Source organism: Clupea harengus, chromosome 9 (assembly GCF_900700415.2).
Source record: "Clupea harengus chromosome 9, Ch_v2.0.2, whole genome shotgun sequence".
Classification (NCBI taxonomy): domain Eukaryota; kingdom Metazoa; phylum Chordata; class Actinopteri; order Clupeiformes; family Clupeidae; genus Clupea; species Clupea harengus.
This window is the reverse complement of record NC_045160.1, coordinates 19,040,630-19,109,543: the sequence shown is the minus strand read 5'-3', so window position 1 is coordinate 19,109,543 and position 68,914 is coordinate 19,040,630. Positions and strand designations below refer to the sequence as shown.

Here is a 68,914-nt window from a genome sequence, read left to right as displayed (position 1 = left end):
TGATCACCTGGCCTTCATCTCCTCCGGGAATGTCATGCTCGTGTCGTTTTTCACTAACGAGGCCAGGAACTACCCAGGGTTCAGGGCCCACGTCTCTCAGGTTCCCCGCAGTACAGGTACGGAGGCCATGTTTGTAGTTTGTTCTTGCAGTTAACTTGTGTATCAGTGGAAATGTACCATGGATAATTGTACACCTAATCAAGGGCCTAATAATATTCTTGTGTCAATGTTCTCAGCAATGCAATGTGGGGGCACACTCTTAGGAAACTCTGGTACCTTTACGTCACCACACTACCCAGACTACTACCCCCCTCTCACCACCTGTGTGTGGAGTATCCAGGTGAGAGAGTTCATTTTCCTGGCCTCATGTTGGAATGACTGATTTATTTGTATGTACTATTCATAACTTGAATAACTCGGTTAACCAAAAGCATTTATCTTGACTTGCTTACCTGTTTCTTGCTCTTCAAGGTGCCAACTGGGAAGCACATAAAGGTGACATTTGTTAAGTTTCTCGTTTCTGAACCTGGTCAAGAGTCCAGTAGTACGTGCTCAAAGGACCATGTGAAGATAAATGGAAAGAAGTGAGGATTGTTTTATTTTAAGTATTTACTTTTGATTTAAGACTTCCTTTAAAGTCAACGCCTTGATTGATTGATGGATAAATCTCTATATTGACATGCGTTTGTGACCTCATTATCTCTCAGGCTATGTGGTGACTTCACAAATAGAGTTGAAACTGCAGATACGAATGTCCTGACAGTGGTCTTCTCCTCTGATGCATCTTATGTGGATCGTGGTTTTATCGCCACGTATGAGGCCTTCGAATCGAAGGACCGTAAGTAGAGAAATCCATGCACACACCAGACGATTGTATTGGCTGTGGCTTATTGGCCTAATATTGTCCAATACTCATTGTGTGTCCAACGGTTATTTGTCTTGGTATTATTGTTTGGGATGAAGATGGGTAAAGTTTCGGGAATAATGCCTTACTCACACTTTCCCCCTCACCCTCTCCCTTTTCATTTCCAAATCAATAGCTTGCCCAAAGAAGTTCATGTGTACCAACAGTAACTGCATCAGTGAGGAACTGAAGTGTGATGGATGGAATGACTGTGGGGACAACAGTGATGAGAAAAACTGTAGTAAGTATTCACAAGCCCTGTGTTATGCAGAACACTATAAAGTGTCTAAAACCCTTGTAGACTAGACTGAAAAAGTCACCAATAGGCAGCACTACTTATGAACACTTGAGTCAGGAATTCATGGCTGGATGGCTCTGGCTTACTTGTTTGTATGTTTAATGTTTCACTTTTTATGACCTGTGTCTAGAGTGTAAATCGACTCAGATCAGCTGTAAGAATGGAATGTGTAAACCGAAGTTCTGGCTGTGTGACGGCGTCAATGACTGTGGGGACAACACGGACGAAAAGAACTGTGGTATGGCTTTACAATGTGTTTTTGACTTGACTTGATTCTGGAGTTGCTACGCCTGTTGGGCATAACCCAGTTTGTATGAGAGGCTAACACTGTTTTTATGGTTTAGATAGTAGTTTAGATCAGACCGAGTTTTCACCTAATTCTATTTTTAGGATATATGTGTTAGTTTGTTTATATTTTATATATTTACTATTATATATCTGAAGATCTTTTTTGAACACACTGTGCATCTGTCATGCTCTTACCCCCATAAATGTCTGGATAGCTGAAACACTCCTCTAGAGTTCTGCTTCCTTGTTGTCACATCACAACATTTCTGTGCAGGTGTCTGTTCTAATGGACAATTCACATGCTCCAATGCTAAGTGTGTCTCAGAGAAGAATAAGTGTGATGGGAGAGATGACTGTGGTGATGGTTCGGATGAAGCTAACTGTGCGAGGTGTAAGTATTCCTCCTTATCTTTACAACATTGCAACCTTTGGCAGAAGAAGTTGTGTGTGTGTGTGTGTGTGTGTGTGTGTGTGTGTGTGTGTGTGTGTGTGTGTGTGTGTGTGGGGGGGGGTGAGATGTAGATAGAAAATGAGAAAGTGCTTGAAATCTCTTTGAAAGATTCTCTCTCGCTTTCTTTCTTTGCTCAGTTAATGAAGTAAGCTGCACACCCTTCAGCTTCAAGTGTAAGGACAAGAAATGTGTGAGCAAACAGAACCCAGAGTGTGACGGCACGGCTGACTGCAGTGATGGCTCAGATGAGGAGAACTGCAGTAAGTGCTCCTCTGTCTCATTTACAATCATACATTATATTTAGGTGGACTTTGGATTAGGAGATTTTCTTTTCTTTCTGACAGACTGTGGGAAGCAGCCCTTTAAGACCTCACGAATTGTGGGCGGACAGGATGCTTCTCAGGGGGAGTTCCCCTGGCAGGTCAGCCTCCACATCAAGCGTTCCTCTCACGTGTGCGGAGCCGCCATCATCAATGAACGCTGGCTTGTCACCGCGGCTCACTGTGTGCAGGACGACGCGAAGACCAGGTAACTTGTCTTCAAGAAACTGAAAACATGTACTTCAAGCAAATCGCAATTTCATATAAGCGGTTGTACTACCTGTACACTCAAATGGAATGGAACAGAAATTAGTTTGTGTTGTGGGTCTGCAAATTCTTTTCTGATGAGATGTGATATACTTACACATGTACAGTGGGGAAAATAAGTATTTGAACCCCTGTCGATTTCGCAAGTTTGACCACTTACAAAGAAATGTGTGATCTATACTTGTAATAGTAGGTGTATTTTACCAGTGAGAAACAGAATATCAACAAAAAAATCCAGAAAACTGCATTTTATAACATTTATGACTTCATTTGCATTTGATGCAGAAAATAAGTATTTGAACCCCTAGCTAAACATGACTTAGTACTTGGTGGAATAACCCTTGTTGGCAAGCACAGACGTCAGACTTTTCTTGTAGTTGGTCACCAGGTTTACACACATCTCAGGAGGGATTTTGGTCCACTCCTCTTTGCAGATCCTCTCCAAATCCTTAAGGTTGCGTTTTCAATGGGAGGGAATGAGGGAATGAGGTTCAAGCCCAGTATTCCACGTTACATGGCCCCATCCAGTCCCCTCGATGCAGTGGAGTCGTCCTGTACCCTTGGCAGAGAAACAGCCCCAAAGCATAATGTTTCCACCTCCATGCTTGACGGTGGGGATGGTATCATATTCAGCATTCTTCCCCCTCCAAACGCGGCAAGTCGAGTTGATGCCAAAGAGCTTGATTTTGGTTTCATCTGACCACATCCTGTCTCCCAATCCTCCTTAGAATCATTTAAGTGTTCATTGGCAAACTTCAGACGGCCCTGTACATGTGCTTCCTTGAGCAGGGGGACCTTGCGAGTGCTGCAGTACTTCAAACCATTACGGCGTAGTGTGTTGCCAATTGTTTTCTTGGTGACTGTGGTCCCAGCTGCCTTGAGATCATTCACAAGCTCCCCCGGAGTAGTTCTGGGGTTATTCTGCACCTTTCGGATGTTCACCGATACCGCACAAGGGGATATCTTGCATGGAGCCCCAGACCTAGAGCGATTGACAGTTGTTTGGTGTTGCTTCCATTAACGAATAATCGCACCAATAGTTGTCTGCTTCTCACCAAGCTGCTTGCCGATGGTTTTGTAACCCATTCCAGCCTTGTGCAGGTCTACAATCTTATCTCTGACGTCCTTGGTCAACTCTTTGGTCTTGCCCATGGTGGTGAGGTTGAAGGTGTGAAGTATGATTCTTTGGAGAGGTTTCTTTTATACACGTCACCAGTTGAGATCAGGTGTACCTTGTTAGGCCTAATGAGGACTAATCTGTGTGCTTCTTGGGCACATAACTGGTCATTGGGAGCCAGAATTCTTGCTGTTTGCTTGGGGGTTCAAATACTTATTTTCTGCATCAAATACAAATAAAGTCATAAATGTTATAAAATGCAGTTTTCTGGATTTGTTTGTTGATATTCTATTTCTCACTGTTACAATACACCTACCATTACAATTATAGATCACACATTTCTTTGCAAGTGGCCAAACTTGTTCAAATACTTATTTTCCCCACTGTATATATTATGCCATAGTTTCACGTCATGTTTATGCTTGTGTGTTGGGATAGATACTCTCACCCATCCACCTGGGATGTGTATCTGGGCCTTCACGAGCAGAAAGACAAGAGCAAGGCAGTGAAGCGGGGCCTGAAACAGGTCATCTCTCATCCTTCCTATAATGCCTACACGTTCGACTTTGACATTGCACTGATGGAGCTCGACTCGCCTGTTACCTTGAGCGACACCGTCCATCCCATCTGCCTGCCCTCTGCCTCGCATGTGTTCCCTGCAGGCAAGTCTGTGTGGATCACGGGCTGGGGTGCAACCAGGGAAGGAGGTAGGTGTTTGAAGCGATTTTTTTTTATTCATATTATATTTTATTTATTTATTTTTAAGGTAGCCCCTAAGAGAGAATGTATAATAACTTTTTGTGCATACAAAAAATGGAACTCCTAGAATGAATTATAAAGTATTGTGTGTGAATGTGTTTTATCTGTGTGTAGCAAGTTCTGGTCCAAATGTGCTTCAGAAGGCTGAGGTTCGCATCATTAACAGCACGGTGTGTAACGGTTTGATGGGTGGCCAACTGACCTCTCGTATGCTGTGCGCTGGAGTGCTGTCCGGGGGGGTGGATGCTTGTCAGGTAAAGAACGTCACAGCTTCACTTGCTAACACAGTGTAGAGGGGCCATTGGGTTGGTTCAGAATGGTTAGCTCCAGCAGGCCAACCTTAAGATATCACACTCTGCCCACTTGTTTTTCAGTTTGCCCCATCTTTTTACAGTATTGTACAGGACTTATTCTAAAATCTCTGAGATTTTCTTTCCATCTTATGAAATCTCTTCTTTTATGTCCTCCTGATGTTTCTCATAGTGCCTCTCAGGTAGCCCTCCTCATTATATGGCACTTATCCACTACTGTGACCTACACAGAGGGAATGCTGATTGATCTCTGTCATTAATTACATTTTCTCCTCTTTTGGACCGCTAGGGGGACTCTGGTGGCCCCCTGTCCAGCCTGTCTCTCCCCGGCGGACGGATGTTCCTAGCTGGAGTGGTGAGCTGGGGTGACGGCTGTGCCCGTAGAAACAAGCCGGGTATCTACACAACTGTCACCAAGCTCCGTGGCTGGATCAAAGAGAAGACTGGAGTTTAGTCCAGAGGAAGGGAGTGGTGAGCAGGACCATCAGGCCTATTTTTATTTGAATGAAATTGAAACACTTTGCCTTGAGCCCTTGTTTCATCAAAATGCACACCATCACCACTTCCATACTGTATACTATATCCCATACTCTACTTCAAAGATAATTTAAGCACAGAATTTAAGGAACAGGTATCGTTTTACAATTATTTTAACTAATGTGGCCAAAAGCCATACAAAGCTAGTGTGACATTCAGGCACATTTGTAAATATTGGAAAAATGGAAAGGCACAGAAGGGGTTTTACGTACATTTTTAAGTTGTAAATAAACATTTTGTTTTCTGTTTTAATGTGTTTCATGAAGTATGTTTTAGTGACTTCAGACTATATTCTGTAAAATATGATTGGTTCTTTGCCTGTGGGTAAGATTATGGAGGGACATTGTTACATCTCGATCTTTTGCCATCCTTTTGAAATGGAAAGCACTTTGCTAACCTATGGCATTGTCTTTTAAAACCTTTACAGCAGGGATTTTTTGCTAATGTTTTTAAGTTTTGACTGTGAATGATTTTTGTCAGACATATCATATGATTACAACTTTTGTTAGGTAACACATTCTTATTTAATTTCATGCAAACTGGAGATCAAAAGCATTCTTGTACATTGGATTTTTTTTTTCAAGCTTATGAATCCATTTTGTCTGTCATGTCCTATGGTTAATGTTTTTCTAACAATTCTTATTCAATTTCCTAAACACTTTTCTAGTGCCTTCTGTAACCAATTATAAATGTCAGAAGGTGGAAATAAACTGGAATTCGTTCCTTAGAGTGGAACAAACCCACTTACTCTTACCTCTACATTGCAAAGCACTGAAAGGGAAAATATTTTGAAATGAAATATTTGCTATGAAATTTTATTGCTTTATATGTCTTCTCAGATTCAATGTTTTTCCACTTCAGTGATTTGCATTTCAGTTGCCTAAGTTCAGCAGTGAATAAATATTGTACAATAAAATTGTCTTTATTCTTTGATTTGGTGTAATCGCATCTCTTCTGTTCTCACCCATGTGTCTGTTCTGATGCACCATACATTAATAGTTGAACGATTACCTTTTACAAGATGTAACACAGAATGTATTGTTCCATACAACCTGCCGATTATAGAAAGGCCGGCTTACGTGGTAAAACCACTACAAATGATCCAGAACGCGGCGGCGCGTCTGGTGTTCAACCAACCGAAAAGGGCACACGTCACCCCGCTACTCATTGACCTCCACTGGCTGCCTGTAGCTGCTCGCATTAAGTTCAAGTCACTTATGCTTGCCTACAGAGTGCTTGATGGTTCTGCTCCCACCTACCTAAATGCTCTCGTAAGGGCAAATGTTACACCCAGGATGCTGCGCTCTTCTAGTGAGCGTCGTTTGGCACTGCCGTCTGTGCAAGTACGGCAGTCCAGACTATTCTCATTTGTAGTTCCACGTTGGTGGAATGAACTACCTAGCACTACCAGAGCAAGGGCGTCCCTCTCTACCTTTTAAGAAGCTTTTGAAGACCCAACTCTTCAGAGAGCACTTCCTGTCCTTAACTGGCACTTCGACTAGTGCGTAACTTGCAATTACAGCAGTTACATTTCTGCACTTCTTTTTATCTTTTCTTTCATTTTGTTATATTTCTTATGTAAAGTAGTATTTATTGTTACACCAGGTTCTATTGCTCGTAGCTTGACTTCTCTCCCTTGTACGTCGCTTTGGACAAAAGCGTCTGCTAAATGACTAAATGTAGTTGCTTATTTTACATCATTGAAAAAAACAATTAGACAACACATTTGTTCTTTTGTGTAGTATTCGTATGTGGGAACTTGCATCTGGACTTGTATTTTTATTAAAGCCCAACAGTAAGTTGTCTTTTAAAAGATGGGCTACTTAATTCCATAAGGTCTTCAGCATCAGCAGAAGTGTAACTAGTCTGAGCCTATTCAGTGAAACGATTGGATTTGTGGAAGCCATGCAGATTGCCATGAAACATGGGAGCATGCAACTGACCAATGGGATTTTTTATTTCTATTTCAGAACTCAGTTCTATGTTGGGCGTAAGAGTGGGTGGAAGGTACGAGAGAATCGGATGAATTGGCAATACTGCTGTTACTGGGTGTGTGGGAGGGGTCTCAGATCAGCATGGGTTTGAAGGTAACTGGAGAGTAAATGGGTTATGTGAGAGACATAGAGCACCTGGTCTAGTATCAAAAGTATAATCATGAAGATTCAAAAGTGTGTTGAACACAGTATTACCCTACTGTTGTTATGGAAATATGAGCCACCATGGGGAGGGCGGGTTATGGATTGTTTGATTATCACAGGGTTGGCTAATTTGAAGATCTATTTATTCTTAATGAATGTGCATATGTGTATTGTAGCGTGCTGGGGTGTTCCCAGCATGCATCAAGTGTTTTGTTGTGCTGTTGTTTAGCTGTTAGCAGTCAGGTAATGAATTCTTTTTGTGTCCAGTGTGATGGCAAATATTCTGTTGAAGGCAGATATTCTCGATGAGACTACCAGATGCTGTGTCCCTGCTTGGCACCTGCCTGACTCAACGACCATGCCAGACCAGTAAGGGAGGGACTGATCATTGGTGCCACCAATCCGCCTGAACCTGAGTCCAGCCCTGGCGGCATGTTGAGTTCACCTGGAGCCATCACCGGACCTGACTGTGTCGGGGATGTCGAGGCTGGCCTTGGTGGAAAGCGATGAAGCTGCCCTGCTAAAACAGAGAAGGGCCACCAGTAAGGTTCTTTATCCAGCTCAACTTATCGTGTGGTCAGCGGACGAGGCAGCAGTCCAAGTCAACCTCGCTCTGGAAGGCAAGGCCTTGCAAGTCCTCATGGTTCTCTAGCCGGAGGAGCAGCTGGTCTGGCCAGCCGCCCGAGAAAGCACTTCAACGGCAGTTTGGTTCACCTGTCGACACTGATGACGCTAGGGACAAGCTGGTCGGCCTCTGCCATGGAACTCCACTTCTACGCCCAGCAGGGGTATCCTACCTCCGATGCTATGATGCAAGAGGAACCGGCCCTCCAAGCTAATACAACTGTGAGAGAACATTTGCCTGAGCACACTGCAGAACCTAACAGTGGCCCTGGCTGGCTTGGAGTGTGGCAGGCTGACATCAAGGAGATTGACGAGGCTGTGGAAGTGACCTGCCAGACCACCGTCATGAGTCCACAACAACCATGGCAGGGGCCCTGAGAGTCAGTTGGGCAGTGCACTGAGAGGTGCTACTGCTGTGGAGAACCGGGGCACTATGGGCGCCACTGCCACGAAGTCCACCACCTCAGCCGCCATTAAACTAGAGCGGGGTGGCACAGAAAACTGCCATCCACTAACAACCCTCCCTCCTTCTTCAAGTTGGCCATGGTCATGTGGGCTCCTCCTTAATCGCATCCTTGATGTTAGCCTGTACAGAGCTCTGGAGACACAGGGTCTACCATTTTGCTGGTCTGCCCCGGAGCCCTGCCTGGGACAGATGGCCAGAGACCACAGGGATGGAGGTCCACCACTCTCCACATCACCATGGTAATTGGTGAGCACACCAAGATGCAGGGGAAAAGATCCCTCCAGGTGACAGTTGTCACTTCCATTCACCGCTGCCAGCTGAAGGAGCCTCGGCATCGTCAGTGACAGCCCAAGTGTTCTCCATGTCACCGCTTATCCAGCCAGATGGGCCGCTGCGTCCCGAGGGGGGGCTTCCACATAACTGCCACCCGCCAGAGATTCCTCCGCCCCACCGCTGCTGGTCGGAGGGATTCGCCATCACCTTTACGGTCTCCGTCCCGATAGCCGAGTGCCTCTGCTCCAGTGGTCCAGCTTCACCAGTCGGGACAGTTTCCCTCGGGGCGGCTTGGCAACGGTTTCCCCAACACCTCAGGGACTCTTCACTTGTCCAAGAGCTTCCTCCGTTGCCAAAAGTTGTGGTTGTGTGCACCTACTTACCGTCTTCCCCATTGACTACGTTGTCCAGTGAGACTTTGAGTGGGTTGCTGGGGACAGCGAACCCCTGAGGGGATGCTGTGTGGTGTGCTGAGGTGTTCCCAGCATTGATCTGGTGTTGTGTTGTGTTGTGCTGTTGTTTGTCAGGTTGTCCATATGAGGTTAGCGTGTTCAACTGTTGCCATTTCTCATGTCATGCATGATGCACATACCACATTGAATTTGTTAAGGGGTATATCTCAAATTCTTTTTCTTTCTCTCCAATTCTATCTATGTTCTATAAGTATATTAGTTTGTATATATGATAATGATATTGTGTTATATATAATATATTAATATATAATTATACTCTACTCTATATTTACCTACCTCAGAGTCTTTGTGTATGTGTGTTTTTCTGTTTGCATCCGTCTATCTTCTCGCTCTCTGCCTCTCTCGTCTATGTTTATGCTGTTTTATGCCTTGATAGTTTAACTGTCCAGTGTCAGTGAGTGTCATTGCTATGTAAGAGATGTCCTTGGTTATGACTTATCTCTGTGTGTGTGTGTGTTTAGGATCTCTGCCTCACGTCGCCTTCTTCTATGCTAGCTTGCCACAGTATATTTCTATTAGGTGTAGGTCTTTTTACTGATATATATGTATTTATTTTATTTGTTTTAATTCGGCCACTTTTCTGGTATATTTGTAAAGATATCACTCTTTCGCTAACGATAACGATGGGATTCGCTGTCCAGTAGGTGGCAGCAGCTACACTTCAAAGTTTCGGTTTACAAACAAATCAAAGGAGAAGAAGAATTGCACTGGGGTAACTCAATTCAAAAGTTTGTGGACAATGTAATTATAGCCTACACAGAGTCACTGGATTTTCTGATCTCGGTAGGGAAATCAGTAGCTAAATAAGTACAATAAGATCGAGGAATGTAACTATCAATGAATGCAAGCCAACAAGCTAGTGAGAATAGAAGGCAACGAGCTAGCTAGCTATTTGTAGCCATTGCAGCAATGTTAGGATTGAGTGAGCTAGCTGTAAGAGGTCCTGTCCTGTGTGCATTTTCACATAACTTTATGTAATCTTGTGAACTGTATCGCGCGTGTCACAATATCTATTCAATCTCTGCAATATGCTTCTTGTAGGTGCTTAATAGTAAAGCTTGCTGATTCCCCGATGGTCCCACGTTAGATACAGCATGTATCAGGTAAATAGTGTGCCATTATGGTGTTGCCACTCATTATGATGTTCACGACTTAACGTTAACAGGCAGACCAAAGATCCTTGCGGCGCTCGTTAAAACCATTCAGTTATTGTCTTTTGTGCTATGACATGGCATCGGAGAAGAGGGATGAGAGATGGGACTGGGACAGCCCCCGGTGCCGCGCACAACTGGATGAAATATTTTTCCGCCAACATGACTACATCCAAACTGGAAGCCAAGATCACAGGGATTTCTGGGCTTTCTTTGAGCGTTTCCAGCGGTTCAAAGCCAGGAAGGAGTTGTCAGGTTCAAAAGACAATAAAAACGAAGACCCAAATAGCAGCAAAAGCCGCAAGAGTGGGTCTTTAGACTTGGGACTGCCCAAGGAATACGATGCTCGGTATAGAATTAACATATCAGTGAACACCAAGGATGTAGAGGATAAAATGCAGGGTTGTGGACATCGACAACGACAAACTTCCTCAGGCCCAGGCAAGCAGGAGATCACAGACTGCCGTTTGGCCCTACTCCATTTCCTGGACTTCTGCCAGAGGCAGGGCTTCAACAAGCTGGCCAAACTCCGTCAGGAGCAGAGGAGCCTACCTATTTTCGTCTACCGGGACAGGATAGTAGAGCTGGTTAAGGCTAACCCAGTGGTTGTAGTGGCAGGGGACACAGGTTGTGGAAAGTCCACCCAGGTGCCTCAGTACCTGCTTGCTTCTGGATTCAATTACATTGCCTGCACACAGCCACGTCGTATTGCATGCATCTCCCTGGCCAAGCGGGTCAGCTTTGAGAGTCTGAACCAGTATGGCTCTAAGGTATGAATTTGTTTCTTAACAAATCCGAACACTTTGAAATGTTGAAACGTTGCACAGCATTAATTCAGTTGTTTTTTTGCACAGAACAACTCATCATGGAAATCTTTTCTTGTAGGTTGGGTACCAGATCCGCTTTGAGACCACGCGCACACTGGCCACCAAGCTCCTGTTTCTGACCGAGGGGTTGCTGCTGAGGCAGATTCAGAAGGACTCTTTGCTAGACCAGTACCAAGTGCTGATAGTGGATGAAGTGCATGAGCGGCATCTGCACTGTGACTTCCTGCTGGGGGTCCTGCGGGCACTCATTAGCTCGAGGTCTGACCTACGATTGGTGCTCATGTCCGCCACCATCAATATCAAGCTCTTTTCAGAGTACTTTCGTGGCGCGCCTGTGTTGCAGGTGCCAGGCAGGCTCTTTCCCATACAGGTATGTACAATGTCATACATCCATCAATCATAACTGACCGCAGTATGCCGGAAGCTTCTGGATAATACCTTTTACTTTAGGATCTTGAGATCGCATCCTGCATGCTGTGCCTTTGTATGTTTCTGCAGTGGGATAATTATTGTTGTCAGTTTCACTGTAGTGCTATTGCTGATTAGTGGTAGTCATTGAGGTCATGTTTTTGTATTTTTCCCAGGTGATCTACCAGCCTATCCCTCCAGAGGAGCAGGTCTCCCGCTTAGAGAAGTTGGACCCCCGGCCGTACCTCCGCGTGCTCCAGGGGATCGACCAGCGGTACCTGCCTGAGGAGAGGGGGGACGTGCTGCTGTTCCTCAGCGGTGTGGCCGAGATCTCCACTGTGCTCGAGGCTTGCCAGGCCTATGCCACACACACTCAGCGCTGGATCGTCCTCGCCCTCCACAGCACACTCTCTCTGGCTCAGCAGGATAAGGTGCTCAGTAACTTAACACTGGTCAACAAACAAGTGGAAGTCATTATTACATAAAACAGTCAGAAATCTTTGGTAGGCAACTGCTACAGTATGGGTTTTGGAGATAGAATAATCAGTAATTATTAAATGCTGACTTACACCTGGTCAGAGTCATTTTCTTTGAAATAACAAATTTAATAAATATTAAAAACACCGTAAAATATACATTTTGGAGACCCTGGAAAGTACAGGATTTCTTTCCTGTTTACTTAAATTACTCTTCAATTAACAATCACGGCCATGCAGCCAGAGAAACAACCGGCAGGTAGAGTTTAAAAAAGCTGTTGCGCATGCTTGTGATGCCTTAATCGATGCAGACTCGCTGTTGGAGGGTTTTATAACCCACTTCCACTCTTTGCTAAATGGTTTTGGATGTCAGTTAATATGGCAGACCCCCCTTCTGACTGAGCAAACGGAGTGGAAGTTGGTAGGGAGAGGGTGTATGGGGTGGTTTTAGAAAGGCCTGTCGTCTCATGAAGTTTCTGTTATTCCACTTGTAGGTTTTTGATATATCTCCCACTGGTGTGAGGAAGTGCATCATCTCGACAAACATAGCTGAGACTTCGGTGACCATTGATGGCGTACGCTTTGTAGTGGATTCAGGTGCGTATCTTTGTGGAAAGAGGGTTGAATGTGTTTAACAAATTCTTTGTGTGAGAGAATTGGCTGTAGGGTACTGCAGTATTTTTAGGTTATTTCCCTCACATGAATTTGAGACGATACCAGCGTCCTTGTTTGTATGAGCCAGGAGAACCTGTATGTAACGGTTATATAGGCCTCTGGCTATGATGAGGATTGGACCACATGAAAGGCTTGTGAATTTCAGTAGCTGAATACATGCTTCCCACCCTTGCCCCCCTCTCAGGTAAGGTGAAGGAGATGAGTTTCGACCCGAAGGCGAAGATGCAGCGCCTGCAGGAGTTCTGGATCAGCAGGGCCAGCTCTGAGCAGAGGAAAGGTCGAGCGGGCCGCACCGGGCCGGGGGTCTGCTACCGCTTATATGCCGAGTCTGATTATGATGCGTTCGCTCCCTATCCGGTCCCGGAGATTCACAGGGTGGCGCTGGACTCCCTGGTGCTTCAGGTACATAACATTTCCTGTAGTGTGATCAACCGAAACCTCTGAGATCTCAAACACATATCAGAAGAGAATTGAAATAAGTGTATAGGGGGGTAGTATAGCTTTGGTCAATCACTTGTGTTTGTATCAGCTATTTATTGTTTGTTCTTGTTTTTCTATATGAGAAGATGAAGAGTATGGACCTGGGAGACCCTTGTTCCTTTTCCTTTATTGACCCCCCATCGGCTTCAAGTATCCAGACGGCGTTAACGTACCTGAGAGATCAAGGGGCTCTGGATGCCTCAGGAGAGCTCACCACCATAGGGAGGCTGCTGGCCTCGCTGCCTGTGGACGTGGTCATCGGTGAGGAGAGACGTCACAGTTGGCATCCTTGCCCTGCATCACAACACTTAGCTGCCATTCACCATAGACTCACAATGTCAGCTAGCACAACGTCATAAATTGACTGCTTCAGTCTGATTAGTTGAAACCCGAATGGTGTTCATTTCAAAGTTTGAAGGTTGTGAAGTTTGGAAACTGGCTCCACTGTGAATATTCTACACACTAGATACTGAACTAGATGTCATTCAGTAAAATTCCAAAGAGGCGTAACTGGTTTGGCTGATATGATTTATTCTGGCAGAAGTTGGCAAAGCTAAAACCAGATGGCCAAGTGCTAATTAAACTTCCTTTCAGACCGCTCTCTGGCCTTAACCCTTACTAATTATATGCATGTTGGACATCACACTTGGCAGTTAAGCATGTTGATGAAATAACTTAGCCGAATTTTGTGTGTGTGTTTGTTTGTGAACTCAGGAAAAATGCTGGTGTTGGGGTCCCTGTTTAATCTGGTGGAGCCGGTGTTGACGGTCGCAGCAGCTCTTACCGTTCAGTCTCCATTTTTGCGAAGTGCCCAGCACAACCCAGACTGTGCCACAGCACGCCAGCCCCTCCACAGCAACCAAGGAGACCCCTTCACCCTCCTCAACACCTTCAACGCCTGGGTGCAGGTATGTCACCTCAACTCAAAACAATTAGTTTGATTAGTTAGCTCGCTAACGTTGTTCTTTTCACATTTTTATTGAAGACATCATTGAGTCCCTCCCTGCGTTACGGCTGAAAGACAGTCAGGATTCCATTTTGCAATCCAGGGTAACATTAAGGTCTCGTAAATGTAGCACTCCCTTTCGTTTGTCTAACCTGACCGTGGTTTCCCCAGGTGAAGGGGGAGCGAGGCGGTGGGTCCAGAAAGTGGTGTAGGAGGCGTGGGCTGGAAGAGCAGAGGCTGTATGAGATGGTCAACCTCCGCAGACAGTTTAAGGTATGGCACACCTTTTGTGTAGTGTGTGTGGCCATGGGCCGTTTACCTGTTAAACTAAAATGGGATAGGATTGTGTACTCTATTATTTTTTGCCCATCTATTTACTTATATCTGAAGAACAAAGTGCTATGTCTTGGGTTGCTGTTAGAAGTATTAAATACATATCATTGCAAGTATAGTTATATAGACTATCTGTACATTGTGTGTGTGTGTGTGTATGTGCTTATTTCCATTGACAACATGTACGTAATCCGTGCGTGTGTGTGTGTGTGTGTGTGTGTGTGTGTGTGCACCTATTGCCATTGACAACATGTACGTAATCCGTGCGTGTGTGTGTGTGTGTGTGTGTGTGTGTGTGTGTGTGTGTGTGCCTGTGTGTGCCTATTTCTATTGACAACATGTACGTAATCCGAGCGTGTGTGTGTGTGTGTGTGTGTGTGTGTGTGTGTGTGTTTTGACTACAGGAGCTGCTGAAGAGCCATGGCCTGCTGGAGGAGCAGGGCACTGGCGTTGTGACCCCTGAGGAACGCAAGCGCCGGCGGGAAAGACTGACGGAGCGGCACCAGTTGCACCAGATCAAGCGTGAGCACGACCTGCAGGAGGGCAGCCGCCGCAAGGTGCTACGCCTGGAGGAGGGGACGGAGGACACGTCCGGCTCAGACGACGAGACGTCAGGAAAGAAAGGAAAAGATAAGAAGGCAGATGGACAAAGTGTGGACATACAGGTGTGAGTTTAGGCATGGATGCACAGATGAAATGCCTGCAGTCAGGACAGCAATAGAGCAATGGTGTTTCTGCGCTCAGCTTTTCTGCTGCAGATGGACTCACACTCACACACTTATTCTTTAGGAGGTGAAATTTAAGCTGCGTCACAACGTTGACCAGCTCCAGGAGGTGGCCAGTGCCAGTCAGGACCTCCCATCACGCCAACAGGCCCTGCTGAAGCTGGTGCTGTGCCGCGGGCTCTACCCACAGCTGTCTCTGCCCGACGAGCACAACGCCACCCGGAAGGACTCCGAGCAGGTCTGTCCAGTCACACTGCCACACATTTCTTAGTCCATGGATACAGTTACACATTAAATCAGAGCTTTGTTACCAACCTCAAAAATAACTTTGCATATATTGTTAACTGCCCATTTCCTAACTAATTCCTAAATCAATTTAATCCTAACCAATTCCTAAACTAGCTCATTTAAAAGCAATGTGTAAGAAATCCATGTGGCTGTATTTTATATTTTTCTTGTTGTAATTGTAGTGCTTTAAAGTAAACCCTTTAAGAACATTTTCTAGGACTGCCAGATCTACTACTGTGTATTCGGTCATGTCTTGGATCAGTATTATTTTTTCTATTTAAACCTATAGTTTATACATACATTTTAAACTTGTAGTTTCAGTTTTTGAACAATTGCCCACACAAAGTGACTGATACGTTTTCTTGGTCACATTGGAATAATATAAAATCATGAAATTCCGATTTGAAAAAGTCTAATTGTGTGCTCAGCTCAGTAAAATAATTTACACAATTGCAAATAGATGCAGATAGATACAGCTTTCAGTTTGAAAGTGTGTGTTATTAAGAACATGGTGTGAAATGTTTCACTACATGTGTCTAAGTACAGAGGGCTAATGATTAGTGTAACATGTAATGTTCTAGAACGGTTCTCGGCCTATGCTAGATGTTTCAATTGGTGTGTTGCAGATCTTTCACACACGGAATAAGCAGGGTGTGGTGATCCATCCCACCAGTGTTTTTGCCAGTGACCCAGAGGTTCTACATGTTCCTGACCAGGAGGGGAGCCAGCCTGGTAAATAAGACCCTCAAAACCCCCTCTCACATCCACATGGATATTACAGATCTCATACACGTCTACTGTGTGCGTCTTCACCACTGTGCCACTCTCCTGGCAGGGGCAGATAAAGGCCAGAGCAGTAGACACCAGCTCCTGGCGTTCGTCACATTGCTGGAGACCAACAAGCCATATGTGTCCAACTGTGTGAGAGTTCCAGCCCTGCAGGTATGACACACACCCCACCACACCACACCACACCAGACCACACCCCACCACACCCCACCACACCACACCCCACCACACCAGACCACACTGACCACACCACACCACACTGACCACACCACACTGACCACACCACACCAGACCACACCACACCACACTGACCACACAGGACCACACCACACCACACCGACCTCACCACACCAGACCACACTGACCACACCACACCACACCAGACCACACCACACCAGACCACACCACACCACACCACACCACACTGGCCACACCACACCACACCACACCACACCACACCACACCACACCACACTGACCACACTGACCACACCACACCACACCACACCACACCACACCACACCAGACCACACCACACCACACCACACCACACCACCATAGATCATACTACTCTGAGTCCACTCGCTGCAGGTTCAACTGAATGTCCTGCTATGTCAACAGGTTTCAGTTATTTTAAAACATTAATTTTCTTTGCCTTTGCCAGGCTCTACTGTTGGTCGCAAACTGTCTGGACAGTAACGGCAACTGCACGCGCTTGGTGGCAGACGGCTGGCTGGAGCTTTGTCTGAGTGACGGTGAGAGGACCCTGGGCGTCATCTCCTCTGCGCTAGAGCTGCGTGCCGAGTGGGAGCGCCTGCTACAGGCTCAGCTCAGCAAGCACAGGCCCTCTGGCCGGGACCTGGAACGACTGAGTGATCGGCTGGTGCGCTTCTTGCTGTACACCGAGGTGATAAACCCATGGTTTTTTTTTTAAACACTGTAAACCCATTTTATCACCACAAACTACCAGAGGTAACTTGTTGAGCAAGGGCCTTTCAAAATAGCTTTACACCAACAGCCTGGTCTTTTTTGTTAGCACAACTATAGTGTACACATTTTAAATCTATACCTTCAGAATACTTTTTTTACTACTTTTGTGAATCATCTGTGGCAACTAAATGTCATTGAGGTCCTATCATTTGGAGGAAGACCAACTAGGCTTGAAGCCGAAACAGTGGCAGTCCTGGGTGTTTTGGTGCAACATGAAATGTAATTAATCTAAAACAGTTGGCCAGTGTCTATCAGGACTTAGTCTTTATGTTGCTCACCCAACGTTTCGTGAAACTTTGCTCTAGAATTTTCTCCAATGATTTATCTCCTTCATCTTTAAAGCAGCATAACGGAAGAATTGCTAATTACTAACGAGATGCTAGCGGCTAAAACTAGCGAAACCTCTTGAAATGTGCTTACTTTGACACTATGACAAACTAGTTAGTCAAAAACTGTCAAACACAGTCAAACATCAAGCAAGTGCAACACAAGACAAAGCAAGACCCTGGTATGGCAACGGCACGGAAGCGATTCTCCATATTAAAAGTCATTGTAGCGCCCCAATTTTTTTTAAGCTGTTATTTTAAGGTAAAACTGCATATCCTAACCCTAATCCTGAAGTACAATTACTGCATAATGCCACTTTAATGTTCATTTTGGTTAAGGTCGGGCACTCAGTGTGTCAGCCTTTGTGTGTATAATTGACCATACACTTTCTGCTGCATCAGTGACAGGGTTGGTCCAAGACAGTGGAGGCGTCTGATTTAGCAAGTTTGCCTTGAGAGTTTGGATCAAGACGGCATGGGCGTACTTAACGTGTCACATTGAAATTTAAAATGTAAAAAGAAGGTGTGAATTAAAGATGCAGTCCGCGATTCGGTTTCGTGAAAGGGTTGTTGATGGGCTCTTTTAATCTACCATGGAAGAAAAATGTAAATGGACGCCCATGAATAGCAGTTTGTTCTCCTCCCCTCCTTAGTTGCATACGCCACCAATACCACAAACTGCCATTACCTGAAACACACCCTCTGGTTTTGTCAGTTGGGAGTTTCTTCAGAGTCTGTGCTAGCTGTGTCTGAGATCTCTTCTCTTCTCACTGCATCTCTTCAAATAGTATATACAGTCATGATGGTATTGGGGCACCGTCCATTCTTCTCCGCCAACCTTTGTATCTCAAAGACCGCCGAGAACACTAAGCCCATTATTGTCTTCCTGCAGGTCAACTACAGCGTGCGCCGCCTCACGGGTCTCCAGGCCCAGAATCTGTACGTGGGGCCCCAGCGAGACCCAGATCCTTCAGACGCCCTGGCTCTCCGCTCCGTCTTCCGTGGGGTGGAACCCAAGCCCGACCCCATCAAGGGAGGACTTCGAGTCAGCAGCTACTTCACCTACAACTGCCTCAGTGTAAGGGTTTCCTTCTTTTCTTCCGATTGGTTGCCAACATGAACACCGGACACGTGTAACGTTGCCTTTTCTGTGCTGTCGGCAGGACCCCACCGACCTGTACAGTGAGTGTCTGCGCACGTTTTGGACCTGCCCGTTCTGCGCCCTCTACATGCCCTTCACGCCCCTGGAACGCATGCAGCACCAGGCCGCCTGCAAGCCCCCAGAGGAGATAGCTGCACAGGAGGCTGAGGGTGAGTGTGTAGGTGTGGGTGTGTTTCCACCTCGACATTAGTACAGAAATACATAACATGAAATGAATGAACAGTAACTTAATGCTGTGGGTCAAATGAATAAACTCAAGTGTGGATGACAGATGTGCTGTCTTACTGGTCCAGGCATGATTCTCAAGCCAATCTCTCTCTTCCCAGCAGAGTGTGAAAGTGAGAAGGCTGTAAAGCCTTCATCCTCCTCCCTGACTCGCCTCTACCACTGTGACATCTGCAACAAGGACCTGACCCTCACTTCCACCGAGATTCTCAAACACAAGAGGCAGCACACAGTGGCAAGCTAAGAAATACTGCTGCCAGAAGCTGCCATTGTGGGCCCAGGCCTGGGGTCTCCACAGATTCACCAGGAGATGTGGTTCAGAACATGCACAAGTCCCTGTCACTCCTGTTTGTATGATTGAAGCAGAACCACTGGATGAAGATGAAAATGGGAACCACTTCCCCTTGTCATAAGTCCCATATGATGTTGTCTTTAATAAATGTAAGAATGTATGTTTTTATGAGATGATTTCATCTGAGAGTTTCATTATATGATTATGTGTTATTATAACACCTTGCCATGCTGCATAATATGTGAGCTTGTTTTAAGTCATTACTTTCATTGATAATTTTTAGCCCTACTCTAGAAGAGCCCACTGTCACCACCTAGTGGACAGACACATTATCACGGCAGGTATGTAGTGCATGGAGTCATCCACAGGCGCTTGAGAGGGTAAGGCCTTAAGGTCCACTAAAACAGGAAGACCTCATATAATGAGATATGCTTATATACGCACCGTTTTAGCCGGTTAAAGAAAATTTCAGGCCAAAGCCTCCAGGTGAAGTGAAAGGTTAGTGAATGGAGCGTATTGCTTTAGTTTTTGCTACTTGTGCAGAGAAATGGCCGCTTGCATGTGTGTTGATGAATTTAACAGACCACGGGGTGTATACCATAGAGATTACTCTTGTTAACCTCTTAGAAGTAAAACCATGCACACAATATTCAGAGAGCAAACATTTCAATAAAATATAGAGTGAGGGTTTAATTAATGATACAAACCCACGATATGTAACACCTCAAAGCAGCACATTGGCACAAAGTCAGAGAAGTAAGACAGCACAGAAAATAAAAACCCGTTTCCAAAAATAATAAAGAATCAGAATAAATATCTCCATAAATAAATAAACAGGTAATATTTTTCATTAATTACTGTCAACTCAGAAATACATATTAAAATATGCACATTAGCAGAAATAAATTACTCAAATAAAAGAGTACTTACGTACGTACTTACTTGAAAATGATTATTGATTAATTAAATCAAAAGGCACATTTATTTAAGATGTAAGGATGGGGCCTTCTAGAATGATCTCAGCAAGGTTCTGATTTTCCCTCTTTTTGTGTTTCATAGTGTGCACTAACTGTACACTGTGTGTTTATTCTGTGTGTGTGTGTGTGTGTGTGTGTCTGGGTGTGATTATCAGAGATATGGCAGCACTGTGAGACAGTGTATTGCACTGCTGTGTCAGTCATGATCCTCTTGGTCCAACATTGGAGGAAGGTGGTGTACAGCAAGTTCAGTCTGACACAGCTTAAATCTGCGCGCTGACTGGCGCTGCAACCTGTCACTCTGGTCTAAAACACAATCACTCTAATATAAAGTGATGTACATCGTTTGACTAATACAATTGTGTCACCTTGGACACAGTGCATGACTTGAACACTGTCTTAGTGCAGGGGTCTGTGTCGCGTTCAAATACATCCCAGTGGTAAAGGTGTTAATTTCTTGCGATCGTAGCCTTGTTCCCAAATGAATCACCTATTCCAACAATACTAGCAGTAGTCTTTTCATTCCAAATAATCAACTAAAGGTTATGAGCTGTAGGATAGGTTAAAAGGTTACATAGCAGCTTTGAGAAATTATATTTAAAGCAATGTAACTTCAAAATGATAATCATGTCCTGCTGAGATCCTCATCATTTTCACAGACTGGTATCACTGAACAGTTCCACTCAGTGAGGGCTGGATGAGAATTTGAAGCCACCTCAGTTTAACACTCTGACTCACAGGTGGTGTGGACTGAGTTAAAACACCACAAGGACGGTTCTTTCTTAATCAATCCCAGAGAAAAAAGTTCTGAGTGACACATCAAATGTACTGACCCTGTTCTGTCTCTCTGTGTCCAGCTTTGAGGTTTGTGGGCCCTGGCAGCTTCCTGTTATCAGTCTGTTTACAAACGACACATCACTATATTGTTCATTGCACTCCAGCCGTACCCTTCATACATGTTGACTGTAGGACACTGAGTGTAGGGGGTATTTCTGAATGAGTCTTTTTTTTTCCTATAAGGGAGCAGTAGTGTGTTGTGGTATTTTCCCATCCACCCAGTGCATGTTTTTGTAACCATGTTATCAACACATATAAATAGTACACGTGTCCCCCTCTGTGCCGTGTTCTTACTCAGTACCACAGAGCTAGTCCAAAGACCGCACAGAAGGCCAGGCCACTGCACAGAAAACCACTCCTGACTTTTCTGTTCTGCTACCAGAAGTGCCACTCCTCCACCCCTCCATATAACCCACTTTCAAACATGAGGTAAAACTTAGTAAATAAGAGGTAAAGGGGATTGTGTTTGTCATAATAATTAATAAAATAAATAATTTCAAACCAAATAAATATAATCAAGTCAGAAATCATTCCCCAGTGTTTTTTCTGTGTGTGTGAGTAGGGAAGGGTAATCTGTCAAGATCACAAACGTCAAAGAAAATATACCCATAAACCGGTAAGACTACTAATAAACATTTGTTTTTTGTGTTTTCATCCTGAGATGAAAGAAATGAGAAACAAACTTCATGACTGAAACAGTTTACACATCATTACCACTTCCTCTACAACTCTCCCTCTACTCCCAAAGTAACCATTCAACCCAGCCAATTATCAGTTAGCTCAGAGAGGCATCTGGGATAGTAGAACTCAACAGCCCACATCTATAGGCAGGCTAGTGCCCTACGGGCACATATAGAGTTAACAATGGAATGCAGCACGAAGCCATGAGGTGGAGATGTGGGAGAGTATTACCATTAAGGTGTATGGAACGAGGTCTGGCACTCCAGCAGGGAAGGACTCATGTTTCTCACAGTTCCCTATGTTCGCCCTTCTCATCCCTCGGCCCTCCGCAGCTCTGGATCCCTCCGAAAAAAACGCACATCCTCCGATCTCCCCGGACGTCCATCTCTCCCTCTCAGGCCCCCGCCCCTGCCACCGCTCGCCCCGCCACCCTCCCGGGCCCCCAGCCTCACCGCACCGCCTTGTGCTTCCCACCGCAGCAGCCGCACCTCTCCCCGCAGCGCAAGCAGGCACGGAGCGGGAGATAGCAGCACATGCAGGGCACGAAAAGCGAGAGCGCCAGCAGCGCCAGCCAGCGGGCGCAGCAGAGCGGGTGCGGACTACCAACCGGCGAGTCCTCGCATGAGCACGGCTCCCAGAACTCCCCCTCCGAGTCCGACATGCAGTGGTAGAGCAGGCTCTCGGCACACCACACACACGTCCACTGCCGCAAACAGTGCAGCGCCGGGTCGGGGGCGTCGCGGCAACGGCCCGGTCCGTTCTCGGAGGCGCTGAAGACCGAGCGGCAGTACACACAACGCGACGAGCACGAGGACAAGCCCTGGGGGCAGGGGCTGTCTTCGTCGGGTGAGATGGCGTCCCCTCCGGCCACGCTGCTCCCTCCCCCTCCTCTCCTACGAGTCCGAGAGCGGGGCGTGGCCAACGAGGTGTGGATGCAGCACGGCGAGGTCGAGCCCTTGCCCGTCTCCTTGGGCGACCCCCCCGTCGGAGACATTCCTGACATGGCGTTGGGCATGGGTGCGCAGGTGGGCGAGGACAAGTGGCCTTTGGGGTCCAGGGCGATGGTGACCTCGCAGCCGGCCGTACCCACGCCGGCCAGATCCTTCTCAAAGCGCACCACGCACACCTCCTTCTCTGGTCCGCCCCCTACAACCACACCTCCCGTGAGACCACCCACTTTGGTCCGTGTGGCCCCAGCCCGCCGGTAATCCTCATACCCACGTGAGCCCCACAGGTCCTTACAGGGGTCCTCCTCCAGGAGAGAGATGGTAGGGGAGAGTGGTGACAGTGGGGAGGAGGGAGGAGGCGCTAGGGGAGGAGTGGGTGGTGCTGGAGGAGGGGGTGGTGGTGATGGGGGGTTCAGCACAGCTGTCACCTGGGAAAGCTGCTGCTGCGCCGGCCGCATGTGGATCTAAAGGAACGGAGATAAAGCAACCACCATACGCAGGGTTACGTTCTGATGCTGCTCCAGCTTATGCTGCCTGATGTAATCTACTAAGAATTACTAATCTAACTCCCTTAGAATAGTGTATCTATGGCAGTCCAATTAATTGTAAATAATTTGTTTTTGATTGTGTGTTTGTTCATTAATTACCTGGGCAGGGGTTTGTGTGGTGACAGCATGCCCTGCTCCAAAGCCAAACTCCTCTGTGGCAGATCGCACAAAGCATGTAGAGGACGACTCGCTAGTCACTATGGTGATGGGCTTGGGCAGCATCTCCTTCCTGCTGTTAGAGGACGACTCACTGCCTGTATGAGACTGACACAGACTGCAAGTCATCACACTCATACACTTCCTCATAGCCACACCGCATATGAGACTGACACACACTGCAAATCATTGTATTCATACACTTCCATACAATATCATTGCCTGCATGAGACAGAGGTTCTAATCCACTTCAGTCTTCTCCGACTTCCCCTCCATCTTGCTGACTTTCAATGTATCTCAAGTAGAAGAGGTCATTGACTCACAGATATTCATGTCTGTATACAGGACTCACTTAAGTGAGCTACTTTGTAGACTTGACCCCCCTCCAGTCAATCTGAGGGTTTAGAGTGCCCTCAAAAAAGGGGGAAAAGTACAGTCAAAGTCTGAGTGCTAGATATTTCCAGAGTAGAACGGACCCTGAGATATGTCACACAGAGGATTGACTGAAAGTCAGCTAACTTGATCACAACCTGTATGAGACAAACTGAACAACTGCTTTTATGAGACAAACTGAACTGAAAACAAACTGTAACTCAGCCAACTTCACCTTCTAACCCAAATGACAGCTAATACTGTTTCAAAGAACATTTCAAAGTGCAATATTGCAGGACACACTACAGGTTGGAATTCTGTACTGCACCCATTGCAAGGATGTTGGTTTAACATAATCATCTGTTTCTAAATGACATTTTTGATGACATCTGAAATCAAAATGGCCCGAGACACAGTCAAAAAGGTACTCACTGCTTGACCGTCATCCTCTGTGTCACCCTCCTCTGGAGTCGAGGAAGAGGGAGAGTCTGATCCTGCGAAAAACAAGAAAAGGGAGGATTAAAAAGAAGATTTAATAAAAATCTACCAAATGGTGTAAAAATCATGTGATTTGTGTAAGTAAATCTTTCACATAACAGGCACTATACTATATAGCTGCATAGAGCATATACAGTTCCCAATAGGCCCCTTAATAATGCAGCTTTGACGAGCCACCATATGGCACCATAAATACACGTCTTTCCGACTCATGTTTATTTGTCACTGCTAATGGAAGACTATCTGTCCGTCTGTACCTCTCTCCAGTTTGTCAAGGACACTTTGAAGGCCCCGCTCAAAGGAGATGGCTTCAGCAGGACTCTGGAAAGTAAGACCAAACTTCCTGTCTTCCACCCGCCAGTGATGGAAAATGGGGTTCACCTTGTTGTACACTAGGCCCCTCTGCACAGCACACTCCAGCACAGGCTGCACAGATGTGGAAGGGGAAGAAGGTTACCGAAACATTACAAACGAAGGCATCTGGACAGGCCAGAAACCTCCCGCAAAACACACACACTGGGTTATAGAAGGATGGGTGTTCCTGTGGTGTGCACAGATATTTTTTGGGGGGAAAGAGGACAAGAAAAAAACAAAACAGCATCATAATCAGAGGACAGGCCTTAACACACACGCACACACTCACTGCTCGATCGCGCAGCCGTTCTCCATGTATGATGTACTCTCTCCGCCCCCGTCCATCAGGACTCCGCCCTTTACAGATGATCACATGACTAAGGCCACCACCTCCAAGGGGCACCCACCCGCCGCTAGAGTCATCTCGTGTCATGACCACTGCACGAACACGCACACTGTTAGGGAAGTAAGAGGAGTGAGTGCAGTAGCTGGCTAAACACTGTAACACCAGCAGAGGCCAAAACAGCTTACTATTCCTTTCACTATTCCTGTGAATGGGATTTGTCACGAAACAGAATGGTAACTTTCCTCTGGCCACCACTGCATGCTGGTAGAAAACCATCTGAGATGCAGCCATGACAGAGAAATGCTTCATGCTCTGAGAAAGCTCTGCTGCAAGGAAACTGTTATCCCAACTAATGCTAAATAAAACAATACAAGACAATGATTGTGAAAAGCTCAGTGAAGTCCAAATATACAGTCCACATATTCACATGTTGATATTCCTTATCAAAATGGTGATAGGTGGCAGTGGTACCATATGATTGCTATTTCGAGAGACATAAGAGACATATGATCTGCATCTTAACAGTGACATTATCCTGTTAAGCCGCACAAATGAGCAACATCAGCCTGTGTAATTGGATCGCATTCGTATGAATTATTCTGTCAGGGAAAAACACAATCAGTGGTGACACATTCATTTCAATGAGGGAGAGGAGAGTAATTTTTTAATGGACGATCACGTGGTCAAGGTAAATCTGATCTCATTTAAAACACAGCGACAAAAATAAATCGCGGCGATGATCATTCAACTACACTACACAAATGAAAACGCCAAACCTCATAAGGGTGCATCGTAGAACTGAAATATGTCAAAAATAACGTTATTTTGTGTCAACACTGCATTAGTAACAAGCGAATGGAAATGACTAGGGAGGGGAGAGAAACGGCGATTGCCTCTAGAGCGAATGACCGGGAGGAAGGTGGAAGAAAGAATGAGAGCATTTCTCACAGAGATGTATCAATGAACGCGCCCATCGCCATACGAGGCCTGGTGGATCTCACTACTAAAGCTTTATGTCGGTGGGTTATTTTCCCTACATAGAGCTTACCGAAAGCTATTTCGTGCTCATGGCCATTTCTAAACCAGTTTTATTTAATACCAATAACAATATTGTTTCAACAATTGTAAGACATTGCGTTATCTTCTCTCCACCTATCGCCAGTTCTGCGCGCGGGCGCGCGCACGTACACACACACACACACACTCCCTCTTTCCCTTCCTGTGTGTGTGTGTGTGTGTGTGTGTGTGTGTGAGAGAGAGAGAGAGAAAGAGAGAGAGAGAGATACACACAATCCAACACCTCTTATTTTATGAATGAAATACAATAAAACAGGCTGATTCAATCGGATGTGCTGTAACACGGAAATCAACTACCATCGACTATAAAGAAGAAATGAGTGGGTGAGAGGGGACATGGAGGAAGCGAGAGTTGGGGGGTGGGGGCGACATGAGAAAAAGAAAGAGGAGGGGGTTGAGAAGCGGGTGAGAGAGGAAAAATCACATTTCATTCATAAAGTTTGGCTTTAAAAATCATAATGAAAGCCGAGGCGCGTTGATAAAAATCATAACACTATCACCCGCTCGCTACACCTTTCAGCGACGGTTCGCCTTCCTGCGACGTGGGTAGAAAACTCGCCATATTTTTGTCCATTTCTTCAACACATTTGTAGATTCACGGATGTATTTAATGATTAAGAGGAGAAGTCTTCACACCTCCTCCTGACTGCTATGTGCCAATTCCCATTGCGTATTATGGCCAAAACACAAACTATCCCTCTGTTTGTCTTTGAAGTGGTAAAGAAGATCTTTTTTACAGCTTCACTATCTAGTTGTCATTTAGAACTCGAACCGTATAAGTACGTATTTATCACACATTTGCGCGGATGTATGGAGAACAGGGTGTATACTGCCGATACAAGCCTACGTAATAATATTTATTAACATAAGAATTGTGGTTGATCCTATGTCAGGTTTTCAGTCATTACAAAGGACCAGAGGACTGTTAGTCTATTTTCACTGCATGTCTCTGTGTTCAATTTTGTGCTTTGGCAAATAAAAAATGTGAAGACTTACTCGCCCTCCATGACTTGGTGTTGCCCGTTGCTTCGAGCTTGTGCCCCCCGGTCTCCTTTTTTAATTCCCCCTCTCGGCTCACACTCGACTCCTTTCCCTCACTCCCGTTGTCTGTCAGTCCCTCTGGCTGCTCTCATGTTCGTCTCTTTTTACTTTCCACCTTTATGTCGTTTTGGTGTATCAGGATGGGCTCGAGGTTGCAGCAGCCATTTTCCGCTGGCAGCGGCAGCATCCTCCCTCCCTCACCCTCCCTCACCCTCTCTCAATTACTCCCTCCCTGTTTCTTGTCCTCATAGTCTACCTGCCGCCTTCCTTTCTGACTAGATACCGTTAAACCGCCTCACACAGTCTCTCACAACATAGACTCCACAGGGTTGGCACTCAAGGCAAGTCGAGAATCTAAATTTTTACAAGACGTTCAAATAATAAGTTATTTTATTACATCAAAGCCACTGACCCAAACGTGCGATATTGCGGGAAACAGTAACGCTACAGGCAGATTTCGAGACATAGCCTATAGCCATGGCTACAGTGTAGGCTACAAACATTTTAGTATATGATGAATGCATATGACCTGATGGTTAATTACTCGCAGCGGTAAACTCCAATGTCACGTTTACGAGATAGGAGACAACCTACAGTGATGATAGAAAGCGGCACGTTCAGCGACATATAAACTACTACACAATCATATTTTTAAAACAACGAGGTAGCTTAACGTATACACTGTCGTAAACTATAAAGATTAATCATTGGTATGTTGTAGGCTATGTCTAAGGCTATTGAGGAAAACGAGAGATTTCCGTTTCAGCACTATGGACAGTTCCTTCGTGTCACTCATTCACAGGAAGGGGAGCCATGATAACATTTTTTACTAGCTTGTGCCTTGTGTCCATTCATTCAAAACTCATTCATGTTCACAGCGCTGAGTGAAACACGCCTAGTGTTGAAAAGGTTAGGTCTGCGTAACTTTGACCAATTAACCGAAGGTGCTGCTTAAGACAAATTTTAAAATGGAAAATATGGTTAACTTGTTAATTCTGAAACAGCGATTTTTTTAAACAGCAACTAGGTTTATTTCATTAAGGAAGTCTTGAAAGTAAACTGACGTTAAGTTTTAAGACGTTAAACGAGGTAATATAGGCCGACTCCTCTGAAAAACTGGCAATGTTAATTTAAAGACACTAAAGTAGGCTACACAGGCCTATATAGCCAACTTAACATTAATGTGCAACCCTTTGTTTTGGTGAAATGTATGTTATATCAACAGCACTGTGGTTAAGTAGGCTAACTTCTCAGCGTTGTATTCTATGTGCACTGAATGTCTTCGACAGGTTAGAATATAAGACTATGCCATGCCTATGTATAAGCACACATCCATACAGAAAGAATGTTGAAAGACCTGTAGCTATTTTGATTCGATTTTTCTTTCGTTGAACAATAACGTTGCCTATAATATTTTAGCTAGGCTAACTATCAAGCAAGATTCCAGAGCGCTTTGTAATCTTTGCTAGCAAACCTAGGCCTACTTAACATTTACCGGATCAAAGTCGTTGTGATAAGTCTGTGAGGTAGGCCAATCCAAAACTGTAGCGTAGTTATTTTACTCGTATATTAAATATTAAAACAATTATTGTTGCATGTTGACACTGGTTAGTTTCTAAATCATTAGCCGCAGCCGTCGTTTGTGCTTTATGATTAGGACTAATATTATCGCCTATCATTTTCCCGAGTAGTCTACTCAAAGACTAGGCTATTTTACATTTTTGTAGGCCTTTCTGTAGGCTACCCCAATCTAACACGATTACACCTTTGTCTTTTGTAGGCGACATAATGCGAAGCATTAGTAGATGATTGACGTTACCATTTGCTAGGCTACATTGGCATTTGATCGTAGGCTCATTAAGTTGGCCAAAAAACAACACCAACCCCGATTTAGCCTACTTTACCCATGTAGTTTTAGGAAGAGTTTGGCCTAGTGGCAGGACAAGGCTAGGTTTAATTTGATTACAAATATTACATGGCTTGAATATAATAGCCTAAAACAAACAACATCAATCAATCAACGAAAGTAGTAAACAATTAAATAATTAATGTCAAACAATTGGCTGAACTAAATTGGCCTAAATCTTTCATTAGCAAATGCTAAATTAAGGAATACATTGCTTCAATTTCGCCATCGTTACATTTATTATTGTATCATTGATCAGGCCTATTGCAGGATTTATTTGAAGATTGTTTGACGTTTTTAATGATGGATATATTTAAGGTTTAATATTGAAGATGAAATATGTCAATATTGAAGAATTTATGCATGGACTTTTTTGTGGATGTCTTGGCCTGTTATTATTCAACTCCACTTCATGCTGTAAGCTAGCCAAGGTCAACAAAGGGTTGCACTCCTCTCATCTTCTGTACAGTTTGACATGTTTGATGTTGGTAGGCTACATAAAAATAATAAATCCATAAATAAATCCTGCAATATATAATTCCACAATGCCTTCAATAACAAATATTTAAAGCATTATTATGAAGGTAGCGATAACTACTGTAGCTAGCCTATAACATCATGTGAAAGGAAGATAAATAGGCCTGCACATTGTTCCCACAAGCCAGAATACGCCAGTTAGCAAGTTAGCTAGCATTTATCTGTAGGCCCCTACCAGCTGGGCTGTGGATGTCAGCTAATAGTAGTCAACAACTCCTTTTTAAAAATGACAAGTAAAATAAAAATGAATTAATTTATTAATGGATATATTGAAGAATTCACAGAAGGATTTTTTTTTAATTATTATTATTATTGACTGATTGATTAAGCTATAGGAAACTACGTAGTGAATTATTTAGCATCTGTAGTTGAATGGTTGGTATCATCATTGGATGATATGGATTTATTGAAACATATATTTTTAAATATTATTACTCCATTGGCTTTAAAGCATGTACCTGCTACAATTGTACTTAGTGTAAGCCAAGGCCTAGGTGTGGCCGTGTAACAGGAAGGACAGAAAATTAGGTTTTGGAGCAAAGTACAAATATTACAGAAGATAACAAATATAATTTAGCAGTCCTCAGATGCCTTAAATGTGAAAGTGTTTTTCCACTTTTCAGATACAGACCACAAAAATGGGAAATAATCACTCAGAACAGGAGCAACAAAGCAAGGGAAACTCTGAGACCAAACAAGAGAGTTTGCCAAAACCGAAGAAAGATACTGAGAGATGGAGTAGCTTTCGAAATAAGACCAAAGCTCTTACAATGTCTCAACCATCTCCCTTTAAGCCCGTGCCTCCAAATCTTTTCAAGGGCATTCCCGATTTCACATCTGGCAATGGAACATCATCATTGTGCAGAAAGCAGTCACTATTGGAGCCTCTGCATGTTGAGGAAAGACCCCTAGACACTACGCCAGCAGTGCCTGCATTTCCACCTCATGCAGCTCTTACCTCAAATCAACTCTGGGTACCTAAAGAGCCAAGTGCTTACAATATTTCCTGGGACCGCCCACGAGTTAAAAGCCCAGTGCCAACTCCCATTTCTTCGTTTGTCTTCCCATCAGTACCTGAAAACACTCCTCCAAAAGAAGCTCAGAAATCAGTCCCTAAGACCACCGCTTCAGCAACTCTTACAAAATTGGTAGCTCCTCCTTGTGCAAATGTGTTTCCATGTCAAAGAAAACCCCCCAAAATTCCAAAGGAGGCCTGGCCCGAACCCCCGCCACCTGTAAAACCTGCAATGACACCGGAGCCTGGCACAAAGGATGCTGTAGCCAGCACCTCCCATGATGTTCCCGTACCTTTCCTTTTTACTGCAACCACCCCAGAAAAAACACAAGGTCCCTCAACATCTGAAGTAACAGCTGTAGACCATATAACCACTTCAGCTGAAACAAGTGAAAAATCCTCTTCATTGAGCAGCGATAGCAACATTGTGGTCCACAACATAGAGACTGAAATCAACAACGCAGTGAGGCAAACACTTGTGATCTCTGAAAAAACTCATGCAGAAATTATGTCAAGGTGAGTGCTTCATCATTAGTGGACTGCACACTCTAGATTGTGCTATATTATCCTTTCCCTAGATTTCCTTTTGTCCTGTGTACAGCAATACCCAAACATGGTCCAGCAGGCCTTTGTAAGGTTAATGTTTGTGAATGTTATGAGCAATAACTATTCACTTTGTTTTCTACAGACTTGCATATGTAGAAAAGCAAAAGTTACTTCCTGACCCACCAGTCACTCAAAGGCAGGCGGTGGTGCGACGAGCCCTGAATGGAGTCTCTTATGCAGAGGCAGTCAAAAAGTCCCAACCAAAGGTCAACCCTGCTCGACGTGAAGCTAAGGCAAAATTAACTAAGAAAGTGAAGATATCTAAATCTGTTGCAAAGCAGACACAAACTCAAAGGGATGTCAGCCCTGCTGATGGAGATAGCACTGTCCCGCAACAACCACCCGACAGTTCCCCTGCCAATCTACTTCCATTAAATGAAGCATCAGACCCGGGCTTTACACCACAGAAGAATGTGAAAGCAGCCACTGAACAAACAACAAATCTTAACCAAAATGAACCACCTGCCATCTCTTCTAATCTTATCAAATTGGAAAAAGAAAACGTATTGGCAAGTGCAACTCAAAAGACAGCACAGAACACAGACAACGCACCATCAAAGAATACCAAACCAGAACAGAGCAGTTTCACCCAAAACCCATCCCCATTATCACACAGACGTTCCTCTGTAAGAGGTGCACATCCTTATCTGAGAGAGGATACACCAAAGAGCCTACTTTGTCAGGCAGACAATGTGCATTCTGACAAACCCATAGTTGTGATAAGTGAATCCCAACCAGAAACTGGTTTGAAATCTCTAAGTGTTCCATCTTCACCTCACCAAGAAAAACCACACCAAATATTCCAGTCACAACTAAAAGCTTGTAGGAATGCTATAAGTGTTTCATCTTCACTTGAAGACAAACCAAAGCAAACCAAACTGAGGGGTTCAGAACAAATATCTATTATGGAGAGTGGAGTGGTGAAGGAAAGTTTAAAATGGGTACCGTTGCAAGTCAACTCCAAACCAGGTCCAAAAGAAGATCCTGCTCCTGTTCCACGAAAATGTTTCGATTCTCCTGGTGTGACTGTCATTTACTGTGAACGTCCAAGTTCTACTGGAACTTCAAAGGAATCTCAGAAGCCAGTGATCACCCCACATAGGCCAGCCCTATCTTCTGTTTCTACAGACTCACCACACAAATGGTCTACTTCCCCTCACTCTGGGCCCACAGCTGACACATTAAATACCAGAGATGAGCAGATGAGCAAGATCCGATCAGACGAGCGAGGCGAGGCTACAGATAAGGGAACACCTGCCATGATGCTTGGTCAAAATCCATCCGATATCTCAGCCAAAGTACATCACCAGATTCACACCAAAACACCAGCTCAAGCTAATCAGGTACAAACAAAGACAAAACAAATAGAAAATCCACCTCCCAAATTCAGAAACAGAGAAAAAGAAGATAACAATACAAGAATTGAAGAAACGCTACAGGCTCCAATGCCCGCACCGCCATCTCCGCTGTCTCACCCACGGTCTGAAGGTCGTTGGCATCCCTTCATCACTGACAGGTCATGTGTGCAAAAGGTTCGCTGTCAGCACCGTGAGAATGGCAAGCTGCCCAAAAATGTCATGAAATGGTAAGACAACCAAACTTTCACACACACAAGTCTGTTGTGCTATGCAGTGTTTAGGCTTTACAATGTATTCATATCACCTGGCCATACACCAACCAGTGTATTTCTTAGTCTTCTTGATAAGCTTTGATGAGAAATTTCAAGTTTGTAACAAGTGATGAGTCTCTTAATTGCTCTGTCATCTGTAGGCTGAATGCGAGTCAGAACTACTTGTGTGAACCATCTTGGGTCACCACAGCATCGCTGGCAGCTTCCATTGCGCTGAGCGTACGACTGGATAGGGACGATTCTCGTCAGTAAAACAATAATAAAAACGGCATTTGTAAAAAAAAAAAAGTTTCTTCTTCTAAAGGAATTGTGTGCCTTAAGTTATCAGCAGAGCAGTTGACTGAATTATGCAACTTTGACCCCCGTAAAAATGTGTTGAATTTTTTATAAAAACAGAGGCAATAGATCAGGGGGAAAAAGTTTTATTATGAACGGGCACAACCTGGGACCACTGAAGAAATAACCATTTGCATTTCTCAGATCAATAGCTGTACAACCCATGAAAGGGTCTAAGAAATTATCAATTAATAATAAAAATTAAAAAAAAACACAACACAAACTTTCACAGCAAATCTCTGCCAGTTGCTAGGAAACAAGGCAAGGGCATTGGAATGGAGTGATTCTGCTTACACTCCAGAGCCAAATATGGAACAACTAGAATGAGTTGCCCTTTGTGTCTAACCATGTTTGAACCTGAAAATCATGTAGTCAGTCATGAAGTGTCCTTTGCCAAGCATTTCCAGATGTCAATCACCACACTTAAATACAAATGAGGTAAGAGTGGCTGCAATTGAACAAACTTAAGGTGGTGTGAGACACTTAAACAAGTTTGCTTTTCCATAATTTGCTGTCCGTTACAATGGCAGATTTTACACCCCATAGTGGCCATTTGTATGGAAAGACAAACACTACTACACAGACTTTTAATTCAGAGTTATCTGGTTTGTTTAAAGTATGCATGTTGGCTGTCAAAAGAGTATCTCAAATCAAGAGCTACTGTGACTCTTAAACTTTATTATTTACCTTGTGACCTAGTACATGGGCATATAAACAAACAAACAGACTAACAGATTTAATACCACAACACACTCAGGCAGGCACAAGTGTGTAGAAAAGTATGTTAATGAGTTGGTCTTTTTATACAGGCCGTGTACTGCAGCACAATCTAGCTAACTGTAGTTGGGTGTATACATATAGCCTGGTGGGTCCACATCTGTTCATCAATAAGGGGTAAAGGCATGTCCAAGTTTGACTGTACATATGCCTATATGTATGTCTAGGTTTGTGTATGGGTCTGTGTGTGCGTAATGAGGGAAAGTCTGCATGCAATCTCAAACTACACAATCATTTCCAGCTGTCGCGCATACTCAATGACCTGCTGGGCTAATTCTTCTGAGGGAATTGTCACCTCCTCTGTTTTTTGCTGCTGGGAGCTGAACGAATAGTATCCATCAGAACTCTGTGTCCAACCCCTCTGTAAGACAAAAGAAAAGGACAGGGTTGAAGAGTGGGTCAATTGATGGGCGGGATCTCTACAGTATAATTGTTTTAATCCTTTGATGTCACACATTAAACAATTGTGTATGTTAGTGTAACTGACCTTCTTAGCATACTCGGTCATCTTCTTAGGTGAGGAGAAGAACAGTACTCTTGTGGCCTCATTGAACTGGATGAGTTCATAAGCCTTCTCTATGCAGCCAGCTATCTCATCACTACCAGGAACAAAGAAGAGGAGTGAGTTGCCGGGGCTCTTCCATCAAATGCAAATCAGTGACATAAGGACACAATCACACTGAAATATGGTTGTAGAAACAGAAGAGCAAGACTTCCAGTTGTCTGGTATGGTTCAGAGGCCTGCTGCATGTTCCACTAGCAAGCTAGGAGTAGCGCAATGACAAGTATCGTAACAGTGTTAATTATCGGATGGCGTGTGTTATCGGCAAACATTCGCGTTGTCATGTTAGTCCATTATTAAACTGAGCATATCGATTGTTGATCCATTATTAAACCTAGCATTTTGATTATTTAACAGAATGGCCGATGTTTGACACTGTCCGATAACTGACATAGCTACGCTAGTTGGTTCAACTTTCAGTAGAAATGCAATGCTTATTCATGTTACTGTAGTAACATTTCAGGCATTCTGACCAATCAAAAAAATGAAATACCAACATGGCGGCAGGGCCGAAAAAACAACAAAGCTGTTGACTGTGCAAATACTGAATTTCATTTCACTGCAGCTGCTTCAATGCTTTCAGTGTGATGGCTGGCTTAAAGTCATTTTCTCACTTATCTTACCGGATAGTGTCGAGCAGAATGTCAATGAAGAATGTATAGCTCTCTGCAGGGATATTTCCTTTGGCAAGAAAGACCTTATTGTAACTTCCCTCCATCAAGTACTACAAATGAAAAAAAAAAATTGTCAACATCCCATTTCTTCATTCACTTGTTTGGACAGACATACAAAAACATAAAGCTCCCTAATGAAATGTTTCAAATCACCTGCTCAAGAGAAACAGGATGTCTGATGTATACATTGCTTTGAATGTCTCTAGCACTGAGCCTCTCCAACTCTGTGTGAAACTCAGACACACGGTTCTGAGAGAGTAGGAAGAGCAAGTTCAGACCCAATAGCTGGTGCATGTAGGCTGACTCGGGCAATTCATCCCTACAAGAAGCAGATAAAAAAGGTTCACATTTCAACCAGAAAATGTACAAGTCAATATTACTGAAAAAATATACAGACACACACAATATATACATTCGTTGCAATATATTTGGATTCTTACGAGTATACAGTTTCAAGTACAACAAAACATGAAATTACTTGTAGTCAAAATAATAGCACTTGAGTTGAGCCATGTATCGTTCAAACGAGGGAATATCCTTCCTCAGGATACTCCACAAAGCTCCAATCTCCAACACATCTCCTGCAATAAATATTCAGTTTGTTTAGAGGCACATGTGGTACACGCACTGTGTGTGTCTTTATGGAACAAATAATAAACAGGATAAAAGTCATACTTCACATAAAGATGCAAATGCTCTGGAATAGGCCTACTCACGCGCAAGAATGAGCTGTTGTTTTGTGAGCTTGGTCCCTGAGGTCGGAAGGAAATTCAACTCCAAAAGAGAGATCTACGAAAAATGCAAAAGTCGTCGACAAATGATTGGATCAGAAATTAAGTAGTGGAGGATTCCACGTATAATGTACCACCAATTTACTATTAGATGTCGTAAAACTAGTCCAACTATTTCGCTAACCAAACTAGGGACCGGTTTTAAGTATTATAGATCGTTTAATACCTTCACAAATCTGACAACAAATCCATTCTTGTCTTTCTCACCGACTCTGTTGTCAAGAAGACGGAGAGGCTAACTATTTTGAAACAGTAGCTAGCCTAATGTAGTTAGCCTATCATCATGTTAGCAAACTAGCTAACTGATAGCATCCACCTAGCCACCGATATGTTATGGTTAACAGTTTAAGGCTTTCGCAATCAAATTATCATAATAATAATCAGTACACGTACTTAACGTAATTTCAGTTGAGAAACATATTCCTATTCCTTATTCCAGATGTGACTCTACTTGTTACCTTGGCTAGCATGTTCTATGATAATGTTTGCTAACATTAGCTAGCAACATTGACAGTGGCCATGTCATTCGGAGACCGTAGAACTCAATTTGGAAATGTTTTTGTGGCATCAGAACAGAGCGCAGGTCAATTCTTACCTTAAGTTTAGTCAGGATTTCACCACACTTATTCAAGTTAGGGTTTTTCTTATTCCATTCAGTTTTTAATGTATCATAAAGCCCTGCAGTTTCTCTCAACACAGACGCCATGGTGATTCTGCAAATTGCGCGACACCGGTTGGACAAATTACGGTAGAAAACTGTCTACAACACGACACGCCTACTTCCTACACGTCACTCCAGGATGTGTGGCCAAGCTTTAGAGGGAGGGAAAGTAAACGAGTCGCCCCCTGGTGGTAGTGTTCTTAACGCTGGGAGAAATTAATGGGATTCCCCTAAAAACGTTTTAGAAAAATATATGTCGGTCCACATCGAAAAGTTAGTAGAATGGCTTCGAGGTTCACTTGCCGGCGAACGTAGTTTATTTTCAGCCTCAATTTGAATTATTTCAAGGTTTTTTCAACGAGGCGATAAGGAACCACAATATTTCGTGTTGATGACGTCACCGGTTTGCGCGCCTCACCGACCTGATCAAAAAATGTGCTACCTGCACAAAACATTTATATCACTTCTGCATATAAATATTGTCTCACTTAGGTAGGTCATGATCATATTGGCCGTTGATCTCTACATAGCTCCATTGATGATGATCATTTGCACAAAATATGTGGACCTGAAATTATATTCCATATACATTTATATTATTTATACTTTCCTTTGTGGCTGCTGATGCAACATTGCACATCTTATAGTTTATTATAAATGTATATTCTGTGTACCTCATATACACTTGTTAAACTGGAACCACGCCTCTTGACTGTGGCCTCAACAGGTGGCATCATGCCTAACATGAAGGACAAGGCAGAGGCCTGTGCTATGGTGAGCAGGACTTTGATTTTGAAAGAAGGCAAAATATTGCTAATAAGTTTCACAGTTAGACAGACCCACTGATAAAATGAAAGTTTTGTTTATTTCATGCTTATTTTTTTTAACTACTTTTGTCTACAGGGTGAAACATGTCACATTAGGCTGATTTAAGGAACAACCTGTTCTCAATGGGACATTTGGCATTGTATACAATCACCTTTACACCCAAACCTCACAGTCAAATTCACATTTACACCCCAACCTCACAGGCAAATTCACCTTTACACCCCAACCTCAAAGTCAAATTCACCTTTACACCACAACATCACAGTCAAATTCACCTTTTCACCACAACATCACAGTCAATTTCACCTTTACACCACAACATCACAGTCAAATTCCAACCCAAAGGAAGAAGCAAAAAGGCCACAACCCTTGATGCCAAAGTGCAAAGTGACACAATTGTTTATTTGGCACAGTTTTAGAGATGGCAGGTCTGCTTTCCTTTTATAATGTGACCAGAGGGTCATCAAAAATGACAAAAACAGTACGCATTTAAGGATTTTTGTATCAGTTCTTTCAAGATTTGTAATTGGAACACAGGCAGTTCTATGTTGGTATCGAGTTTCAGAGCACATACAATTTATATAAACCAACATGAAAATAAATGTGCATTTGTAACTTTGGAGGTAAAAGCTTTGGATCAAAAACGTTAAAATGTGTGTAGTCACCATAATTCACTTCTGCTAACTACAATGCTGTTTCTAGGATCTGAAACATTTTATGGCGTAAACAAACCTCACTTGGTGACTAACTGACATTTAAACAGATTTGAATGACCCTTCTTTGTTTTTTCGAGTTCTCCTTCTTCCTTGATAATTCCGCAGTAAAACCATTTAGCAAGGTACTTAAAGGTAGGACCTGAAAATCAGGCCTATTTATACACAGATGAGGATATTCCCTTTGCTTACACCATTTTGTCAGGTACCCTACCTGAAAAGTGATCTGTAGGCTACTTGATGGACATAGAAGTATCCCCAACTCACTTTGAAGATGAATGGAAACACGCAAACTTGACTTTCTTTGCATTGCATCTATTTGTTGATAACATTCCTCATTATTAATGGACATTAGGCCTACATATTATTCCAATTATATCCTCACCCTCACAAATTGCAGGTCCCAGGCAAGAGTAGCCTACAATTAGGCCTAGTGATGTACCATGTCTTTTACAGGCTAAGTAATACAATTTTGAGGAAGACATTGTACTATAATTTCAACTCATTTTCAGCAATGATAACCTAGGCAGTGGACAGTTAAAGCAACATTATGTAACAATTTGACCTCAAAATCTTTCAAGATGATGCCGTCTATGACCTTTACACGGGCAGAGTTTTAAATGAAGATTTCTCTAAATTGCATCCACAGATGTATTATTTGTGTATACATCTTTCAGGTGTGGTAGCGTATTATAAAAGTGAAATGGTGTGTGCATTTTGCGTTTCCTTTGAGATAGGGTGCAAGATGTCAGTGAGTGAGTTTTAATCAAAGATTTCTCTAAATTGCTTCCACAGATTTAGTTAATTCTATGTGTATACATCTTTCAGGTGTAGTATCTTGTGAAATGGTATATGCATTATGCCAACGGCGTGTCAAGGATATTTGTGTGAAGTTGCATACGTTCAAATGGAGTGACTTGGACACTGTAACCCTAAGAATAGCTGTGCCCTCCCAAAAATTGGGAGCTTGACGCCAGTCCCTGAAATGCAAACACAACCAGTGTTGCCAACTTAGTGGCTTTGTCACTAGATTTACACCATATCCACCGCCACTTCTCCGAAAACCAATCAAACACACAAAATATCCAACTTAAACTGCGTGACGCATGCAAATTATACATGTTGACATCATACATGAAGTCATCACACACTCTAGTGACTTTTAGCAACACTTCAGGGAGCCAATAGTGACTCCTGGTAAGAATTGGTTGGCAGCACTGAACATGACTGGGATGAGGGGAAAAAGAATAGCCACAACGTTATTGTTTTATAGTGACACCATGTCATGTGGAAATGCAATGGACAGGGTTGTAATAGACAGAGGCAGGGTTGTAGTAGAAACAGACAGGGTTGTAGTAGACACAGACGGGGTTGTAGAACTCAAGTCTGGTCTCGGATTTGAGTCCAGACTCAAGGCTTGTTTTCTATTGTCTCAGACTTGTCTTGGACTTGTTAGTATTGTACTCAGACTTGTCTCGTTCTTGGCCATTGGTTTCGCCAAATATTCTAGTTGGTTTAAAAGAATAAAAAAATGTTGTGTAATATATATATAGTTGTTTTTTTTTCTCTCAAGTAACTCCTCCTTTAAAACCAAATCATTGACTAAGCATGCTTGTTCAGAAAACGGGCATTGGTTTAGAAGGGGAATTGACATTGGTGGCCTAGTAACCAATCACACACCTCTTTGCGCTCTGCCTGTGATGTATCCATGCTCATCTTTTTCATTTTTCACAATGTCGGCGAGCTCAGGCATTATAAAATTTGGTTGCACTTAAGCTTTATGTGACTTTTAATTGAAAAGACTACGGTACTTAAAGTGAAAAATACTGTATGACTTAAGTTGATCCGACAGTGTGGTTACACTGCACTTGCTTTTTGATGATCATAGATATGGTACAACAACCTTCTCGGTATGGGGGTTAAATGCTGTTGTCTTTGGAGAGTGTTGAGTATGATCAAGTGAAATGGCTATACCTAAAGTAAATAATTTGGCCTAATTTGGTCCTGCAGTGTTATACTGCACTTGCTTTTTGATCATAACAAATAATAGAGTAAAATGATCATCCTGGAAAAGAGGATACACTGTGTCTCTAGCATCACACAGACATTATAAACAGGTAAGTGGTCTTGAAGATAATTCTTTTTTTGCTGGTCTCGGTCTTGACTCGGACTCAAACCTCTTTGGATGTGGTTTTGACTCGGTCTAGGTTAGTCCTGGTCTTGGACTTGTCTTGACCTGGGAGATGAACTCAGTCTGTGCACTATGTGCCTGTGCTCCAGGCATGATACAAAGCAAAAATCTAAGAACATGATGTCACCAAATATATCACCGAAATATATCAGTTAGCAAGCTAGCTTTCATCAGTACCAGCTTTTCTGTTGGTTAATGTAAAATAAGACTGTTGGCTGTTATCTAGTTAGCTCATGAGTAACACAAAAATGCTTATTGCCAGAGATACAGATTTAATCGGAAGTCTCACAAATATATGAAATATCACAGAGAAGTCACATATCACAGATGATGTCACGGCTCAAATGCGAGTATAATGCCGGGCAATGGAGCTATGCACTGAGGCCAATCAGTTACACATATTTTGTTACACACATATACTTTCATTTGTTTGCCAATTATGATCCATGCAAACATCCCAGTTTCTAATGTCTCCTTTAAATAAAATGATTAAATAGGAAATTCATCACCTTCAGATGTGAACGTGTACAGACTGCATTAGGCTAAATGAGTCATTGCACGACTCCAAAATAATTGTCTATTGCAAAATAATATAGGAAGATAAAAAAGATCTTTAATCACGACAAGCTGAGAAGTCTATGCTCCATATGATTTTCATTTAATAGCCATTTTAGAACTTCATTACAACTTGTTTTCCTGTCAACCACCAGAGGATGCACTTGAACCATTTCTGAATGAATGTTTTTCCAGGCTGTGCTTCGGACTGTCATGAGGTGAGGAATTCCCCATGTAGCCACTGTTACGTACATGGAGAATCCTGTAAGTATGGACTTGGTGCGAGGATATCCCACATAGAGGGTGGTGTTCTTGTGCTGTGATTCAAGCCTTGCGGTGTAATTCCACTGTATATGTTTCCTGACACAGGAATGACCGTTACCATGTAAACCAAACAGAAACAGGAAAAAAAGGAACTACGTTGCGATGGCAGCGGCTCATAGAAGAGGGCATAGACCTCCCCCCTAAGGAGTACAGGGTGTTATGAGAGTCTGGCATTCTGATCATGCGGAGAAACAAAGTTGGTTTAATCATGTGATATAGCTTTAAGAAGCACAGAGAGGGTTTGTTTGTTTGCTATTAGTCTACTTCAAACTACAGAAGTTTTTTCTCTCTCTCTCACTCACTCTCTCACTCTCTGTCTCTCCTTCTCTCTCTCTCTCACACACACACACACACACACAGGCACTCACACGTACGAGGCTGGCACTTGAGTTCTCAGAGAAAAGTCCAAATAGGGAACGTTTCAGTTTTTCAGAGAGATTCGGTGTGTAAAGCTTAGGCCTAAGTAGAGGGAAACTTAGCGGACCTTCTGAATTGAGATATTAATAACTCTGGGGCCCGGCCCACCACATTCTTGGCGTGTGAGTCACACTGTAAACCAGAGAGTGCAGCAGAATGGGCCTTTTGCCATGTTTTTTTCCAAAGGAGGAGTATATGTTTGGAGATCCCACCTCCCCCACCACCACCACCTCCTCCTTAGAACCGCTCTCACCCTCACTCCATCTCACACACGCGTACATTTAAACAAAGCGTCATACATGTAGACCCTTGCGACAGCTTGCAAGACAGTTCACAACATATTGTAAATTAATAATGATCACTTGAAGTTCTTGGTCAGAGGGTTGGAAAATGACTAAAGTGAGAGAGTGAGCGGACTAGAAAATGGAAAATGGTGGTATGACGTTTTGGCACAGAAGACTGTGAGTCACTGTTTATCTGGTCTGTAACTGGGAAACTAACTGTGAGACCTATTTGAGCAGGAGAACAAGCCTTTCAGTATGCTTTGTGGTTATGCCAGCCTATAAATTTGCACTGGTGAAACACATTTTACAGGAGTGACTGTCAGGAAGGCTGTTTTTAATGTAAGTAATGTACGTAAGTAAATATACTTCCCCAAATCTCACCAAGGAATGGAATTCACAAAGGAAACGATTTGATAGAAATGACTGACCAAAACAAAATGGAGTCGGTTCACTTTATTTGAAGCAATAAAATGACCAAGGATAACATACAAAATGCTGGTGAAGCTGTATACAGTAGTAGCAAAAGTTTTTATTTCATTTTTTCATAGTTTCTACTTGTGTGACATAGTTGTGTTTAACATATCATGTGACATTCACTCAGAAGTTGCTCTGTTTAGTACAAAAATAATAGTTACAAAATCACAGAGAGAAAACAGAAAAATACATACATTGTGCCATTTTGCACAAATGGTATGGGAAGCTGAAAAGCTGAACTAAAAAGCATTAATTAGGGTTACCCAGCAGAAAAGCTTGCCACAAAAAAAACGTATGTTCATAATTATATACAGAGGTGAGGGCTCATTGTCATTTACGTTTGTAGGACTAGCAAGCACTTTGTATTTAGGCTTGCCTTCAATCAATGTTATTCAAACCCAAAACATGTTGGAGGGTAGCACCAAGCCCTCTCCCGAAAAAAATACAGAAGAAGATCACTACATTAGTGATAATTCACTTACTTCAGTGACTTGGTAAAGTTGCTGACATTAACTAACAATAACAAAGCAAGTGTAGACTGACGGGACCGAACAAACATAGCAGCAATGGTGACAGCTCTTTGGTAGAAATCAGTGTAGGTGTGGTGGGCAGTGTGGGCCGCTTATGCATCAGAGCCTTTCTGGCGCCTTTTGGATGGTGGCACCAGGCGGGCTGGCAGCTCAGGTGGGAGCCCGTGTCCGTCCAGTTTCACTTCAATCAGGTGGCTGGCCAGAGCGAACTCCTCATCATCCAGCATGCCGTCACGGTCCACATCCGATAGCTTCCAGATGCGACCCAGCACGGAGTTTGGCAGCCGTGTGCTCACCATCCAGTCCTTTGCCTTGGTGCCACTGAGCTTACCCTCATTGGGTGCCAGGTTGTAAAAGATCTCATCATACTTGGGCTTATCTTTGGTCACGATCCAGTCCTCCTCCTCCCCGTTGCCCTCTCCGTTCACCTCCATCTGACTGAAGGGGTCGCCCTCTTGGAAAGGCCCGCCACGGGTTCCCATGAAAGCCCCGCCCTGGACACCAGGCTGGTCCCCTGCCTCCAACTCTTCCTGGCGAAGCAGGGGCATCAGTTTGGCAATGTCAGAGGCCAGGAGCTCATCAAGTGCAGCCATCAGGTTGGGTTTCAAAGGTTTGAACTTGGTAAAGTCATGAACCATAAGTTGTTCCTGTCAACAGAAAGTGGAATGAAAAAAAGAAGCACTGTCATCAAAGTGAGCACCGGCATTTTACATATACTGAATATAAATAAAATAGATCCTTTTGTATTTCCAATTAATAATGCTAAAGTAAAATAAAGGGCAGATATAGATACCTCATCAAATGTGATAATATGATTTATATAGTAAAGGAGAGTGAAATATTGCATTATCAATAATATTTTTTCTAATTGTTTGCTTTGTATATTTTCTAATTCTTAATTATAATCAGAGACATGCCTGCATCTTGGCACAGTCAGGGAAGTCCCCAGCAGAGATATGATGCTGTAGCTGGATCTTGGAAAAGATGACTGGTAGTTGGTAGATCAGATTCTTCTTCTTATTATCTTTCCTGAAGACAGATGGCATCTCCTGCTTCAAATAGCTGATGATGTGGGCATGCACCTGGAGACACAGATTGAAAATAAGCAATTCCATCACAGCTGACACAGAGATGTTAAACATTCCTATACACCATGTCACTCGTCACAAAGCAAATGTCCAGCAATACAAGAGAAGAAAGAACGGAAGGACCCACCCTAACTAGACGAGCCCTCTTGACCAGGTCGTTAAGTTTCCGTAAGGCAGCATTCCTTGGAAGGTTCTGAATATCACTGAACAAGTCCTCTTCCTCCAGTTCAAACAGCTTTCGGTTATCTGGCACCATCAACGGCTCAGACCAAAAGGATCCTATGTAGACCCGTAGCACCTCTGGAGAGCCAAACACCTTCCCCAGAGACCACATGAGCGCGCCGTACACCCGCATCAGCTGCTGGGTGTCGACCATGTCGGCTTTGTTCAGCACAACTCGCAGCTTGTCCTCGTTGCCCTTCAACGCATCGATCGCCTCTGAAAACTCGTCAGAGATTTCCAACTTATGTGCATCAAAGAGCAAAATAATTCGGTCGACACGTTCGGCAAACCAGCGCAGCACAGCTGGGAAGTCATACCCTGCGGACAAGAGACAAGTGCAAACTTAGACCGAGCTCCAGAAAAACAACACAAAGATACGAGATGCGACACGCTCTGACCTGCCATGGATCAGTAATAAGTTTCCTTTTCTTTATTATTATGTCCCTCATGGTTGTAATGTTGTCATTCACTTGACACCAATCTTTTTTCAGTGATTGCACACAGGTCTTAAAGAGGAACTATTATGCCTTTCGGTTTTTCCCCCTCTTGTTTAGTGTGTCAGATAGCTTTTTGTGCATGTAAATGGTTTGCAAAGTTACAAAGCCCAAAGTACACATCAGAGGAAATAATTCTGCCTGGAATGCCTGGTTGGAATTTTAGCCCTTTTCCTTTGTTACAAGATGATGCAATCTCGTAACACAATCCTTACTGCCCGCCTAGCTGACCAATCATAGCACACTGAGCTCAAAGACACAGGGGCTCTAACAGACTAGAGGTGCACAGTATGAGTAAAATATTTCTTATAGTGTTTTTGGAAATATTGACAAATATAAATCTATTCTAGTAGACCCCAGAAATGTAATTATGGACATAGAAAAATGAGCATAATAGGTCCTCTTTAAAATCCCTTCTGCTTCCACTCTTATGTTCAAAACCATCATGGGTCTTTCCACATTAACATGTGCCAGATGGATTACAGTTGTTTAAGGAAAGTATGAGGTAAAAAACACTGTGGAACCCCCCCCCCCCCTACAAATCAAGTTAATGTTTTAGGTATGTTAGCATCATGCCAATGTTATTGTGGTTTTTCATGCATGGATTTTGCAACATGGATGGATCTAGACTGTTGGAGATAGAAGCAGTTGTGTTCCCCTAGAAGATTTATGTTGCTCACTCTCAGATCCGTTCCAGCTTGTAGACCATACCAGATGCAGAGAGGAATCTGTTGCTTCAGCATTTGAGTGTTTTTTCATTTTTTTTAATTATGTCTGTATCTGGTGGTTTCCCTCGCTCCTCTGCTATCTCTTCTCCACATGTAGACGTGCTTGCTTGCTTTTGGTGTTAGAGCAAAAAGGGTTAGCAGGGTGAGAGGAGACAGGAGAGGGTGCTGTTAATCTTGGAGAGGTGGCTCTACTCCTCCCCCCTCCTTACCTTTTGAACTGGCCTCACCTCGGCTCACTCTCTGCTTAGCCCCAGATAGGATTCCTGGAGTGTCAATGATGCTGATGCTCTCTAGGACCTGATTAGGCATCTGGGCACACTGGAACCTGCCCAAAGGAACCAGAGGAGGAGATTATTAATAGCACAGATGTCGCTGGGACTAGGGTCATGGTGCAAGGGTTCCTGAGCTCTGTGTGCTTATTAGTATGTTCCCCATGTTGTTAGGGAGTACATTTGCATTCAGTTTCTAAAACATTTAACTTTATGAACACATCCTTGTCTAAATGATAATATACTCAAAATGTAATCACATGGAAAATCATATTTTGGGCACATGGATTGAGCTTCATATAAGTATGGAATATGTATTCAAGAGAACTATTGTGTTTAGTAAATCAGGGAAAAATAACTTTCCAGCCATCACCATTTCCACTGTGATTACGGGGGAAGACTTCTTACAGTTCCCCTCCCACCTTGTTTCTTTGTGTGGAAGTGCTCAGGCCGCACAGCACTTCCTGAAGGAAAATGGCCACTAGTGCCAGAATTGAACAATATGCCCCTCTAATGATCTGCCCTTGCAACAACAAGGCTGCTTCCTGCCCTAAATGAGTTTCACAACCCCTCCGGTTCCCTTCCAAAGGAAGCAGAAGAAAAGAGGTAGGCAAACATGTTCACAAACACAGCCTCTCAGGCTCAATGGGATGATGGAAGATAAGATGTTTGCAGCACCACATGGCTGCATTTTCAGTCAACCAGGCCATACAGTATCAAACACTTCTTTGTCAAGCAAGCATAACTATGCTGTTTTTTTAGTTAGTGGAAGACTTTGCTTCTGTGAGAAAACATCTTTTATCATACGCGTTGCTACAGCACATTCTTTCCATAGCTTGCTCAACTTGAAGACATTTCTGGGAACGAGACACTGAGCACTGGCAGTCTGCGGGGTTAACAGGTCAAGGTTTTACTCAGACTTTCCTTGACTCTGCTTACTTCATTGGTTTGTCTACCCATGGACGCCCTGCCTCCCTTATCGAGCTCCCACATCGTACCACTGCACCACACTGTGATGAAAATATACAAGCTTTCATCACCCTGTCTCGCAATATCACTCCTTTTCTCCATTTTTCCACAAATAAGGAAAGTACACCCATTTCAAATATTTGGCATGGACTCTTGAAATTCCAAACTGAGGACAAACTGTCATTTTCAGTTGTTGCGCTGTTTCCTTCTCTCACCCCTTCCATTCCACACCCCGCCTGAACTGGGGGAGGTAAAGTAAAACTTTTTCCAGAACCTCTCATATTCAGTCCACCTTCATGTCTCTCCCTCAACCGGAGAGATAGGTATCCTTGTACAACCTGTGTGTTCTGTGCACACAAACCTGTTCAGGAAGGAATTCCCAAAGGCGTTGAGTTTGCGGAAGGGTTTGTTGGGGTCCACAATGAGAGCATTTCCAGGGGTGAGCCCCTCCACTTCTCCGTGCATAATGGCTGTGAAGGAGTCTGTTGTTGGCTCTGGTCCCACACGGCTGCCAGGAAAATCCTGCTCCAACAGGTATCTGGGTAATTTCAATATGGAAAGGGTAAGTGACTCCTCACACCAACACAGAGTAAACCCAAGTTTAGAAACTTAACCCCTGATTTTTTTTTTACCTGATAAAAGTAGTCTTCCCTGTAGAGTATTGGCCCACCACAAGCACCATTGGCTTATTGTCGAAGTCTGCATCCTCAAGACTCGGGGAGTGGAAGTCGTGGAAGCAGTAGTGCTCCTCCAGTGGCAGAAGCTTCTTGCGATAGAGGGACTTCAGGCCTTCAGTCACAGTCCGGATCACTTCAGGTGTCTTCTTATCGTTCTTACGCCCCCAACGAGACATTTTGATGAAAGCAGGACTTGAAGAAGTTCTACTAAAAGTATGTGTGTGTTCTTTAGCAAACTCTACTCTGTAGTTTTGTTTCCTGGGTGATCCTAAGAGAGCCCTCTTCTTTTTCCTGCACTTATATAATAAACGAGTTCCCTGCTTAGCAATGGATAGTGAACTCCAAATATAGAGATCTTCTGGTAAGGCTGGTGTTTACAGTCTCTGTGGTGAGTCGGCCTGATTTATTTAAGGGTCGCTGAAAAAAAAGAGAAATAAAAAATAGATTAAAACACTGACGAATAAACTCTAACAGTTGAAAAGACAAGCCCCCAAAAAGCTGTTGCTGAAATGTTTTTCTGAACCTCCAATCTGGAGGGACTTCTAAAAGTGCAGTGCATTGTCTGTGCATGCCTGGAAAAAGTTCATTTTGGAGAACACACCCAGCTAGTGTCTGCATACGCACACAGATACTTCATTTCCTTATATTGAAAAGAGTGAGATGTCTTTTCCAGTGGCTACTCTCTGTGGAATGTTCAATTAGCCAACACGACAGAGTGTGGAGAGCACAGTGTAGTACTTGTGAACTCTGCCATAAACTAACCATATTCATTCAGAGATGAACAATATGCAATTTGTGGGTGTAAGGTTAAGAAATCAAAACCAACAGTAACAAAATGCAATTCATGGAAAAACGACCTATCACACTCCAGAGAAATAGACCATAGGAAGAAACCATATACACTAATAATGTAATAAATAAACTGACCAGGAAGAAAGGTGATTAAAACAAAAAAGTATTTTTTTTTTTAAATCCATGACGCAAGGAGTCAAACTCTTCATAAACAGGGAGCAGAAGGTACCTGTCAAAATGGCCAAGTCACCCGAGCTGAGAAGAGCTTGCTCTCCACAACGCAAGAAGGAAAGGCCCAGGCACAGGGCTGTAAAACCCAAGAAGAGCTAGAGTTCTGTATTAAAGCTCAGAGCTAATTTTCTGTGCTTTTTTGTTCTGTGCACTCCCTCTGGCTCCAGCTTTCATACTATGATTCACGAGCTTCGATGCTGATGGAAAATGCCTTGTGGCTTCACTCACCCAAATTGCAAAAGACTGTTGAATTGAGGGCACATGCTTTTAGGGCTTATTGGCAGAGTTGAGGTTCGCATTTGAAAAGTTTGCTATTATAACTCTTTCTCTCTATATAACTCGCAATGAGACTTTGGGAATTAACAGGCCCAAATGTCCCCTGACCTTCATCATACTAAAATGTTCCCTTTCGTACTAACATGACCATGAGACTAAGGCATTTTACAACATGCACAGAGAGCGTACGAAATTGTTTGATATTTTAAAAACAGCTCCATGGAAACTTTCCATTACAGCCAGGGAAAAATAAGTGTAGGCAGCACAATGGCCATCTGTTTTATCAGACGCAAAAAAACCACACTTTTTACTTACCTATATGCTTTACCTTATTTGAAAAAAACTGGACAAGGCTCTTATATGCGATGTGATAATCCAAAAATGATTGTCTGTTGATTCTTGAAAATAAAATTCAGAAACAAAAAAGATGGAAAGGAACTTGCAAAATTACCATTCAAGGATGAGTCTCCTCTGTTGTTTGCCTGGATGGAGCAGTGTGCGAGGGTACGGGATGGGTGCGCTCCAGAGTCTTAACAGGTTTCAGCTTAGATCTGGGGCTGCCAGTTCTCCTCTCTGAGCACACAGGAACAGTGCAGACGCTCCCACAGACGACTCAGCTGCCCTGACTGGCTCACTGTTTCTTCCCCGTCTCTCTCTCCCTCCCTCTGAACCTCCTCTTGAGGTGTTCCCTGAAGAGCAAGTTCTGGAAAGTGTTAGGGTGAACACTGTGATTCATCTAGATACAATTCAGGACAGGGGGGATAGACGTTGGCACATCAGATCAATAAGGTGGGGTCAGAATTTTTGCTTGACTGCGCCATCCCACACGAAGAGATGAAATTAAAATGGAATTTAAATAATTCTTGTGACTAATGTTGTACTTTGCCATGATGTAGAAATGCCAGATTGATACCCTCCATTGATGCAGCTTAAAGAATATATCTGAAAAACAGCAGCATGCACTGTGCAAATTTCTCCCCCAAGAACTGTGAGCCCCGTCTCAACCCCAGTGTGCTCCAACGGGCAACCAATTAAAAACTTAGTGGCACCACCTGCTGGACATTAATAAAACAACAGCATGATGCTAAAAGAGATATTAAAGATCCATTCCGTGACTAATAGAACATGTTTTGTCAAACTTTTTCTCAGCAAATTGCTTCTTGAGGTCCTCTAGCTGCTTGGACCAAGCCATCGACAATTCCAGCCAATCAACAGCTTGCATAAAAAGCATGGAAGGGAGGGGTTTTTAATTGGCTGCTGAGCTCAAACATCAACATTTTGGAATCATGGACTCTACCTTTAAGAGTGTTCAAACTCATTTTGCCATATAACCAGAATAAAAAGAAAAAGGCATGTTTATCTTTCATAAAAGCCAGGTTTAATTTACAGTTTTACTAAATGTACAGTTCCTTTTCTTAAAAAAAAGCATCATTATACACAATAAATACAATACAAAATTAATCTGTAGTACTATACTTCAAATTCTTACATTTTAATTTTTTTTACATTATTATTGTTCTTCTTCTTCCCAAGTCATTGCTTCTGCCATGTTTATAAACTGTTTGAACGTCAACCATCTGGAAACAGACACAGAAATATTTCTTTGTAAGGGGCAACCTCGGGGCTATCAGAAATGGCCTTTTCAGTGCTCACAGCAAAACTTAAGATCCCTAAAAAAAGTAACTAATTAGTGAGACAGTTTGTATTGAAGTTCTTCCTTGGGAAACCAATGCAGTGTTCCTCACTCATATCGTCTGACCTGGATGAAGTGGCATGATACATGATTCAATTTAGAAGTCTAACGCCTCTTTTCAGCAACTAAATATGAGAGCAACCCCCCTCATCACTGTGAGCACCGTCTACTTTTGAGTGGTTGAATTTGGAATGGTTTCAAGTTAAAGTGTATTTACTAAATAATGGTGGACTGTTGCAAGTGAAAATCTCATTGAGTAGAAGAGCTGATTGAAACTCGGAGCAAATAATGATTTCGATTCAGAATATATTCTCACTGTTGATCACAGCTGAAAATGCTCTTACACGACACAACATTCCCAAAGAGGATGGAAATCCGAGCAGTGGCGAAATTCATTAAATGATCTAGAGACGGGACCAGGCCATCAACCTTTCATGTGATCGTCAGCACCTCATCTCTGGACTGAGAGAGATGGCATGTCCATGTAGACACACAAAAAAAAAAAAAAATTCATTGATTTACATTACATTCATCCATTCAAAATAAAGAGTGATTATGTTAAACGACACTGATGAACCCACAGTACAATGGTGAGAATTAGGCTGGAAACTGGGACACACTGGTTAGGGTCAATCTGTACACCCCTCTGATACTGTCAAAACTATTCTTTTGTGGAAGAGACTCGCTGTGCTGAATTGTGCTGTAAACGGTGGGAGCTGCTTTACAAACAGGCCTAAAAGCCCCCCTTACTGCAACCCGTCATAAAAAAAAGGGTATAGTTTCTTGATTCCATTATTGAGCGTGGACTTCTTACTCTCTCTCTGAAGTACACTTACGTGGACACTTGTACACTAAAAAGTGTAATTCTTTTTCCATTTCAACTTTTTTTTCAAAAACAGCTGAACTGATGCTTGCCCCTTCTTTTCCCTTACTTAAAAAAACATCAAAATATCAAAACAGTTTATTTTTATAATTCAGTCTACCCCGCCTGTAGGGTGGGTGGGGTGCTGTTATCTGTTGTGTGTCTGAGTCACCAGGCTTCCGTTTTGACCTCGGCCTCCGACCTGCTGGGTCGCAGAGGAGGACGAGGACGCGGAGGAAGAGGAGGGTCTGTGAGACGAAGAGGACGAGGTGACAGTGCGTTGGGTGTGGTGCGGGTGGTGAAGCAAGTGTGCCCCGGGGGGCCTGCCTGAGCTGCCCCTGCTGCTCGCGTGGCCGGCGGGGCCCTGCTGCAGGTTCAGTATGCTGTCTATGGCACACTGCAGGTGCTCGTTCAGAGAGTCGTCTGGCGGGGGGCTCCCGCTGGAGAAACTGGCGTTGTCCATGTCTGGGGAGTCCGACTTGCAGCGTTTGGCAGGAAGTGAAGAGTCTCTGGTGAAGGACGAGCTGTCGGAGGGGGAGGGAGGGCCGGGCGCGTGCTGGTCCATTCGAAACGCTCCGCTGGGCCGCTCTCGGTTTTTGCCGCCGAACCGTTTGGACCGAACGGTCCCCTCGCCGTCCCGCTCCGCCGCCACCTGCTCCTCCTCCCCGTCCACTTGCTCGGGAAGGCGGTGCCGGTGATGCCGGTGGTAGGCGTTTTTGATTCCGCGGTACAACACGTCCTCCATCTCGGCCAAGCCCGGGGGCGAGCGAAGCGCCTGGGAGACTCCCTGGCCTCCGGCCTCACCGCGGCTTCGCTCCTGGGCCCGGCCGCCCTGATGCTCCAGCTTCACGCTGGCGATCACCGTGCGCTCGGGCTGAGGCGAGGCCCGCAACTGCGAGGGGGGAGGGGGAGGGGACGGAGACAGGGGGAAGGCTGGATTTAGCGTGACCGGTTGTGGACTGGGGACGATCTCACAGCCGCCCCCTGGAACACCCGGCCTGATGCGTGGGCTCACATTTTCGCGGTAGGTCTTCCGCAGCGGTAACCGACAGGGAGTAGACGTGGCTGTGGGGTTGCACTTCACACCGGACACCTCGTGGTGCTCAAGCGTGCCGTTCATCTGCGAGCTGGAACAGGATGTCGAAGATGAGGAAGACCAGGGGTAGGAAGGGGGCGCGTCACGCTGGCTGAGGCCTGAATGCGTGGTGACTGTGCTATTGCTGGAGGTGGCTGAAGAGGTGCAGGTTGAGGGAGGTGGGGCAGGAGTCCTGATGACAGACGTAGTGGTGGGGGGAAATGCAGCCTGAGTTTTCGGCGGCTGCTGCTGCTGCTGCTGCTGTGGCGGCGGCGGCTGCGGCTGCGGCTGCGACTGCGACTGCGGCTGAATCTCAGGGGTGGGCGGTTGCGAGTGGTGCTGAGGCTGCGAGTGGACCGGGTCCAGCGCAGTGTTGTGCACCACCTTGGTCAGGCCGGCCTCCTGCTTGATCTTGAGCTTCAGGCCGATTCGCTGCCGGGCCTCGTAGGTTTTCATTGGGGGTTTGCTAGTCCGCTGGGGGAGAGCGTCGTCGTCGTCGTGGGTGGGGCGGGAGGGGCGGGAGGAGGCGGACGGAGTGCGACTAAAGGAGGAAGGCGGGGCTGACGAGTCGGCGGCCACCCGAAGCGCCGGGGCAGGAGCGGCACTACAGCTGGATGACCAGGATACCGACGCCCCACCTCCACCATGCTTTATCACCAGCTTGGTCGGGGGGTAGGGTATGGAAGGGGGTGCTGGAGCAGAGGACAGACTGGGGGTTGGAGTGGGGGTGGGAGTCGGGGTGGGGATGAGGATGGGGGGCACAGGGCCCACGGCTGGTGGGGCTGGTCTGACTGAACTGGCTTCAACTGCCACCGACCTTTGTGCACTGACGGTGACACTGTCCATCAAGCAGGAGTTGGCCACATACTCCTCTGTGGTGAAGACGGGAGAAAAGAAAAGACAGGAAGAACTTTAAAAACTGGAATACTGGACATTTAATGCCCAACACACAATTTTCACAAGATGCAGAGGTTGATACTGACAATTGCTTAGCTAGATCGGGGTCTTAAGAAATGTAATCGTAGACTACAAACACAGAAACACAGCGAAGCATAATTTCTGGTGCTCATAAAGGTATACCCTGTATCAGACATTACTAGGCTAATTACAGTTAACATAGTTTCACTGACTGTGGTAGCCTAATGTTAACGGTCTTGTGCTTCTTGAAATCTGTGTTTAGATTATCTTTCAGGACTCGGATTTGTCTAACTTTTTGTGAACTGCCCTGTCTGTTCAATGTCTGCACTCAAAAAAGATGTAAATGGGAAACAAACAGTGGCTCAGACCGAGCCATAACCTATCCCAACCAATCAACACAGTGTTTTCAGGAGCACGGAAGGGAAGGGAGTAATTCGATTGGCCGTTAAGCACAAACAACAGCCTTTCACGAAACTGAATTACAGACTGAATTTTTAATTGTAAAAAAATGAATAATAATCATGATTTCATGATTATCCGGATTATTTTCTAGTTCAACAATTCAGGCACAGCATGATCTTCTGCAATCCTCCCTATGTATCCAAAGCAGTCACACGTGCAACAGTTCAACTTGTCCAAACACTTAGCAGGACACTAGCAACATGGGAGTGTCCACTAGTAACATTGTGATTACAAGGGGGAGTAAAGACCATATCGGAGATTGTATAGAATAGGACATCTGTGAATTTAGAGGACTGGAATTAGCCTATATTCACACTGACTGATTTTAATGGTTTTAAAATACTGACTTCAAAATTGTAAAGATTAATTCCCCATTGCGATGTATAACCTAGATTAACAGCAAAACAGTTAATCTCAACATCCCTATTTATAACACATGGTACCTATACGTAAAGCATGCATCCTTAAACAATCAGGCTTGCTGAAAACAAAGAATTGGCCCCACACACACACCAAAAAATAAATATAACAATAATAATAATTCTACGTACCTGGTCTCTCTTTTGCTAATATCCTGTCCTGGTTCAAAGCCAGCTTCTCCTCCTGAATGAACATGCGATCAATCATGACCATCTCTGCAGAGGGACCCAATCTCTGTTCATGACAAAACCAAACGGCATTTGTTAGTCATTCAGCAATTAACCAAATAACACCCCCGAAGACGGAGATCACACAAAAAAGGCACATGACCGGGCTCTATGAAAACCGCTACCTTGGATTCCTCAAACAACAGGTGACGATATTTATCCAGCATGGTCTGCGTCCTCTTCAGAAGCTGGCAGGAGACACTTTCAAACTCACCGTCCACTAGTGAAATAATGAGAGTGAAAGGTAAGACGACCATAATTGTCCCACGAGACATATTCAGTGGATTGATCAACAGACCCGCTAAGTCAAAGGGTAATGTGTGGTGGGTGAGAGGGTTACCTTTCTGATAGTCATGCTGAGAGGAGGTCGTGCCCTGGTAGAGATGATAGGGTAGGAGTCTGTGCAAGCTGTCCTCAAAGGAGCGGAATGGATTGCTGTAGTCTGGATGCAGCGCTGACCCCTGTTGCTTCCTCAACTGCTCCAGCATCCTGCACATGAGCAGGTGGGACACACGGACAAATGAGAGCGGGACCACAGACTCTCCTGCATGTCGTGTCCATGTGATTTCAGGTCATGCTCAGAAACTCACTTCAACACCACAACTACGGTCAAAACTGCATCAGTGCATACCTGGCTTCCTTGCTGGGTTCCATGATAAAAGGCATTTTCAGAGTTGACGTTTGCTGTAAAGAAGAAAAACATTATGAGAACATGTTGTCCAACTCCACGTTATGAGGACATATTGAGTAATATGAATTAGCAATCTAAAGAATTACTGTCCCAATCAAAACACACCACATCACCATCAACTTAAACACACTATTAGTAAGTACAAACTAACATCATTTTAACCATACTGAATAACACAAAACAGAAAGTGTACACAAGTGGACACATCACAATGCCCAAAAAAAACCCACCTGTGCAGGAAAAACTGTCAGTCATCTGTACCTTTCAAGAGTGAATTAAACTGCACTTTCTTCATGGTGCACATGTGAGATTATAAATCTATATATACACACGATTGGTGAGATTGTAAGTGTATATATACACGCGATTGGTGACATTATAAGTCTATATATACACACAATCTGATCATTGTAATACTATTGCTATTCACTTTCCTGCTACGTGCTGCTTTAGATTCTTTGACCTGACCTATTCAGAGGACAGCGCTGCAGGAGTGCTGATATGTCCATGTTTTACCTGGGTTAGGACAGGACCAGCAGGTTGGGGTACAGGCATCTGGGACAGAGCAGGGTTAAGCACCTGAATCTGCAGTGTTCCTTTCCCCACAGGAATCCCTCCCATAGCACTGATGACTCCCTGCTGAGCCTAAGGAAACAAAAGACAAAAAGGACTTAAAGCAATCGTGCACATTCATGTGTACATCATGCTTATGACTGCCCATAACCCATTTGTGCTGAAGTTATAATAATGGTCTTGCACACCTGTACTGGTTGGGTAAGGCTCTGTGACGTGATTGCCTGGTTAACGGCAGCTCCAACTGCCCCAGAATATACCTGTGCATCACTCAAGGCTGAAACAATAAACAATGCATAGTTAGAATGGGCAAATCAAACCGCACAACACCATTTTACAGCAGTGAACAATGAATGGGATAAATGTGGTAGATTCAAAACAATCATTACATGTCAATTCAACAAATTAGGGTGCCAGATGTGTTGACCTCTAGAAGCATATTTTACTTAATTTACCGTTTGTTTCCTAGATATGTGAGCCTTTTGGCAATGGTTACATTTATTATTTGTTTAAAGAATTTGGACACGCTATTTTCATCCTTTAGGGAAAAAAAGTATTACAAGGACACACACAGCTTACATTATGGCTCTCGGTCACAAATTACAATCTGTTTTGCAGCTCTCCCCAGCAAATGTAAGAAAGAACAGATGTATTATGCGGTCTTTCCTCATTTTATTTCCACAAAGAAAACTAAAACCAGGAACATAGCAGACCTGACTTAGAACTTCTGTTGCTAAATCACTCATTTGTGCATCATATAACAATGCTCAGTGATGTTAACCTCAATAGTCAACATTCAATAATCACTTAGACATCTTTGTGAAGACAATTGATGTAAAGAGGATGAGGCCTGGATTGCATCCCAAAAACATTTACCAGAAAATTAGCTCTGATGGACAAAACAAAACAAATACCAGAAATCCTTGCACTAACCAAATAAGGCAAGCCCATTCCCCTGGACATCTCCTAGCTAGCCTATCGTGCCCCTCCCTTTCCAGCAAGTAAGGACAGAGGGAGTCACTGCAGAGTCCAAAACACTGTCATTTTCTAATCCATTGGTTAGCATTCCCGTGTTTTTTGGTAAATTGGAAAATAATGCACTTGGCAGTAAAAGAACCACTTGAAAGGGTCCAACATGAATTTGACATGGTATGTCTTTGCCCTAATAGAATACAAAGCAAGTCACGCATCTTATACCAGAGGTTAACCTCAGATGACTAGAAAACAGTGTCAGCGAAAACCTATTCTTTATTTTTTGCCTTAGAGTTTTAAGGAACAAACCCTAAAAGTCTGAAAATGCTAACATCAGACATGTGGACTCGACTGGTAGGCAAGTTTATATAATAATGTCTGAAGGTGGCACATTCCCAGTCCAGTGACGCAATCTCATTCCAGAAAATGCCAGTATCCACTGAAGCATTTACTTTATCTGAACCAAAACCAGAAATATATGCTTCACATACTGTAGGTAAATAATGAATTTCCTTGCAAACACCAGCTAGTTAACATCAGACCACTGGTTTGTTAGTTGGATTGAAGCAGTGTGATCACCCATTTGTGCTTTAAGTTGTTGGTGCAGTCTGACATTACCGAAGTTTGTTACATCAGCCTTTCAATATCCCATTTTGAGATCATGTTGTGTAACCTATTATTAAAAACTCAAAAATCAAGTAATCAAACACCATCCCATCAATGACTGAAAACGACTTAAGATATGTGCATTGAATAACAACGTTTTATTCCCCCAGGAGAGATAAAAGAACCGCCTGCCATTCAATTTCATTGAGTAGGTGATTTACAGTGACAAGAGACAAGTGGCCATTGCAAAGCCAACTAGGCAAGACGAAAATAGGATACAAGTCTATTCTATGCAAATACAGAGTGATGCAACATAGCGACTCCCAACAGGAGTGAAGCAGTGTTAATTTCGTTGACGAAAACTATGACGAAAAATATTCGTTAACGACCTTTTTCCCGTGACTAAAACGAGACTAAGACGTGACGAAACCGGATCTTTAAAAATAAAAACTATGACTAAATCTATTTTAACTCTCGTTGACGAGACGAGACGAGACGAAAATCTTGGTGGTTGACTAAGTCACAATTGTTTTTTTTTTCTAAACTTGTATGCACATCATTGGTTGGTCCTGTATCTATCCCTCCTCCACTCCCTGAGATGCCCAGACAGACATGCAAGTGACGCCCTAACAAACGTCATGATGGCTGAAGTTCAGGCACTCGGTAGGCTACTGGAAGAAAGATAAGAATAGATATCTGGACAGTCTTTAATTATAACTTGACAGAAAATAAAACACAATGCACCGCAATAACCGGCGAGAAACCTTGTGGCTTCAAAATAGGTGGGAATAACACAACAAGAGGCACCTGAAAGCGCACAATACAACCCTGCAATTTATGCCAAGGTAAATTAGCTAGTAACTGTCAATGATAATTAGCTAATGTTAACTAGTTATTAGAATATATTAGCCAACGTTAAGTTAACTTCAAAGGGGCAGTTGAGTGTATAGGTTGTGTCAGCTTGGATAACTAGCTAGTCATTTTCGATTGAAACCTCCCGTTTGGCTTGGCAAATGAGTTCCAAAACGTTAAGCTAGCTAACGTTAGCTAACTATGAGGTAGCATAGCTAAGTTATACTAGCTATCGATAACTAGCTAGTAAACGCATTGCATTTGTGAAATAGCGATTTTTTTCTAACAATCATATTCTACTCAACTGTAAGGAATATTATTTTGCATAATGATCAGCTAGATATCCCGATGTGTTTCACATTTTTTTAATAGTTATTTGCAAAGATATACTACTTTTGTAAACTTCTTTTTCTGCACTGGCAGCCATCTTTCTTCAAAATGTTTGGAGTCAGTCGGTTACCAAGGTGTTCGCAAGGCATCCTGGGAAATGTAATCTTTCCCTTCATTGCAGAATGGACTATAGGACAGGCCACGCATGACATTAATCAAGAACAAATAAATGAATATGTGATTTGTTTACATATCCTTGTCTATTTATGCGATTGTTATTATCATTGGCACTACTTTCAACTCTCAAACTATCCGTCTAGCTAAATATGTTGGTTATCAGATTGCACAGCAATTCATATGGAGGATATGTGGTTGATTTAACTAAGGCCAGGTAGGCATAGGAGTTGTATTGTGTTATCACATAATTTGAATCTTCAAAATCTAGACTTGATATTCTATTATATTTTAATAATAATACTGTTAATTAAGTATTGCCTTAAAATTATTATTTACATTGAATTCATTGGAATTCAGCTGTAGGCATATACTAGGAGATCTGTATCTTAGAGACTAATTGCATCCACAGTTTAAGTACTGCAAGCTTGACTATTATGCAGTTGTAGACACTACACAAGGGGTCCCCGGGCCTGAGAAGGGAAGGAAAGGAGTTTAATGTGGCTATAAGATGGAGTTTTAAATGTGACTAAAACTAGACTAAAATGTAATGAGACTTCGTCGACTAAAACTAGACTAAAATGTTCTGAGTTTTCGTCGACGAAAACTAGACTAAAACTAAGGAGGATAAAAATGACTAAAAGTGACTAAAACTAATATGCATTTTCGTCTAAAGACTAAGACTAAGACTAAATCGAAAATAGCTGCCAAAATTAACACTGGAGTGAAGGCTGCTTGAGACACATTGCTGAAAGTAATGAATGATACTTAGGTGCAGTCACAGTATTTTTAGCTTAAACTTCGATTCATAGCACAACCACCTAACGTTAGCAACCTGGCGCTAACTAGATAGCTATCTAACTAGACTGAACGGCAACACACTCCAGAATTCGAATAAAATTCAAGAGAAAATGTAATTGTCCATATTCTTTAGCTGGATAGTTAGTTGCAAGCTAGCTAGCTAATGTCTGGCCTACTTTCTTACTTCCGTAAGCTGGTAACCACAAACCAGGTACATCCAGCTTCAAGGGTTTGTCTCCTGCATAGACATGGGAAGACTATGCCTGTGACTTAGACTGTGTTAAACAGCTTATGCGTTCGAGCCTCAGGTTGATAATTAAAGAAACACATCAGAATGTGTTTTTGAATAAAGTACACCAGTGAGAATAAAATTACCTGTAGCTGAAGACTTCACCAGCACAGACTTCTGCTGCATCAAGGATGGAACCGTGACAGGCGGGCAGGTGATGGCAGATGATGTAACAACCTGAGTGGCCGGTGGTTCTGGCAGTTTGGTGAACTGGCCAGGCACTGGAGCCTGAGCAGCCTGTGTCTGCTGCTGCTGCTGCTGTTGCTGCTGCTGCTGTTGCTGCTGCTGCTGCTGCTGCTGCTGCTGCTGCTGCTGCTGTTTGGCTTGAAGGATGAGGCTCTGCTGGACCTGGGAGCCAGAGAACAAGTACGAATGTGTGAGTAAGGAGCAAACACCACATACAAATCCCCTTACCCCTTGTTTACGGTGTTACCTGCTGCAGTTTCTCCATAAGCTGCTTCTGTTGAGGGGAAGGCTGTGAGATGGATGAGAGCGTTTGAAGCTGTGAGTTAATCAACTGCACGTTGTGCTGCTGTTCAGGCGTCAGGCCCAGCAGCTGGGGAATCTGGATCTGCTGCTTAACCATCCCAGCAGGAGCAGCGGTGGTGACCCCTTGCTGAGCAAAGTGGAACTGTGCTGGGTGGACCTGTTGGGGCTTGGGGGAACAAGAAGGCGGCGGAACCTCCGGCTGGATTGGGGCGGGCTGGGACGGAGGCCGAGAAGTCTGTACCTGTAGTGGCACTTGGATCTGTGTCTGTATCTGGTGAGGGTGAGGCTGCTGCTGCTGCTGCTGCTGCTGCTGCAGCATCTGAGGAATGGGCTGTGAGTGATGAGGGGAGCCTCCAATCTGATTATGGATAATGAACATTTGGGGTACATTTGAAGGGGTGCAGGAACGGGTGGGTGTTTGTGTCTGAACTTGGGGAGCAGGCTGAGACTGCTGGGGGAGAGGAGAATGGATATGCTGGCTGATGGAGAGGGGAGAGGGCTGTGATCGTTGGGGGCTATCAGCCATAGAAGGGGCAACTGCACTGGCAGCAAGTACAGGCTGGGTGGGGGACGCAGTCTGGATCTTCAGTGGCTGCTGTTGTCCTGCGTTGACCTGGAAGGCAGGAGGATTTGGAGGCCGTCATTATCAACATTCATGCACTTCACTGGCAACAATGCAGGGGAACAGCAGACGAGTAGCATCAGAGACACTTGGATTGAGATGACCAGAAACAGATGTTAAGTTTTTTTTAAATATGTATTTATCCTCAAGTTACACTATTAGTCTGCAATTGAATCAACTGGTTCTGTGTCATAACTTTACATACTTTAGTTACTCATGCTAAGCGCAGGCCATCTCAATACCTTGAGCAAACATCACTATCTCAAACACAAAGCCAAACAACAACAGAAGCAAGGCAGTCAGAGCAAATAAAGATCGGAGAGATCAAATTACTCTTGACACAGCTCAAAAGAAATAAATCACGGCATGGTACACCTTGACTTTGTGTGGACTCAATGACAACTTAAAGGAAACACAAATCTCACTAACCAGACACACCTGCATTACCTTGAAATAGTTATTGGAAGTCTGAGTAGTATCTTTTGCACATAAAAGGAGCAAGGGTTACCAGTATGTCACCAAACATATTTTTCCTGTGTATGGGGTGGGGTGGGGCGGGGGGGCATTTTGAAGAAGTGATGGCTGTGCTGGAGAGTGATGTCTAGGATTAGGCACTTCCAATGGTGATTATCACACTAAGGTCAAGAGGTCACCTTGCAGAGCTTGGCTTGATTATTACAATAGAGCATCAGAGTGGTGTTAGCCAGAGTTAAGATTAAGTGAGAAACATGATATAAGTCTTCAATACAGGAGCTAGCCATCATGGCTTGCTTTATCTACAGCTCTCCATACAAACAAAACATGCAGATGCAAACATTAAACATTTTGCATTCTCTTGCTTCTGTATTATGGATACATACATCAATGGGTATAAGTGGATATTTAAGTTTCTTATTACCAGAATTCATGAATGTAGAGCTAGTCTAGATCAGTGTGAAGATGAATTAGTAGTCTAAAATCAGCGCATAGATGACAAGGTCAGATTCGTGAAAGGTAAGGAACACCTGATGCTTATGATTGCTCCAAATGACTCACTGACAAAATGCTGTTAGGAAGCATGCCTCTTCAGAAACCACTCTATTTTATTCGGATGTTAACAAATTAAAAAGCAAGCACTTTCGGGTAAGGGTTACAATTGACTCAATATTCTGCTCAGAAAAGATCACCTGGGTGAATCCCTTAAGAGACAGAATGCAGACATGACAACGCATAGAGCAACAGCAGCAAGGGAAGCAGCAAAGGACAAAATACTAGACAGGTGTGTTCAGTGCTGGACAAGGAAGCACAGTGAAAAGAAAAGTGGGCAGGGGACAGAATTTCATAGAGAGTAATCCAATAGGCAGCAGTGGCAGCAGCAAGTGGGTGGGGCTTAGCACAGGGCATGGGCTCGTCTACCTTTGAAACCACTGCTGCCATGTGGGTGGGGCCCGGGGACGGGCTGGGACTCTGACCCGGGAGGGGCTCAGCTAACGGGCCATCTTGGCCCGAGGGAGTGAGACCAGCAAAGTTGCCGCTGACGATAACAGATGCAGGTACGCCCACAGAGGGGAGAGGCGGCTCTTTGTCTGTCTGGTGCTGTTGGTCCTGACATGAGTACATTTGTAAATTCAAGCAAGGGAAAGGTTCAGAAGCATAAAAGATGTAAGTGGTCAAGCAGGGTCTCCATATTCCTATATTCACTCCGTAGCCTACAACACAATCCCTTGATTACCAACAGCACTGTAATGAGACTGGATTTATTAGATAGCTGACAACATTTAAACCTAGTTTAATGAAAATATGAGTTTTCTGTCCTTTAAGGTGGATCGCTGGTTGCTGCATCACCATAGGTTGTGGCCTGTGCTTAGCCTGCACATCTACCCTAAAAGAAGCTAACCTTTAATCTAACAGGGTTCACCTGACCTGGTTTAACCAGACAGGGTAAGGCTTGCAAACAGGTGGTAGACCAATAGCTGTCAGAAGTTTTTTTTATTTATTAATAATAAATTGTATCTCTATTTGCTATGTAGGCTAAGAGGAATTTCATGACCAAAGTTGTCTTGAGGAATTAATGATTTGATTAATTGCAATCCACCTGAGCTTTGACAGCAAAGACGGTTCTGCTTTTCTCCAGAAAAAAATGATTAACTCCTTGGCTGATATATTGTGAATAATATTATTTAATTTTTTTAAAGCTAGCAGCTGGCCACTATCACCATGCTTTTATGCACACACAACGATGAATTATATCCTGAGTGAGTTGTTGCCGGTTTATCAGTCCCTCCAGGATTTTGCGATATATACAAATGTATGTTATTACCACAATATTTCAGAAAAAAAAAAAAAGTCATTGAATTTTTGCATTTTTTCTGATTGCTTTAACAAATACTCAAAATCATAGCAATTTTAACTGCAATTTTACAGAATTCCCGCAACAAATTCAGTCACTACAAACCCTTGTAAGACCTGGTGAGACTGGTCATAGGCCTAATCATTGCAATTTAACTACCGGTCTTGGAGATTTCCCACTAGAAATTGCAAATAAACATCAAAATGACTGACATTCACTGCAGCAAATTCAGTCATTTTTGGCTGCAAGTAGCACAACAAACCCTAGTGGGACTGGTTCATTTTGACTGCCTTAGTCAGGTTTTGTAGAGATGAACTTTCATTGAGGAACTTGACTATATGGCTTTGTGATGCAGAACCCAAGAGAGAAGAAGAGGGAAAGTAAAGCACACTGACCTGTTGCAGGAACATGTTGAGAGACTCCTGGCTGAGGATCATGCTGGAACCCTGCTGTGTGAGCAGCACCTTTCCTGGGCTGTGCTGTGCCGATGAAGCCGTCAGCGAAACAGTAGCTATGGGTGCTGAAGATGTAACCACAGTACAGGACGGAGATGAGGAGGGAACAGAGCAGGACGCTGAGACTGGTAAAGCAGTCTGCACGGTGAGGATCGAGGGCTGCGCTTGGGCTTGTGCAGGGTGGGTACCTTGGTCTGTGGTGCTGCCCAACACAGTCACACTCTCCCCTGGCTGGCACGGAGCCATTGCAACAGCTCCACCACTGTTGCTGTTGGCAACAGCACTACCTTGCTGCTGTAGATGGGGCTGCAAACTGACGGTTGGGCTCACTCCGTCCACTTGGCTCAACATCGCCAAAGAGTTCTGGATGGGATGGATGACTGTCTGGGCATGTCCAGTGATAGGGTGTGCTTGGGTTTGAGTCTGCGCCAGTGTTACAGGCATCTGGAAGAGGGTTTGATGACCCATCTGACCAGACTGCAACTGGATGGGACCAGACAGGATGTGCGCACCTGGGTGACCCTGTGATGCCAAAACCTGGCTAAGGTTGAAGTTCTGGTTGGTCAGAATCTGGTTGGCCATGATCTGGCCTCCAGGCCCTTGACTGGTAATGATGCCTCCTGGGTGTTGGGTTAAGATCTGTCCCCCTGCTTGCAGCTGAGGCAAGAGGAACTGGTGATTCTGGCCCTGGAGGAGGCCCTGCGAAGGAATGACAATACTACCAGACTGGTTGAGGAGTTGGACACTAAGGGGTTTGCCTGATGTTTGGGGGTTCTGTTGCTTGAAGAGAGCTTGCTGAAACTGCCCGCCCTGTGATGTGGCCTGAGTGCTCAGGACCACATTCGAGCCAGGCTTGCCAGTCAAAAAGGTCACATTCTGAGCAGCTGACACAGGAACAGACTGTACTCCTACAGCTTTGCTGGCATCATTTTGTAATGTGTGGGGGACAGGATGTTGGTGCTGTTGTTTGAACAGTTTAGGCTGAATGGTTCCTTGTGTCGGTTTGGGCTGTATAGGTGTTGGTGTCCTCTGGATGATGACATTTTGCATGATTTGACCTTGAGTTTGAGCTGGAGTCTGGGGTCCAAAGCCTACAAGCCCACTCTGTGCAGTCATCGTGCTACTACTGGTGTTGGTGTTTGTACTACTCACACCTACAGCTGGCCCATTCAAAGCAGAAGACCCAATATTGGCCTTGCCCCCTTGAATCAACAGTCCTCCCCCAGAACTCAAAACAGAGCTTCCATGGCCAGCTTGGGTTCCAGCGGTTGCACCATCCTGTCCAGGCTGATGCAACTGGTAGCCACCCATGGCTTTAGTCAAGATCTGCTGTCCAGACTGATTAATAGTCATTACAGTGGGCTGGCCAACTACTTGAATCTGTCCTATGCCTAAATGGCTTGACTGATTCCCATTGGGAAGAGCCTGAAGGCTAGAGAGGGGCTGAAGTGTCACATTTCCCAGGCCTTGTGGCATGAAAGGTTGGACACTGATTGCCTTATTCATAACTTGTTGTTGAAGTTGAATACCTGGGTGGGCCAGTACTGACCCAAGCATGTCTGGTGTGGCATTGGTGGGTCCGGTAGAGGAGCCTGAGGCAGGGCCAGGAAAAATCTGGGTTGCCCCACCAACTCCCACTCCAATCCCTACACCAACAGCTGGGTCAGGCAGAGGCTGGACCACTTGTGTGAGACTTGAAAGCCCAAAGGAGCTGAGGTCCAGCTCATTCTCTGCTTCCTGAAGGCTCTGCTCAGTGATGTTGGCTTCGGCAAGACTCTGCTGAAGGATGTCACAAGGCTCATGATTGGACCCAACACCGTTACTTCCGCCATCCTCGCCGGTCCCTCCGGGGGATCCTCCCAAAATGTCATCCTCCAAGAAATCCAGGTCCACGCTGACTCTAGGGAGCCCGGGCGGTTCACTGGCCGATATCTGAGTGGGGGGTTGGACTTCGGAAACATGGCCCTGAAAAACACACATTGTTCGTGACAGTTCAGGATTGGTCAAAGGTGTTGGACAGGAGTGAACACGAATAAACAGAGGCAACCAAGTGGATAGAGACAAGAAAGGTTAATAAAGGTTATAATGCTTCAGGTGTCATGAGGGTTTGAGTGAGTTGTTCCTATGAAGAGGGTGTTTGGGTAAGGAAGTGTCTGGAAGAAGCATGCCACATAGATTGGATGGAAACAGCAGGGTGGGGATGGGGGTGATACTCACCCCAGCGCTGGAGAAGAACGAGCTGGACGGGTCACTCGAGCCATCCAAAAGGTCGTCAGTGTCCAGCTATACACAGACATACCCAGGAAAGAATAAAGATACCAGATAGGGAGACAGAGGGACGGGAGCCGGAGAAGTTAAAACACACAGAAGGAGCAGAAAGTGGGTAGAGGGAGAAGCACCAACCATCAGGATGGAAAGCAAGGACACAGATAAATTACAGAGGGAACGAAAAGACTGGGAGAATCAAAGGATGGCATTAGAATATGTTAGTGGGTCAATTTTGTGTATTTTAAGAGAGGAAATTTTAAAAGGATTGAAATTAAGAGGAGAACTAATTTGTCAGAGAACACCCATAAGCAGAAAAAAAAGATTAAGAGAGAAAAATGAAAACACCTAGAGGGGAAGCAGGATTGCGAGAGGCCGGAGCAGGGAGGGTGTTGTGGTAATACCTGTTGTGTATGGATGCAAATGTGACTTTTTTTTTTATGCCACAGGATGTTCCTTGATGCTATAATGTGCACCCTGACTTGTCTGTCAGTTCTTAGTCCTTTTGAATGCCCCCTTTTTTTTTAATCTTTAAATACTCACCAGTGTTTCTGATCCATGGAGGAAATCATTAAGTGCTTCAGGGTCACTGTTAAGGAGGGGAAAAATCACCCATTTTACAAGGTAAAGCATAAATGTGGGCAATCTTAAATTATGATGTAATCATTTAAAAACAGAAGTATAACTGTGCTGATGTCTTCATGTATGCAATTCAAATTCAAACATGTAGTTGATGTTCACACTCACCAAATTACATCTAGCAAGCACCTGCCGTCTTCATCATCCATGTCAACTGTAAATTATTGAATGTTAGGAAAACATTCTGTACAAACAAATGCAATTGTTTCCTAGCTATATTTAATGACAGATATATGTCATTTGGGCATAAACATGCACACACATACACAAATGATTTTCCTGTGGACTGAAACTGCATAACAAATTCGGAGTTACATAACTACTATATCTTAAAAAAAAAACATCTCCCAAAGCCTATGTAGGGCAAACTATAACCACGACATGGCTTACTATGGATATCAAACGTGTGTAAGTAAAAGGCAAGTTTTCACTACATATCAGAAGTACTTCAATCTGTTACTTATTCAGCCAAAATAGCTATGAGGAGGTAACCTGACAAAGGCAGAGACTGTACCTGCTACTAGGAAGTAGGTGTTTAAGGAAAACATCTTGACAATTTCAAAAACAAATCAGTGACATCCATAGTAGGCCTACACTTCTCTTTAATGAAGAGTTCACGAGAAGGTCACTAACATGGGTGAATTATACAATAACATTAACACAGCAGCCGAATAAGTCCTGTGCTTACCATCTGACAATTACAAAATAATTTACAACACAGGCAAAACTTCCTGTGGCAGGACAAATGCCCGTTTTAAATCCACAGCCAATTTTCACTTAAACTATACAAAAACAGATATAAGGCTGGTGTTTAAAACATCACCATCAGCACTGATTCGCTTCAATTATATATTTGCTTTACTTTGGATGGTACAGAACCAATCTCTTACAGTGATTTTAGTTTCCCAGGGCCAGGATAATTGTTCCAATGTTTGTTATTGCAGACGCGGGCAAAATTGTTGTGTTGTGAACCTTGAGGACTAGTCTGCCTTCTCAGCGATGAAAAGCGCGGTTTTCACACGCAAATCGAATTTCCATACAAAGAATCAAACAATAGCGTACGTACAAGCACTTCCAGAGACCTAAGTTAGATAGGAATTAACGTAAGCGTACCGAAGCTTTGTAATTCGTAGAAATTATCAATGATATAAGGTAGGCTAATCATTTCGAGTTGGTAGCCTACCTTACGGTCATGAAGTAGGCGGGGGCGCCAATAACTATAGTAAAACTAAACAGCAGGATGCCGCGGAACTAAATTTAATCGAGGCATCCCATTTGGCACGATTGAAACAATTTAACATGATCGCACACAGATTTCTGGAGCAGTCAACACATGAATGGAGACATGGATAGATGAGCTTTTTCTCCTGCGATGCCGAAGCTCAACTTTGCTAATAGCAAACAGCACAACGTAAAAAGATTGCATCCCAATAGCCTATTGACAACAGTACCATTTCAAGGCAGTTAGTGAAATATTTACGTTTTCATTCACAATGCATTTTTCAACTCTCTCATAGAGGTTTAGAGACCTGGCAACGATTTACAGCAAATCCGGACAGCTACAGCTAGCTATAGCTTAGCGACTAGCTATATTTTTCGTTTACAGGTTTATTCGTATTGAGTATAAAATTAAAAATAGGAAAACATTACAGACACGGCATTGAAGAATCATTTGCGTGCAACGATAACATACAGCAAAAACTGTCAGGTCTATCCATTTTGTTGCACAAAAGGCAATTGCGTATGTCTATCCTTGCTAGCTAAATATGAGTTTATGTTGGAAATACTCTTGGACCAAGGGGGTATGCTTGGGAATTCGCTGTTAAAATCTGTCCCTCTTCCGAAACACGCTGGAGTTGGCATTTCGGACATGGTCGATTTGAGGTTTGCAATCAGCTTGCAATATGCAAACATTGCATCTTTAGTGTAGTTATATCTATTTACGGAGAAAATGCTACATTGTAACAAACTCACCCGAGACGATAGAGGTGCAGGTAGCGCGGGGTCTCCAGTACGGCCCTGCACGGGCTCCCATTCAGGACCCGATCACAGAACTCTCAAACAGGAAACAGAGGTCCATGCCTTTCGCCTGTTCAATAATCAAGTTACGCGGATGAGATTCATTTTACATTTTTTACAAGATCACCCCACTCTATTTTGTATCAGTTAGTTTACATTATACATCTTCGTGATATTTGAGTAATGCAAACATTGCTTTGTTTATCTCTCAGAGCTATTTGGGTTTTAAGGTTCAGACATAATGTTAATCACAGTATCTAATAATGTTTTGTTTTTTTTGCTTTCTTGGAGGGAGGAATACAGCTCACTCTATACAAAGCAAAGAGAATAGTGTTTTATATTTCGTTGATAAATGCAGACTATCTACCAAATAAAAACAGGATACCAGGACATTATGTGTCAGGCTAAAAATATGCGGCCCCATTTCGGGTCCGTGTACACT

At 43.8% G+C, this 68,914-nt stretch overlaps 7 protein-coding genes across 15 annotated transcripts in view; 3 read left to right on the top strand and 4 right to left on the bottom strand.

The window, feature by feature from the left end:
* The window catches only part of st14a (ST14 transmembrane serine protease matriptase a), a 10,017-nt gene extending 3,854 nt beyond the window's left edge, over window positions 1–6,163 (top strand). Inside the window, exons 9-20 of the mRNA XM_031573747.1 lie at window positions 1–116; window positions 237–340; window positions 472–584; window positions 708–838; window positions 1,041–1,145; window positions 1,333–1,440; window positions 1,765–1,881; window positions 2,079–2,201; window positions 2,286–2,469; window positions 4,084–4,352; window positions 4,519–4,658; window positions 5,005–6,163. The exon at window positions 1–116 is cut by the window's left edge and continues 24 nt beyond it. Coding sequence (XP_031429607.1) covers window positions 1–116; window positions 237–340; window positions 472–584; window positions 708–838; window positions 1,041–1,145; window positions 1,333–1,440; window positions 1,765–1,881; window positions 2,079–2,201; window positions 2,286–2,469; window positions 4,084–4,352; window positions 4,519–4,658; window positions 5,005–5,169 — 1,675 coding nt within the window. The 3' untranslated portion in view covers window positions 5,170–6,163. The remainder of the gene's footprint in view (window positions 117–236; window positions 341–471; window positions 585–707; window positions 839–1,040; window positions 1,146–1,332; window positions 1,441–1,764; window positions 1,882–2,078; window positions 2,202–2,285; window positions 2,470–4,083; window positions 4,353–4,518; window positions 4,659–5,004) is intronic.
* Window positions 6,164–9,894: 3,731 nt separating this feature from the next.
* Window positions 9,895–19,489, top strand: dhx34 (DEAH (Asp-Glu-Ala-His) box polypeptide 34). 2 transcript variants are annotated; one of them, XM_031573745.2, is made up of 16 exons: window positions 9,895–11,147; window positions 11,263–11,574; window positions 11,789–12,043; window positions 12,583–12,685; window positions 12,948–13,165; window positions 13,330–13,504; window positions 13,958–14,151; window positions 14,361–14,462; window positions 14,927–15,187; window positions 15,312–15,485; window positions 16,162–16,267; window positions 16,371–16,477; window positions 16,988–17,230; window positions 18,532–18,717; window positions 18,803–18,950; window positions 19,128–19,489. In XM_031573745.2, the coding sequence occupies exons 1-16, from the start codon at window positions 10,455–10,457 to the stop codon at window positions 19,268–19,270; spliced, it is 3,420 nt and encodes a 1,139-aa protein (XP_031429605.1). In that variant the 5' UTR covers window positions 9,895–10,454; the 3' UTR covers window positions 19,271–19,489. The 2 variants fall into 2 exon arrangements, with proteins under 2 accessions (XP_031429605.1, XP_012688217.1); XM_012832763.3 differs by having other exon boundaries at window positions 9,897–11,147; window positions 19,131–19,489.
* A 2,329-nt stretch (window positions 19,490–21,818) lies between these two features.
* Window positions 21,819–28,507, bottom strand: spred3 (sprouty related EVH1 domain containing 3). Its single transcript, XM_031573746.2, has 6 exons — window positions 27,108–28,507; window positions 24,978–25,143; window positions 24,592–24,760; window positions 24,269–24,330; window positions 23,408–23,572; window positions 21,819–23,224 (listed from the first exon to the last, which is right to left on the bottom strand). Exons 1-6 carry the CDS (start codon window positions 27,116–27,118, stop codon window positions 22,262–22,264), a joined length of 1,536 nt encoding a protein of 511 aa, XP_031429606.1. The 5' UTR covers window positions 27,119–28,507; the 3' UTR covers window positions 21,819–22,261.
* A 1,718-nt stretch (window positions 28,508–30,225) lies between these two features.
* LOC105904809 (proteoglycan 4-like) lies at window positions 30,226–33,377 on the top strand. The gene is made up of 2 exons (XM_042708727.1): window positions 30,226–31,126; window positions 31,299–33,377. The coding sequence occupies exons 1-2, from the start codon at window positions 30,234–30,236 to the stop codon at window positions 32,803–32,805; spliced, it is 2,400 nt and encodes a 799-aa protein (XP_042564661.1). The 5' UTR covers window positions 30,226–30,233; the 3' UTR covers window positions 32,806–33,377.
* On the bottom strand, window positions 33,253–36,755 carry psmd8 (proteasome 26S subunit, non-ATPase 8). The gene is made up of 7 exons (XM_012832756.3): window positions 36,582–36,755; window positions 35,912–35,984; window positions 35,674–35,776; window positions 35,349–35,514; window positions 35,145–35,245; window positions 34,447–34,558; window positions 33,253–34,320 (listed from the first exon to the last, which is right to left on the bottom strand). The coding sequence occupies exons 1-7, from the start codon at window positions 36,690–36,692 to the stop codon at window positions 34,183–34,185; spliced, it is 804 nt and encodes a 267-aa protein (XP_012688210.1). The 5' UTR covers window positions 36,693–36,755; the 3' UTR covers window positions 33,253–34,182.
* Window positions 36,756–42,397: 5,642 nt separating this feature from the next.
* Window positions 42,398–49,468, bottom strand: ehd2b (EH-domain containing 2b). 3 transcript variants are annotated; one of them, XM_012832761.3, is made up of 7 exons: window positions 49,161–49,468; window positions 47,366–47,827; window positions 47,095–47,271; window positions 45,705–45,820; window positions 44,179–44,591; window positions 43,881–44,045; window positions 42,398–43,610 (listed from the first exon to the last, which is right to left on the bottom strand). In XM_012832761.3, the coding sequence occupies exons 2-7, from the start codon at window positions 47,584–47,586 to the stop codon at window positions 43,056–43,058; spliced, it is 1,647 nt and encodes a 548-aa protein (XP_012688215.1). In that variant the 5' UTR covers window positions 47,587–47,827; window positions 49,161–49,468; the 3' UTR covers window positions 42,398–43,055. The 3 variants fall into 3 exon arrangements, with proteins under 3 accessions (XP_012688215.1, XP_012688216.1, XP_031429604.1); XM_012832762.3 differs by having other exon boundaries at window positions 45,723–45,820; XM_031573744.2 differs by having other exon boundaries at window positions 49,025–49,161.
* Window positions 49,469–50,064: 596 nt separating this feature from the next.
* Window positions 50,065–68,570, bottom strand: bicra (BRD4 interacting chromatin remodeling complex associated protein). Of its 6 annotated transcripts, XM_031573742.2 has the most exons (16): window positions 68,428–68,570; window positions 66,562–66,607; window positions 66,358–66,403; window positions 65,767–65,832; window positions 63,738–65,514; window positions 63,490–63,614; window positions 62,161–62,349; window positions 60,088–60,756; window positions 59,741–60,002; window positions 55,819–55,907; window positions 55,574–55,702; window positions 54,998–55,050; window positions 54,707–54,855; window positions 54,489–54,586; window positions 54,271–54,373; window positions 50,065–53,211 (listed from the first exon to the last, which is right to left on the bottom strand). In XM_031573742.2, exons 1-16 carry the CDS (start codon window positions 68,486–68,488, stop codon window positions 51,413–51,415), a joined length of 5,661 nt encoding a protein of 1,886 aa, XP_031429602.1. In that variant the 5' UTR covers window positions 68,489–68,570; the 3' UTR covers window positions 50,065–51,412. The 6 variants fall into 6 exon arrangements, with proteins under 6 accessions (XP_031429602.1, XP_031429598.1, XP_031429599.1 ...); XM_031573738.2 differs by having other exon boundaries at window positions 63,490–65,514; XM_031573739.2 differs by having other exon boundaries at window positions 54,492–54,586; window positions 63,490–65,514.
* Window positions 68,571–68,914: the final 344 nt, after the last annotated feature.

Excerpts from the sequence above, each read along its gene's own strand:
- dhx34 (XM_031573745.2), top strand. The coding sequence starts at position 10,455 with ATGGCATCGGAGAAGAGGGATGAGAGATGGGACTGGGACAGCCCCCGG. Across the intron at positions 13,166-13,329 it reads TGGACTCCCTGGTGCTTCAG|ATGAAGAGTATGGACCTGGG; the intron begins GTACATAACATT and ends CTATATGAGAAG. Across the intron at positions 18,951-19,127 it reads AGCTGCACAGGAGGCTGAGG|CAGAGTGTGAAAGTGAGAAG; the intron begins GTGAGTGTGTAG and ends CTCTCTTCCCAG.
- spred3 (XM_031573746.2), bottom strand. Across the intron at positions 24,761-24,977 it reads AACGGCTGCGCGATCGAGCA|CCTGTGCTGGAGTGTGCTGT; the intron begins GTGAGTGTGTGC and ends ACATCTGTGCAG. Across the intron at positions 23,573-24,268 it reads CAGAGGATGACGGTCAAGCA|TCTCATACAGGCAGTGAGTC; the intron begins GTGAGTACCTTT and ends AGTCTGTGTCAG.
- LOC105904809 (XM_042708727.1), top strand. The coding sequence starts at position 30,234 with ATGGGAAATAATCACTCAGAACAGGAGCAACAAAGCAAGGGAAACTCT. Across the intron at positions 31,127-31,298 it reads CATGCAGAAATTATGTCAAG|ACTTGCATATGTAGAAAAGC; the intron begins GTGAGTGCTTCA and ends TGTTTTCTACAG.
- psmd8 (XM_012832756.3), bottom strand. The coding sequence starts at position 36,692 with ATGGCGTCTGTGTTGAGAGAAACTGCAGGGCTTTATGATACATTAAAA. Across the intron at positions 35,985-36,581 it reads AAATCCTGACTAAACTTAAG|ATCTCTCTTTTGGAGTTGAA; the intron begins GTAAGAATTGAC and ends CATTTTTCGTAG. Across the intron at positions 35,246-35,348 it reads ATCCTGTTTCTCTTGAGCAG|TACTTGATGGAGGGAAGTTA; the intron begins GTGATTTGAAAC and ends TTTCATTTGTAG.
- ehd2b (XM_012832761.3), bottom strand. The coding sequence starts at position 47,586 with ATGTCTCGTTGGGGGCGTAAGAACGATAAGAAGACACCTGAAGTGATC. Across the intron at positions 44,592-45,704 it reads AGGTGAGGCCAGTTCAAAAG|GGTATGACTTCCCAGCTGTG; the intron begins GTAAGGAGGGGG and ends TCTTGTCCGCAG. Across the intron at positions 43,611-43,880 it reads CTGACTGTGCCAAGATGCAG|GAACAACTTATGGTTCATGA; the intron begins GCATGTCTCTGA and ends TTCTGTTGACAG.
- bicra (XM_031573738.2), bottom strand. The coding sequence starts at position 68,488 with ATGGGAGCCCGTGCAGGGCCGTACTGGAGACCCCGCGCTACCTGCACC. Across the intron at positions 66,608-68,427 it reads CTGCACCTCTATCGTCTCGG|TTGACATGGATGATGAAGAC; the intron begins GTGAGTTTGTTA and ends AATAATTTACAG. Across the intron at positions 65,833-66,357 it reads TCCATGGATCAGAAACACTG|CTGGACACTGACGACCTTTT; the intron begins GTGAGTATTTAA and ends GTCTGTGTATAG.